The sequence below is a fragment of the Gobio gobio genome (assembly GCF_949357685.1).
Source record: "Gobio gobio genome assembly, chromosome: 5".
Taxonomy (NCBI): domain Eukaryota; kingdom Metazoa; phylum Chordata; class Actinopteri; order Cypriniformes; family Gobionidae; genus Gobio; species Gobio gobio.
In genome coordinates, this window is record NC_137101.1 from 18,912,006 (window position 1) to 18,984,094 (window position 72,089).

At 38.8% G+C, this 72,089-nt stretch overlaps 4 protein-coding genes across 16 annotated transcripts in view; 1 reads left to right on the forward strand and 3 right to left on the reverse strand.

Annotated features, from left to right (window-relative positions):
- Positions 1 to 8,734: 8,734 nt before the first annotated feature.
- dnajb9b (DnaJ heat shock protein family (Hsp40) member B9b) lies at positions 8,735 to 10,345 on the reverse strand. Its single transcript, XM_079816921.1, has 3 exons — positions 10,291 to 10,345; positions 9,376 to 9,606; positions 8,735 to 9,292 (listed from the first exon to the last, which is right to left on the reverse strand). Exons 2-3 carry the CDS (start codon positions 9,590 to 9,592, stop codon positions 8,868 to 8,870), a joined length of 642 nt encoding a protein of 213 aa, XP_079673047.1. The 5' UTR covers positions 9,593 to 9,606; positions 10,291 to 10,345; the 3' UTR covers positions 8,735 to 8,867.
- A 4,113-nt stretch (positions 10,346 to 14,458) lies between these two features.
- On the reverse strand, positions 14,459 to 17,996 carry avpr2l (arginine vasopressin receptor 2, like). The gene is made up of 2 exons (XM_079816513.1): positions 17,027 to 17,996; positions 14,459 to 15,223 (listed from the first exon to the last, which is right to left on the reverse strand). Exons 1-2 carry the CDS (start codon positions 17,871 to 17,873, stop codon positions 15,144 to 15,146), a joined length of 927 nt encoding a protein of 308 aa, XP_079672639.1. The 5' UTR covers positions 17,874 to 17,996; the 3' UTR covers positions 14,459 to 15,143.
- Positions 17,997 to 22,876: 4,880 nt separating this feature from the next.
- Positions 22,877 to 52,980, forward strand: apaf1 (apoptotic peptidase activating factor 1). Of its 2 annotated transcripts, none has more exons than XM_079818221.1 (27): positions 22,877 to 23,053; positions 26,280 to 26,497; positions 26,575 to 26,764; positions 26,855 to 27,052; positions 27,583 to 27,772; positions 27,893 to 28,005; positions 28,809 to 28,940; positions 29,168 to 29,406; positions 29,508 to 29,675; positions 29,759 to 29,890; positions 29,977 to 30,090; positions 30,208 to 30,392; positions 30,482 to 30,608; positions 30,692 to 30,817; positions 32,100 to 32,240; positions 33,799 to 33,924; positions 34,266 to 34,418; positions 34,732 to 34,860; positions 35,799 to 35,924; positions 36,029 to 36,148; positions 36,233 to 36,358; positions 38,701 to 38,823; positions 39,740 to 39,862; positions 40,762 to 40,887; positions 41,615 to 41,740; positions 42,793 to 42,939; positions 52,144 to 52,980. In XM_079818221.1, the coding sequence occupies exons 2-27, from the start codon at positions 26,360 to 26,362 to the stop codon at positions 52,306 to 52,308; spliced, it is 3,783 nt and encodes a 1,260-aa protein (XP_079674347.1). In that variant the 5' UTR covers positions 22,877 to 23,053; positions 26,280 to 26,359; the 3' UTR covers positions 52,309 to 52,980. The 2 variants fall into 2 exon arrangements, with proteins under 2 accessions (XP_079674347.1, XP_079674348.1); XM_079818222.1 differs by lacking the exon at positions 22,877 to 23,053 and adding an exon at positions 23,219 to 23,344.
- A 12,825-nt stretch (positions 52,981 to 65,805) lies between these two features.
- Positions 65,806 to 72,089, reverse strand: part of anks1b (ankyrin repeat and sterile alpha motif domain containing 1B) — a 239,810-nt gene continuing 233,526 nt past the window's right edge. For 7 of the 12 annotated variants that reach the window (XM_079818229.1, XM_079818230.1, XM_079818233.1 and 4 more), the window contains 2 exons: positions 68,049 to 68,140; positions 65,806 to 66,845 (listed from right to left, as the gene is read on the reverse strand). In XM_079818229.1, coding sequence (XP_079674355.1) covers positions 66,797 to 66,845; positions 68,049 to 68,140 — 141 coding nt within the window. In that variant the 3' untranslated portion in view covers positions 65,806 to 66,796. Of the gene's footprint in view, positions 66,846 to 68,048; positions 68,141 to 70,824; positions 70,951 to 72,089 lie in introns of all 12 variants that reach the window. The other 5 variants (XM_079818227.1, XM_079818223.1, XM_079818228.1 and 2 more) reach the window with 1 other exon arrangement.

Here is a 72,089-nt window from a genome sequence, read left to right on the forward strand (position 1 = left end):
ATAAAAGAAGCAGGTACATTTTATGAGACCTCAGCGCTTCATTCGACTGAGATTATACCGCTGTGTTCTGGCGCATAATCAATACGCTAGAAAAGGGCATTTATAGCCCCAAACTGTGTAAACACCTCCCTGACAGTAGTTAATCAGTTATACTGTAAATCACCTGCGAATCATTTCTGCTGTCATTTACATCATTAAACAAATATGAATTCTAGTCAGACTTTAACTAATGAAGGTTTTATGAGCAATTCAAATCAAAGATATACAAATCATCCAAAACATCTGGCACAACTTCTAAGCATGTTTTTCTACAGATCAGATATTGGACTAATATGCAAAGGTACAAATAGCCTGAAGTAATAAACTTATTGTTAGTAAAAAAAAAAATGTTCTGCTCTCCAAAGGCTACATTTATTTGATAAAAAATACAGGAAAGGAGTAATATTTTTTTCTATTTTAAGGTATTTTTTATTTATTGTGATAGCAAAGCTGAATTACTCCAGTCTTCAGTGTCACATGATCCTTCAGAAATCATTCTAATATGCTGATTTGCTACTCAAGAAACATTTATTATTATCAGCGTTGAAAACAGCTGTGCTGCTTAATATTTTTGTGTAAACTGTGATGCATTTTTTCAGGATTATTTGATGAATAGAACGTTCAAAACAGCATTTATTTGAGTTTTTTGTAACATTATAAATGTCTTTACTATCACTTTTGATCAATATCCTTCATCCTAAAAAAAAAACATCTTACTGACCCCAAACTTTTGAATGGTAGTGTGCCTGTGTGATGTAAAAAGTGATCAGTTGACTTAACTCAGAAAAAGTGAGGAAACCCGTTGCCTTAAAATGATTAAGTAAACTTCATGCGTAATTGACTGAACTGCTTGTGGTCTCGGCCAACCCAGCACTTCATCACAATCTCTCCATTCAGCTAGGATCATCAACCATAACTCCGTCCAGGACAGCCAGGAATCTTAGAGTTGTGATCGATGATCAGCTAAAATTCACTGACCACATCACTGCAACAACCCGGTCCTGCAGATTTGCATTATACAACATTAGGAAGATTAGACCCTTCCTATCTGAGCTGACCACACAACTCTTGGTCCAAGCTCTTGTTCTCTCCAGACTGGACTACTGTAATGCTCTTCTAGCAGGCCTTCCGGCATGCACTATCAAACCCTTGCAACTGATCCAGAATGCAGCGGCGAGGGTGATCTTTAACGAGCCGAAGAGAGCGCACGTCACGCCTCTCTTCATCAGACTCCACTGGCTACCAATAGCCGCTCGCATCAAATTCAAGGCACTGGTACTCGCCTTCAAAGCAACCACTGGCTCTGCACCAATATACCTTAACTCGCTTGTTCAGACATACACACCCTCCAGGAGTTTGCGTTCTACCAGTGAACGACGCCTTGTGGTGCCATACCAGAGAGGCATGAAATCACTGTCACGGACCTTTTCCTGGACTGCCCCCACCTGGTGGAATGACCTGCCTATCTCAATTCGAGCAGCCGAGTCTGTAGCCATTTTCAAAAAACATCTAAAGACGCATCTCTTCCAGCAGCACCTGACCAATCAAGAATAGCACTTAACATTCTATTCATTTTTCTGTCTGTCTAATTTATTTATAAAAAAAAAAAATAAAAAAAATCCTGTGTGTTCTGTGTTAGATTAACTGAGACTTGTTACAGCACTTGCATACTGTAGCCTCTGACTGTTGTAGTTGCTTCTATTGCTCTCATTTGTAAGTCGCTTTGGATAAAAGCGTCTGCTAAATGACTAAATGTAAATGTAATTGAAAACATTTAGTTTTGTGAACTTGACAATTCCACATCATTTATTTTTTTCAATTACGCATGAAGTTTATTTCCTTAATTTCTGTCAGGACCACTATCGTCAAAGATTGACTATTAGCATACAGTTTGGATTGGCGGTATGGTTCCGTTCTGGGCAAGAACTCCCTGTGCATCCATGCAGCCTAGCATGGATAAGAGCAGAGAGAGCAGCAGTAACCCCCCTTAGGGTCAACAGAACAGAACCAACATAATATATTGAAGATATCATTAATGTTGATATTAAGTGTACAAAATAATTCATGAATTTAGTCTGATTCAAGGGGAATCAAATACCAAATCCTGACTGGACGAGAGGAGGAACTGGGGATGGAGGAGGGTAAATGAGCTCTGGAGAAACGCGATAGCTGCTGATAATACTGGACGAGCTTATATATGCTGTGATAGACGTCATATTCATAGGTAGACTTGATCAGCTGACAGTCAGCTGATACGAGCTTGACTAACGTGACCTGCCAGAATTGATGCTATACGGGCAATGGGTTTCCTCGCTTTTTTTAAGTTAAGTCAACTGATCACTTTTTAACTCTCTGTGTGTGTGTGTGTGTGTGTGTGTGTGTGTGTGTGTGTGTGTGTGTGTGTGTGTGTGTGTGTGTGTGTGTGTGTGTGTGTGTGTGTGTGTGTGTGTGTGTGTGTGTGTGTGTGTGTGTGTGTGTGTGTGTGTGTGTGTGTGTGTGTGTGTGTGTGTGTGTGTGTGTGTGTGTGTGTGTGTGCACTGAAAAGTTTTTGCACACATATATATTTTTTAAGTACATTTCACATATGGGATTAAGTAAACTCTACTTCACTAAGTTAAGTAAAATTAACATCAGTAATTTTAACTTGGCCAGTAAAGGTTTGAATAATTTCTCCTTTGAAATACTTTTTATTCAAACAATATAACACTGAATTAATCCATGCTTTTAAGGTGCATCTAAGTAAATAACATAATAGATATTGTGTAGACACCATATATCTACGCTGCATCTGAACACAGAGACCTCAATACTTGGTACACGATGACGGTAACATTCGATGGATCGTTTTTGAGTATGAATGTATCATTCTGAGTAGAAAATGAACTCCAAGTGTCACAAAATGGCAAGTTACTAAACCTAACAACAAAAGCAATGATAAAACAGTTTAAATACAGCTGGAAAACAGCGAAAAATCTACCTCATTAATATTTTCAAAAACCCAGTGCATGATGGGAACACCAGTATCAGAAAAGTTGAGTAAATTTACTTAATTTTATAACGTTGATATTTACGCTTTAATTTCTACAAGTTTGCATTGAGTACTAATATAAAATGTAGTACTTTTTCATGTAAAAATTACATTTGTTTATAAATGTCGTTTTTACTTCACCATTTCATATATACATACAATCATATATACATACAATATAAATTAAATAAAATTTAACACAAAGTGCGGTTTTGAAATATTCTCAATAATGTTACATTTGTGCAACTTTTTTTTCTGTTGACAGGGTTTAACTGTTCTGGAACATCTGTGGTAAAGTGTGGAATTGTTTCCTGTCTGCTGTGGATGATAAAATGTGGGAGACTGTGCTGGAAGGGTATGAAAACCTTTCCTCCACTGTGACTTACAAGGTAGTTTAATTAGCCATTTAATCTTCAACATTTTGACACCTTTTTCACATAGCAAATGTTCCCTATTTGTCATTTGAAATTACATTATTTGTAATGCAATAATTGAGCAATTGACAATAAAAAAAAATGAATCATTCATGAATGAATGAATATGGTTATAAAAAAAAGAGTCTCTTTAACTAAACCATGTTTTGAATCCTTCTCTTGCTGACTCTCTCTCTTGTGTTTGTGTGAATTTTTCCAATGGTTTATGAATTTATGTATGCGCCTCACGCCTGCCAAAGTATTTACATTTTCTGGCAAAGCAGTAGCGAGGGCTTTATCTTTTCAAACAAAGAGCTGCTTTCCTTCCCCTTCTCTTCAAACCCTATTCAAAAGGACCATTAATACCAAACCCAATGAGGGAAGGGCTGTATAACCACAACATAGCTCCTATTCAACTTCTTTATTTACTGGCACTCAATCAAAATAAGTTCCCAAAGTGCCTGCACAGGTAAACAGATCACTCAAGCTGTCTGATGAAGTTAACCCATAAAGTGGCTTACCGATTCTGGGTAGGAAAACAATACTGATGTAATTGTTCTTGTTAAGCCTTGCTTGTTTGCTTTTCATATTTAATGGCAGACTTTTATGACAAACCTTTTGAGCTCTTCTATGCGAATATACAGTATAACAGCAGGCCCAAACCTTTAGTGTCATGCTTTTATTTTCTGTGCTTGCTTTGATAACAAAAGCAAATTAGTTCTATTCATTTGAACCTTAAGAGTGGCTAAAATATTGATTTATTTGTTTGTTTGCTTGCTTGCTTATTTTCTATGTGCAAATTATTATTATTTTTTACAAAAGCTAATAAGCTCAAATTTTCAGCTATTTAATATACTACGCTTTAAAATGTTTGCACATGATATTCTGATAAGCTTTTTCCATCAACTGCCACATAATTCCAAAACTGGAACACACCCAATTATCTGACAATATTCCAGTTCCTGATTTTTTTGGGTGTACATCATGACGACAAACAGGGTATTCATTTAATATAGCCTGTCCTCCCATGTCCCTTAAACTGAACAGCATTTTGGGATGTCATAGTCAGATAAGGGTATACGTCTATATAAAAACCATTTGATAAATATGCATCTTGTAAGCAAACATTGATTTTTATGCCATATTATATTGTCTTTTTCAGGTTTTGGACACATCCTTAATTGTGCAGTGTTGAGGGGTCCCAAGTGCAGGTTTGTACGAAATATGGTATGACAAAATCTGTTAGTGTTATTAGATATGTACCATCTTATGATGTTGTTGTGCATCTGGAGCCACACTTCAATGACTGATGTGAGTGATTTATATCTTGTTTGTTTGTTCATGTTTTCATTCTAAAATAATCTTGTCTTGTGCATAGTGTTGATAACGTCCTGTTTGTCTGCTGATTGCTGACATCTGTTTCTTTTTTTCCAAATTAGCGAATAAAACACCTCACCTGTTCTTTTGTCAATGGCATCTTTGGGAGTCTTGTCTTCTTGTTTTAGGTACTTCCTTTTATCCATACTTCAGTGAGACACTGCCGCTGGATTCACTAAATATAAATATAGTATAAGTAGTTTTATATTTCCCTATTGTTTTTAGTTTTATTATGCTGTTCACATATGCTTCATGCTGGGACTGTAGTTCTTTCCCTCACTAAAGCCGTCAAGTACACAGTCTTGTACCTTTGTCTTTTTGTCCGTTTTTCAAAAACTTTAATGCTTCAAATCAAAGTTTGTAGTGTTGTGATTCACCTCGTAGCTGATTGGCTTGGTTCAAAGCTTTTAACTCTTTAATGAAGACTTTTTTTAATAATCACTATGGAAAAAAGGAATGGAAAAAATGGTTACACTTTAAATAACACTTTAGACATTCTACTTACTATACAGTGAGGCAAAAAAGTATTTCAGCCACCAATTGTGCAAGTTCTCCCACTTAAAAAGATGAGCGAGGCCTGTAATTTTCATCATAGGTACAATTCAACTATGAGAGACAGAATGAGAAAATAAAATCCAGAAAATCACATTGTCTGATTTTTATATAATTTTTTTTCAAATTATGGTGGAAAATAAGTATTTGGTCAATAAAAAAAGTTCATCTCAATACTTTGTTATATACCCTTTGTTGGCAATGACAGAGGTCAAATGTTTTCTGTAAGTCTCCACAAGGTTTTTACACACTGTTGCTGGTAGTTTGGCCCACTCCTCCATGCAGATCTCCTCTACAGCAGTGATGTTTTGGGGCTGTCGCTGGGCAACACAGATTTTCAACTCCCTTCAAAGATTTTCTATGGGGTTGAGATCTGGAGACTGGCTAGGCCACTCCAGGACCTTGAAATGCTTCTTACGAAGCCACTCCTTTGTTGACCGGGCGGTGTGTTTAGGATCATTGTCATGCTGAAAGACCCAGCCACGTTTCATCTTCAATGCCCTTGCTGATGGAAGGAGGTTTTTACTCAAAATCTCACGATACATGGCCCCATTCATTCTTTCCTTTACACGGATCAGTCGTCCCGGTCCCTTTGTTGAAAAACAGCCGCAAAGCATGATGTTTCCACTCCCATGCTTCACAGTAGGTATGGTGTTCTTTGGATGCAACTCAGCATTCTTTCTCCTCCAAACACGACAAGTTGAGTTTTTACCAAAAAGTTCTATTTTGGTTTCATCTGACCATATGACATTATCCCAATCCTCTTCTGGATCATCCAAATGCTCTCTAGCAAACTTCAGACGGGCCCGGACATGTACTGGCTTAAGCAGGGGGACACATCTGGCACTGCAGGATTTGAGTCCCTGGCGGCGTAGTGTGTTACTGATGGTAGCCTTTGTTACTTTGGTCCCAGCTCTCTGCAGGTCATTCACTAGGTCCCCCCGTGTGGTTCTGGGATTTTTGCTCACCGTTCTTGTGATCATTTTGACCCCGCGGGGTCTTGCGTGGAGCCCCAGATCGAGGGAGATTATCAGTGGTCTTGTATGTCTTCCATTTTCTAATAATTGCTCCCACAGTTGATTTCTTCACACCAAGCTGCTTATCTATTGCAGATTAAGTCTTCCCAGCCTGGTGCAGGTCTACAATTTTGTTTCTGGTGTCCTTTGAAAGCTCTTTGGTCTTGGCCATAGTGGAGTTTGGAGTGTGACTGTTTGAGGTTGTGGACAGGTGTCTTTTATACTGATAAAACGAGTTCAAACAGGTGCCATTAATACAGGTAACGAGTGGAGGACAGAGGAGCCTCTTAAAGAAGAAGTTACAGGTCCGTGAGAGCCAAAAATCTTGCTTTTTTTGTAGGTGACCAAATACTTATTTTCCACCATAATTTGCAAATAATTCTTTAAAAATCAGACAATGTGATTTTCTGGATTTCTCCTTCTGTCTCTCATAGTTGAAGTGTACCTATGATGAAAATGACAGGCCTCTCTCATCTTTTTAAGTGGGAGAACTTGCACAATTGGTGGCTGACTAAATAATTTTTTGCCCCACTGTAAGTAACTTTACAACTATATGTCAACTCACTCTCATTAGAGTATTTGTAGACTGTTAGGTTAGGGTCAGGGTTAGTAGAATTAGTTGACATTGCATACTTGCAAAGTTACTTTACAGTAGAATGTCTGTTAGGGAATCATCACAACAAAATGTTAGTAGGTATTAAGCAGATAGTATACTAATAATCTAATGACTGTTTACATGTAGTTGCAAATAAAGTTAGTAGAATGTTTAAAAGTGGACTATCAAAATAAAGTGTTACCAAAAATACTTCCGGAACCAGCACCAGTGAAGGGGGCGGACACTGTTGCACACTATAATGGAATAAAAAGTTCAATTTCATGCTGTATCGAAGCATGTAGTTGCTTGTAATATACATTACATGAATTTTGCATTCAAACTAAAACCAGTTTTAACACAGTGAAACAGTTTGGAACCTGAGCATGGCAGTAAGCACAACATATATAAATTAATATAAATATAAAATATAAGATTTATTGTGGTTGTTAATATTGCTTGTCATTCTTACTGTCCACAAAGCTTGATGAGGTAATTGTTTATTGGCACAGAAATAAAAGTATTTAGATTCAACTAACTGACAGAAGTGTTATGCTATAGCTAAAATGTTTTGACAGCCAAATAAATATATCCACATTTACAGAACCACAGGGAGTGTACACTATTTATTGTTGATGTTCAATAGTTATTTAAATGAAAATAAATGATTGTACATGGCGTTTTATACAAGTGCCCCAGGTAATTGCTCAAATCCTTCCTTAACATGGAAATTTAACATGATACCAAAGCTGAAACAGTAACTGTTTTTTTTTTTAGCACGGCATTTCGTTTGATCATATATACGGTCGCTGCTTTTTTTTCTTCAGAAAAGCCCTACAGCTAACAGGATCCCCCACCAGAAAAAAAAAGATTTGAATAATAATAATTTATTGCACATGTAAGGGACTTTCCCTTCAAAAGAGCCACTTGCTCTGGTGTCATGTTAACCGAGATGGAAGATATACAAATTGTGTAACATGCTTGCAAAGGACATGAAAGTAAACAAAAACAGAAATTGAAATGAGTTTGTCTTTTTCGACATTGTGCAACATAAAGCAAATCAAACATTTACACAATTTCAGCCCTTCCTAACTTTTAAACCACTTTGAGTGTTTTCTACTGATCACGTAGCACAGATTGATCACAGGTTCAAGGTTCTTCTGAAATACATTAAAATAGGCTGAAAATCACAAATAATCCATGCAGTGGCGGCACTTCATGATAAACACAATTGTGTGTTTTAAAGGCCTAAAAAGCTAAATATGCTTTAAGGACCCTGAATCGTGACTCCACATTTGGACAAGAAAGATTCTTATAGTTTATAAATGCCAAAATATAGTACAAAATGTACTTCAAGGGGCAAGAAAATACATTTCCAATCTTAAAATGCATCCCAAGTAAATGCTAAATGTTTTCTAAAAATACATTTTGTAAATAAATTTAGACTAATATATATATATATGTCTAAATGTATATGTAAAGGTCCAAAATTAAATTTAATAATGAACTGAAACATACATTTTTTAATGTAAATATTTTTAAATATATATTTTTATATATTTAGAAATATACCAGAAATGTTATTATTTTCCATATGGGTCAGGTCGTCATATTCACAGTGAATAAGTGTTCATTTTTGATTACATTATTAATATGTTGTGAATGGTGAATTTTGTATAAAGTCAGATTTAGGATCTCTGAACTGAGGATGTTTTGTCACAATAATGTGCGATTCTTGCAGAAGACTTTATAGAGGTCATCAGTACTGATCCAAAATACAAAAAAGCGAAACGACATTCATTTAAGTTTCAATCAAAACAATTGGAAGACGTTTCCATGTGTGCGTTAATTCAGGAACAGTCGGTGTATGTTGTTACCATGTTGCCCCTTCGCTCTGTGACAGTCCTACAGTGCTGCCTGCTGGAACTGTGAAAACTGCTTTGAGTCCGTGTCTGGTGTCCATTAAAAGAGAACATCCTTTCCATATCCTCAAACATATCATCAAACATGCCACCACCGAAAGAGTTCTGGAAGTGCCTCCTGTGTCTGTTTTGTGTTTCTTCGTGGGCCTTAAAATGGCTCTCGAAATGTCTTTTATTATGCACATGAGGATTGTGTCCAAACGTGTCAGAGTCTCTGAATATATCATCAAAGTTGAAGTTAAAATGTTGACGGAAGTGGTCACCGCCTCCTCTCGGGCCCTCTCTGGAGAACGGACTGCTCTTCGTCTGGTCGTACTCCTTCCTCCGGTTGTCATCTGATAATGTTTCATATGCTGGGAATGGAAAAATATGAACTTTAACAACTGATCAACACTTATGATGTTTAGGAAGGTGTGTCCTGTGTGTGTCGACTCACCCTCAGCAATCTCTCTGAACTTTGCCTCTGCGTCAGGGCTTTTGTTTTTATCAGGGTGATACCGCATGGCTAATTTATGGAAGGCCTTTTTGATCTGTCGATCAGATGCGTCTTTGGGTACACCCAGGATCTCGTAGTAATCTTTCTCGGCCAGAATCAGCTCTGCGATGAGCAGAACGCTCACAGCAATGGTGAACACTGACTGTGATGTTGCCATGCCTGCGGTCAGAACTGTTAACAGGAAACAAGAAAAAAATATCAGTTTGTTTTTTTGTCATGAGAAAATTCACAGTAGCACACAGTAGTGTCTATGTAATCTCATTAGTGTATGTGTGTATATATATATATATATATATATATATATATATATATATATATATATATATATATATATATATATATATATATATATTCATTAAAAATATAGACTATATAAATAAGGAGACTATATAAATAATAATTTGTCTATATTATGACATTATTTTTATGATATGCAAACTCGTTTCTTAAGAAATATTTTAGTTTTTTTGTAATGATTCTCATTATTATACATTTCTCATTATCTTTCTCATTATATATGTTTTTGTAATCTGCATAAATTAAAGGCAGTACAACAAAAGCAACCATAAAGTATAAATAATTCATACACGTACCGGTACATATACTGTATGTATGTGTGTGGGTATGCTTCACATTAATGAGAATATATACGTATATACATTTTCCTAAAAGATAATTTCCTATTTCTTTTGATTTATTATATGTACATGATCTTGGCAGGTTAAAATTGGGTTACAAGTACATTATTCTTAGAGAGATACTTACAATAGGACAGACTCATTCTCTAACATTTCTAAACCGCTGTATATATCAAGTAATATTAAAGACATAAGTAATCTGCTGGTTTTAACTTACCCGATGTTCTCTGTCACAAAGTTGCTTCAACCACAGAACAGCTGATCGTTTTTCTGAGCGCTGTGACGGTGCTGAAGTTACTGCACCACGATTCGCAACGCGATTGGCTGATTCCCGGGATGAATGACTACAAGCGTTTTGATTGGTCCACATAGGGGAGCACATGGAACGCTTGTCAGAGCGTCACTTCCAGTTGACTTCAAAAAAGTTTATTTGTAAACCAATTTTGTGCTCTTGACATATACGTTTTTAAGGTAACTTATAAGGTAAGGTGTTTGTATGTTCATTTAGGTTAACTTAATTGTTACTCTTAATTTAAAAATATCTATCTATTTGTCTGTCTGTCTGTCTATCTATCTATTTGTCTGGTTTTTTTGTTTTGTTTGTTGCGGGGGTGGTCTTTTTATTTAAATAAATTGAATAATTAAATTATTTAAAGGGATAGTTCACCAAAAAACGAAAATTAGCCTATGATTTACTCACCCTCAAGTCATCCTAGGTGCATATGACATTCTTCTTTCAGACGAATACAATCGGAGTTATATATATAAACAAGTGAATGGCTGTTTCTGTTTTGAAGTCATAAAAGTACTCCTCGGCTCTGGTAAATAAAGGCCTTCTGAAGCGAAGCGATGCGTTTGTGTGAGGAAAAATAAATCTTTTTAAACTAAAATAACTAGCTTCCAACATCTGCTAGTTATTTTGTTTTGTTTTAGTATATTTTTCGTACACAAGCGCATCGATTTGCTTCAGAAGGCCTTTATTAACCCCCCCAGAGCCGTGTGAATATATTTTATGATGGATGGATGCACTTTTATGAACTTCAAAACAGAAACAGCCGTTCACTGCCATTATAAAGCTTGGATTAGCCAGGATGTTTTTTTTTATTTTATATAACTCTGGTTGTATTCATTTGAAAGAAGAATGTCATATACACCCATAGAATCATAGTGTGAACTACTCCCTTTAAGGGAATAAAGAAGAAATAAGAATAGTAAAGGTTGTTCTTGCAAAATAATAAAAAAAAATTTAATATGCACACATTTACTCTTGTTTGTATGTCTTAATATGTCAAAAATGTAAACTTTCTGTGTTTTGTCACATTCTGTTATAAATTACATAATTTATATGATTGCATATTTTCAATTCAAAATGGCGAAATAGTTTGCATCACTGTATGTTACAGTTTGGGCCGGGTCGTTAAACATATCCATCGAGTGCTTACTATATCATATGTATTAAAATAAACAATATATTTATATAAAAAGTTTTATTTAGTTAATTTAAAACATACAAATATATTAATATATAATTTAATATTTAATAAATATATACAAAAAACGTCCTTGTCAGCAGTCTAACCCAAGCCTCAGCCTTTTTAGGCTCCCTCGAGACAAACTGCAATTTAGCTAAATGAGATTTGGTACTTGCTTGCCAGAAGTACTGAAAACACTCCAGGCATATATAAAGGCTAAACCATTGTACTTTAGTGGCTATATGTAGGACTTTATATTGTTTTGTGGCTTCATAGAAGTACAAGGGAATGAAATGGACATAATTACACCTGTTTTACGCCACATGGTGTCAGTGTGGCAGGGGTCATGTCATTATTATCAAAGTGATGCCCATTCACACACTGGCAGAGGGAGCTTAAAATAGTTATTAATTTGCTATAGCTGTGACCTACACAGTATGGTTTTGAATGGTAAATGGCAGCGTGAGTCTTGAGGGAGAGTTGTGAATAAAGCAAAAGATTGTCCCTTAGAAAAGATCTGTTTACTCTGTTGAAGTCGCCATGACATCAAAATTACTAACAAGTTGAAAGGGAACTCATACAAGCCTGAATGAGTGTCTTTCTTTTGTTGAACACAAAAGAAGACATTTTAAAGAATGTTGGTCATCAAACAGTTGACAGTAGCCATAGTAGGAAAAAAATACAATGGATACCAACATTCTTTAAAATGTCTTCTTTTGTGTTCAACAGAAAAAGGAAATTCATACAGGTTTGGAACAACTTGAGGGTGAATACATGATGACAAAATGTTCATTTTTGGGTGAACTACAGACATTGTTGGGGATATTAAACATCACCAAACCGGAAAAATAATCTATATGCACTAGTCCGCTTTCACAGCCTCGCTGTGTTTGTAATCGCGCTCCTGCAAATGAATAAACGCAAATTTTCAGGGCAATTTTTTTTTTAGGTTTTTATTTCTGCCGATTGTAGCTTCAAAATTCATAAAAGTTGTGTTAATTTGTGAAAATTATCTTGATGGACAAAACGTGTATGTATCATAAACTTTTGTTGATCACAGAGCTTATGTTTTGTGATCATTTAAATGTTGTCTAAGGAACCAGTGTGATGCTAACTTCTGGGTTGGCCTACAAAAATACATCATCACTGACTGCAGCACTCTATTAAAATCATGGTCAAATCAATTCCCGCCCTACATTTGTTTCTTGTTCGAGAAGACGTTTCACTTAAATATATGTCACAAGAAAAGACTTTCGCAACTTCTGTTTCTTCCAGACTTTAATGGTGCATTATTACATACAAAATACACTCTTTTTTTAACATTTCATTTGACCCTCTAAAAACTGTTTAAAAAAAATATTGGTAACGTTTTATTGATCAATATCTATATCAACTCTTGAGCCACGTACAATAAAGCCCTATTCTGACAGGATTGGTTTGACAAGGGTATATGGTGTAATGTAATTTGACCACAGGACATCTAATAGTGATGGCCAGTAGAGTGGTGCAGGTATGACATCATGATGCTGATTTTGTTTAAATGGCTGAAATAAGGTCTGTGGTGAACACAAGCACAATACACTTTCACGTTTTATTCTACGACATAAAATGCATCAGTATTTCCCCACTCATGATTTTTTTTAAGCTGTTATGCGTCTTCAAAAAGGTGGTTGCTAGCAAGTGGCTAAATGGGACAACAGCTGCTGCCAGGGATATTAAACGTCATCACGCCGACCAGGTAAACTCAGTCCGCTTTTACAGCCTCGTTATGCTTATAATTGTGCTCTTAGAAATTATTCTAACTCGAATGTTCTGGGAAAATATTTTGAGATAAAAAACTGAGTTCTCGGGAGCTTAGGGATGGTGACGTTGAAGTTGAGCGACCGTGGTGTAGTTCATTTATAGCCTTTAGCTTTTTACTTCTGGCGACTGCATTTAGGCTTCAAAATTCATGTACATGGACGTTGTCGTGAAACGTACCCTTAAACACAAATAATCTAACAGAATTAAACAGAACCCAGTATAATAGCCACTGTTCTTTGTGTATTATGATGCTGGTTTATTCAATTTCAAAATATATCTGCTGTTTATCTATCTGATCTAATTATGTTATTACTCATATTTTTCAAAAGCCATTTCCTACTGTAAATGTCATCATTTACACCGTGTTGTATTTGATGAGGGGCACAAAATGTTATCTTCTGCCTCCCCTTCCACTGTTCAGATACAATGGTCTCCACCATTTTTTATTAGCCTCTAAATGCTCTAATACTATTTTCCAACAGCTACCTTGGATACAGATGCCTTAGGCTTTCATTTAGCCTTTAAATCCACAGAGTATTTCTTCAGTGGAAAGGCTAACCAATTTTGTTGTGTCGTTCGGCAGTTCCATAAAGCTTAGATGCTTTTTAGCAGGTTTTAACAATCATAACTTAAGTGCCTTTAATGAATTAATTTACCTCATTGGTTTTCATATGAAATGTGTAGTTTTGGTGCATAAATGGGATTTAATTTTTAAATATGCTGTATGTGACATGAAAATAAATATAAAATAAATATTTTTAGAATAATCAAACCTGTTAAAGATTTCTCATTCAAAAGATGGTCTCACTCCAAATGTGTGATGAACTATATTAGGTATATTAAATATTCAATATTGCTCTATTATTTATGGGAACAGAGGGGAATAGAAACAAGAAATTTCTGGAGGGAAATATAAAACTGATCACTGAATATCTTGCCTGGTGTTTGTATGAATCCGGGTTTCTCTGTGAATGAAATTCCCATTTCATTTAGCATTGTTTAAGGATTTAAACGGATTTCAAAATGTGTGACGTGACTTTCAAAGAAAACAGGCTTTGCAGTACAAAGACATTTGTGTGCGTGAAAATATGAGATCATCACTCAGTGACTGTAAACATCACACATAATTTTAATCCTATTGAAGGGAAAATAACATTACTTTAATAACTGTAAATGAATTGCATTGACCAAAGGCCAATCTCAAATTTACATAGCTCAGGTAAGATTATACACAGTGTTTTAAAAACTAAACAAAAGATGTGAAAAACGTGACCAGTCTATACAATCACAGATATATGACGACAATATGCAGCTCATTTGTCTGCGTAATCACACAAATTAAGGCATGGGCTAAATATCTTTTAATACATACTGGAAAATAATTATACCTTGATTTTAATAAGAGCCATTTTTCTTGATACAAGACTTGATGTTAATGAGTCACTAAGTGCAGAACGGCTGGTATATTACCTGTAAATCACAGGGCATATTATAACAGTAAAAAGATGAGGTGCCATTACCCATATCATCTGTCAGAAACCTCATTCTATGAATAGCTTATATATTTTACAGCTACATGCAACAATGAAAAGAGAACAGATCTCCTTCCTTCTCTTTAGCAGTAGAAATAGATTTGTTTTTCTAATTGAAACAAAATGACCATGCAGAATTATGCAGCAACTTTCCATAATCAAAATCTCTTCACTTATTAAAAAAGGCAGGGAAATTGGTGTGCTAGTGTTAGTCTGAGACCATATTCTCTCTTCAGCAGCAAGAACTTGTTGTTTGTGAGGTTCTAGCTGTAGTACAGGTAGATCCATGGGTTTGTGCAGCTGTTAAGACTGGCGAGGAGCATGATAGTGACAAACACTGGCCCTGTAAAATAGACATGAGACTGTAAATAAAGAATCACAGACAAAAATAACAAATTGCACCTTTTGTTCAAACTTGGAACTTTTCTGTGCAAAAATAATGCAGTGTGCACCATCTGGTGTCTTACAGGCAACCAAAACATAATGCAGTTTAATCTGATGCTTTGTGGGCTATAATGAATGGTTTTACTTATTTAAATGCAATTTAAATGTTTTTTATCATTTGTTTTATTTATCGTAGTATATATATATATAAATGTATATATATACCGATCAGGCATAACATATGACCTAATATTGTATTGGTCCCCCTTTTTTTGGCACCAAGATGTTAGCAGCAGATCCTTTAATTACTGTAAGTTGTGAGGTGGGGCCTCCATGGATCGGACTTGTTTGTTCAGCACATCCCACAGATACTCGATTGGATTGAGATCTGGGTACTTTGGAGGCCAAGTCAACACCTCAAACTTGTTGATGTTCTCCTCAAACTATTCCTGAACCATTTTTGCTCTGTGGCAGGGTGCATTATCCTGCTGAAAGAGGCCACAGCCACCAGGGAATTCAGTTTCCATGAAAAAGTGTACATGGTCTGCAACAATTCTTAGGTAGGTGGTACGAGTAACATCCACATGGATGGCAGGACCCAAAGTTTCCCAGCAGAGCATTGCGCAAAACATCACACTGCCAAAGCCGGCTTGCCTTCTTCCCATAGTGCATCCTGGTGCCATGTGTTCCCCAGGTAAGTGACGCACACGCACCCAGCCATCCACGTCATGTAAAAGAAAACGTGATTCATCAGACCAGGCCACCTTCTTCCATTGCTCCGTGGTTCATGCTAACATGCCCAATGTTGCCGCTTTCACCGGTGGACAGGGATCAGCATGGGCACCCATGACTGGTCTGTTGCTATGCAGCCCCATACGCATATTCTGACACCTTTATCAGAACCAGCATTAACTTCTTGAGCAATTTGAGCTACAGTAGCTCGTCTGTTTGATCGGACCACACGGGCCAGCCTTCGCTCCCCACGTGCATCAATGAGCCTTGGCCGCCCATGACCCTGTCACCGGTTCACCACTTGTTCCTTCCTTGGACCACTTTTGATAAATACTGACCATTGTAGACCGGGAACACCCCACAAGAGCTGTTTTGGAGATGCTCTGACCCAGTCGTCTAGCCATCACAATTTGGCCCTTGTCAAACTTGCTCAAATCCTTTACGCTTTCCCATTTTTCCAGCATTTAACATCAACTTTGAAGACAAAATGTTCACTTGCTGCCTAATATATCCCACCCACTAACAGGTGCCGTGATGATAATCAGTGTTATCCATTTCACCTCATAATGTCATAATGTTATGCCTGATCGGTGTATTATTATATAATTTACATTTAAAAAAAATATTTGATTCTACTTAAATGTTTTAGAAAAAAAATCAAAGATGTGTAGAAATATTTACAAACAAAATAATGTAAGATATTTTTTAAATATTTTATGATAATATTTAAAATACATATAAAAGATTCTGCACTTTTTCAGGTCACCTACGTCCACATCAGATAAGCAGATCATATAAACTACACAGTCAGATGTTCTTCCATTGACATTCAAAATGCTCTTGGTTCATCTTGCATACTGGAGAACATGATCATGTTATAGTTCTTATATAGTTTATGTATAGGCTATGTTCATTTTTCAATTCAACTTTATGTTAATACTATATTTGCATAAAAAAAAAATTTTTATTAAGTCATAAAAAATGCTAAATAGAAGCATCCTAGAGTGACTTTTGAACAGCTTTGACTTACCTTGTGTGGGTGCACTGCTTGGGCTCCAAGCTGACCAGAGCTGGACAATGAAGAATGGGCTCCAGCAGAGGGTGTACACCAGGATGATGATAAAAGTCATTTTGACAGTCTTCAGCATTGCGCTTGATATCCCTTTAGAGCTGGAGCGCCCATCACCTGTGCTGCCCTGCAAGGCTTTCCTCTTCATGTTGAAATAGATCCCTGCGCATATCTTTATCTGACAAAACATCAAGATTACGGCAGGCAGAACAAACACGGATAAAGTGATCCACGTTATGTATATTTTGCCTCCCCAGGGCTCAATAAACGTCGCCCAGCAGTCGAAAACGTTCTTCTCAACTTCTTGGAGTGAGAAGATGAACATCTGCGGAGCGCTGAACGCCAGTGAGATGAGCCAGGCGGCGCTTATGGCAACATACCTGCGGAAAGACCCCCTAAAGAACGATACCATGGGTTTGCAGACTGCGTGATAGCGATCTATGGTCATGGCCACGATCATATACGTGGACGCAAACATCCCGACCACTTGAAGATACTTAACTGATCTGCACACCAGATCGGAGCCTTTGAACCGGTGCGTAATCTCCATGGATAACTGCGGCAGGACTTGGAAGAAAGCGACAACAAGATCAGCCAGGCACAGGTGTAGAAGAAACAGATGAGTTCGACTGTGTCTTTTTCGTCTTTTCCAGAGGGCACGGAGGAGGAATAAATTACTAAATGTTGCCAGCACGAAAATGGACCCCAGAACTGCAGCTTTCAAGAGCGCAAAGTGTCCATCGGATAAACCAAACGCCTCGTGCGCACTGGAGCAGTTACCGCTGCTGCAATTAAGGTTATCGGCCATTGTTAATTTAATCCTACCTTAGAACCCGACTATTTCATTTATGTTTAGCTTTCGACTCCTGCAGTTGTTGAGCACTGACTCACACGGCGCGGTGCGCTATGGCACAAACTGTCCAACGCGACTACCTGTGTTCACGCACGTCAGGCATTTAGTCATACATTAATTATGCATTGAACAAAAACTTGACACAATTTGTCTTGCAAATTGTGCTTTTGAGGTCAGTGAAAAATGTATTCTTCCCATAATGCCCATAAGATCAAAAAGATGGAAAAAATAGGGTATTTGACATGACTGCAGAGTGTGATATAAAAAGACTTGCAGCATGAAAAGTGACTAAACATTCTATATAAAATTACTTCAAAGTTTCTTTATATTATTATACATGCAGATTAACGAGAAACTGGTTAGTTTTTAATTATTATTATTATTTTGCATTTACAAGACTCTTACGTGAAATGCAAAAATACTTGAAAAAAAGAACCATCCCCATCATCTGCAATATGCAAGACACATTCGTATACTCCACAAATATGTAGGCCTAAATGAAACACTTATGAATTTTAAATGCATAAACAATTTCATCCATTTGGATTAAGGTGTTTTTAACATAAACGAATGAACTTAATGTAATGTATATTTTTCAGTCACATTCATAAATGAACCAGGCACATTTCTATTTGACCTGACTGGAGAGTGTGATATAAAAAGACTTGCAGCTAAAGTGACTGAACATTCTATATGAAATTACTTCAAAGTTCTGTATATTACTATACTTGCAGATTAACGAGAAACTGGTTAGTTTTTAATTATTATTTTTTTGCATTTACAAGACTGTTATGTGAAATACTTGAAAAAAGAACCAGCCCCATCATCTGCAATATGCAATATGCAAGACACATTTGTACTCCACAAATGTTAGTTTATTAAATAACAAGGTTATCATTAATAAACCCATTGTTATCCACAGCATAAGATATATTAGTAGAATAGATAAAAATGGAGGCTCCACGTACGAGATGCCGTACATCTGTGGTGTGGTAGCATTTCCATTTGGAAACACCAAATAAAGTGAGATGTGTGTGTTGTGATAGGCAGCTAGCCTTCTGCAACAATACATCATCCATGATGCGCCATTTGAGGAGCACTCATCCTGCCATTTTGGGGGGTGCAGAGGATGGTAACATTCCCCCTGTTATAGGCCTATATACTGACACTGCTGGGCCGTCTAAGCAAGGTATGCATTGTTTGAAATATAATTCAGATAAAATGACAAAGTGTTGGGACACTGTTTAGAAAGTCCATAGTTTTAAATAGGTCAACCACCCCTAAAAACTAACCCAATCACAACTCCCAATCGTGTTAAACACAGCTTCACTGTGAATATTTAAATATAACACTTCACAAACTTAGCCACTGTATTAAATGAAAAACATTTATAGGCCTACATATGATTAACCCATCGACAGCCAGTGAAGACATCAGTTTGGTTTTCGTAATTGTTGTAGTTCTAAATTCAGTTTGATCTGTCTCTGTCTGAGCATAAACTACCAAACATAACTTATAAAATAATACACCAGTAGGCTACTTTTAATAGCTGTGCACCTATATATATTTTTTCAATGTATCTGATCTTCTTTATCTTCTCTAGTCTGAAAAAAAACCCATCACACTGGAGTGCACTTCGCTGATGCGTTCAAACACAGCAACTCCTGGGGCCTATACCATGAAGCCGGTTTAGCTGGCTAGCCAAATTTGTTTAAGCTTAGTTTGTGCCAATCCTGGATTTTAGGTACCATTAAAGTGGCTTGGCTTTAAGCAGTGTTCATCTCCGTAGTAACTTACGCTCCATGGCTAACCTGCTCCAGGGCAGGTTATGTTCTGGATAAGAAATCTCAAACTGAAATTGGACCAATCAGCTGTGAGCAAAGTGACACACCTCTGATGCAATAAAGTCACTTCCCCTGTTTCTACTCCAAATGAAAGGTCACTACATAGAAAATGTTTTTTAAGACTAAAGTGTCTGGCTTTTAACGATGCTTATTTATAATAATAATAATTTTAATGACATAATTTCTGTAAATATTATACCCTTAATCAATTACACATGTATTATTTTAGTTAATCAATCATTAATAGGCACTTTAGTTAAAATTAATATAAATAGCCTATATAAACCTATATCAATAAATAAAGCTATAAAAATGACTACATGTGAGCTTCAAATCTCTCAATATATCAAATAAACTAACTTCATAACTTTTACTTGCGTTGACGTAAAAGATTTTTCTTTTAGTTGTCCTCTTTCATAGACAGCTCTTTTCTACTTGCTGTGTGTAAATTTGTTTAAATTCTTAATATTTTTCAATCATGTAATATTCTGCAGAAGAGAGAAATGAATCTCACTGCTTCTCTAGCGAGAAGTGAATCTCAGTTTCACTGATCCATAGCGTGTGATTGGCTGTTCACTACTGATGTCACAGCTAAACTCAGGATCAAATCCTGAGTTGACAGAGGAAGCTGATGATCAGCATCACGGGACCAACAAAGCCCGAATAGATTGGTGTAGTTTTGTCAACTCAAAACTAATCCTGTAACCCTGAGTTTGTTTAACTACCAGGTACAGGTCCCTGGTGGGCAGTTTCAGTCTTCGTCTAACTTTATGGAGATATGTCATCTGAAAAATTATATAACTTATACTTCATATATGCTGTCAGTTTATGCTTTGTAACTTATTGTTGTTTTAATTCTCATTCAGAGCCACAAATGTCAACATCAGTCCCATCATCATCATCATCATCATCATCAACACCAGCAGAGACCCAGGATAGTCTTATCCGTGAAACCCAGACGATACACTCAAAGATGCATTTTTGCCCAGAACGCATGATCCATTAATTTATTGGAAAGAGAGAGCAGTAATTTTCCCTCATTTGTATGTAAAAAATATTTGTGCATGCCAGCAACAAGTGTCCCTTGTGAGAGGATATTTTCAAAGGCTGGAGAAATTATAAAAAAAGACGTCGGCTAAGTCCTTCAACAGCAGAGCAATTTATATATTTGAATAAAAATGTTATGTAACAAATGTGACACATTGTGGCTTTATTTTGTTAATCTTCATTTTTCATGACCAACAAAAAAATGAGGAGGCTACAGGTTACAAAACCAAGATCATGTAGTTGTCAGACAGATTATTTATATATATATTTATTTATATATTACATGGATCATTGTCAAGGTTATTTCAGATAAACACATGCAAGTGACCACTATAATGTCGTCGTAGAGACGGGTGTCGGATTGCACATTTGTTTCAACTGTTTCAGTGCTTCACGAAGCCTCGGTCTGCCCATCACTAGAAACAAACACCGGTTGATCCTCCGTGAAGACAGGCAGAGCGCTCAAGGAGACAGACAAGAACACAGGAAAAACCCAACCATCTGACAAACACAAGTCGAATGACGATGAGTGTAAATAAACACAGATAATGAGTGGCAGCTGGCGCTGATAATCAGCCGAGTGGTAATCAGCGGCCACACCCACACATATGCACAGTGAATTCGAACCGTGACATCCATATAGGGTCAATGCATGTCAATATACATTTGAACCAATTGCATGCCATGTTCATGATTTTAAAAATTGTTTTTTCCCACAATGAGGGATTTATGCTGATTCTAAGGCATTTTGTAAATATGAATTTTTACATAAAATCAAATTGATTCAAATAATAATAAAATATGCCATGATTTGTGAGTGCAGAAATCTTACCTTTTGCTGACGGACAAATATGAATCACATTAATTGTATTTGTGCATGTGCAATCTGCAATTCAAATACATAAATCAAATGTATAATTGAGTGTATATTACATAACTGAGTGTATATTTTAACCTAAAATACTAATACAATACTCATTCAAATAGACAATATTAACTGTATACATAATGAGAGAGGGAGGTGAATAACAAAAGCCTCATTTAACAGTAGAGTTAATGTTGAAACGGCACTTTATAGCAATAAATTCTTGAGTATTACACTTCATTAAGCAGAGCATTTTGAGGTCACTGAAGTAAAGTCAGTCTGTTGATCAGCATTTTGCCTTCAGTGCTTTTATGTTACAGTAAATTCAAATCAATTGTATGAACTGACTTTGATATTTGATGAGCACTTTGACTAAAGAGACTTGTGACTAATTAGCTGCTATATATATATATATATATATATATATATATATATATATATATATATATATATATATATATATATATATATATATAATTTTTTTCTATTGACACTGTATTGGAGTTGGCCTATATTTCAATGCTTATGATTAAGGACATACGGCTGCTACACAAAGTTTGTATCAACATCTGTAAATATTTTAGCTCTATATTTGATCTTCCTTCAGTGGAAATTCTGTAAATACATTTGTTGAAAATGTCCTTGAACCCTAAATGGGATTGCCACCTCTATAATTTTGTCTCACAAGACCACTAGTTGACCACCAGCAGCAAAAACTATTAATAATATAGCCAATACTGTATATTATAAAATATGAAAGTAATATTGCGTTTTGTACATTTATTTTATTGCAGACAAAATATGTTTGTGTACACACAGACATGAAAACATCATTTTAAAATCTTCTGCAGACATCATATGTGTATCTTAAAATAATGGATCAATGTAGGCTATTAAGAACTCAACAAATTGAATAGCCTAAATAAAAACAAAAGAATAATCAATATGAATAAAAAAACGAAGCTTAAAGGTACACAATTGTACAAGGAATGATACAAATCAATAAATGGATAACAAAAAAAAGAAATGAAATCCCAAGCAAAAATAAACACCTTTTTTTATTCGGTGAAATAAAAAAACGATGTTCAATGTTAATTCTGAAGTGACTGCCATGTGCTTGTCTGCCTAGTTACAGTTATATCAAACTGTGCATTACCTCAGCGGTTCACGTGACTTCATGGCGTTTCGCTATTGGTCAGAGCGCACCGGGGAAGTTGTTTGTGTCAAAAAAGCAGGAAGCGCACATTTTAAGGAGCGGACGAATTGGAATGTTTTTTTAAACTGGTTTTCTTTGGAATGTCTTACTGAACGTCACTGGTCTCAGTCTAGCAGGAGATATTCCCAAATATACTCATATTTTTCAGCGAAGCAAAATATCTGTAAGTATACGTCTTTTAAAATGAATTTAGATTTTCTCTCCCTGTCTTAACTAACTGATCGGAAGTCAGTTAATAATCACCACTATGGGCTGACGAGCCACACCTGTGTCTATAAATTAAACATGTCGAACACATTTATTTATTACTGAGCGTCCTAGTAGGTTGTCAACTAATAGGCTCTGAAGTATTATATTTGCGTTTTCTAGACGCGTGTCTTTGTTGGCATTAATTATTCACAATATTTATTATTTGTCGAGGCAGACTGTTTTTGCTTCTTGTTCAGTGATGACAGTAAGTACGCGTAGGCTACTAAATAAGTTACTTAGTAGTATGTCCACACCTGTTTTTGTTTCGTTATGTTGCTGAAGTCTTAGTTTCGGTTTTAAAATACTTGCTTAACATGCTGCTTCAGATTTTGATCAGGGCTGTCATGCACTAACTTACTGGTAAAAAAGTTTTGGACACGCTTGACTGTGTTTGTTTATAAGGGTTTAAAGGCAGTTGTTAGGCACGTAGCAGTTGTATCCATTGCCATACTGCATGACCTTAAGTTCCATATTTTATATCAAGCAATAAAAACTTAGTTTATTAAGCAAATGTATTCGTATGGCATCCTTCCGATAGAAAATATAGTCCATGGCTTAATTCACCGTTGCTATACATTGTATACAACAGAATTAGCAAGCTAAGTAGTTATGATTCCACTGTTATCATTTTAAAGGGATCGTTCACCCAAAAATGAAAATTGTTGTCATTTACTTACCCTCATGTTGTTCCAGATGTATGAGTTTCTTTCTTCTGTTGCTCAAGATATTTTAAAGAATGTTGGTAGCCAGAGAGTTGATGGCACCCATTGACTTCCATAGTATTTTAGTCAATGGGTGCCATCAACTTTCTTTAAAATATCATCTTTTGTGTTTGACAGATGAAACCCATACAAGTTTGGAACAACTTGAGGATAAGTAATGACAATCTTTTCACTTATGGGTGAACTTTCCCCTAAAATATTAAATGTTTGGATATATTAAATGGTAACAGTCACTTAAGGGCACCTATAGCCGCGTTTCCACCGCAGGAACTTTCCCCAGGAACTAAGAACTTTGGGGTGGTACTACTCGGTGTGTTTCGACCGCAGGAACCAGGGTCTGAATGAAGTTCCGGGGAAATATTTCCCCCTCCGAACGGCCCTGCTCACGAGGTAGTACTTTTTCAAAGTTCGGGAACTTTCTGGGGTGGGACTTGGGCGCTGAACATGCTGATTGGTTGAGCTCATGCAGCATTTTATTTCAACCGGCATTTTAAAAAGTCTTTTGCGAGGTTCGTTCTGCGTTCAGTAAATATCAGTCTCGCTCTTTCTGTCTGATGGCACGCGTTCGTCTCAGCCATCTCACGGTCAATGTCCGTAATAGCTGATAATAACATACCGGTACTTTGTCTTATTTTAAATCTAGCTTTACGAGCTTTCAGAATATGCTTTATGATCAGTGCTCGTCTCTTTTCTGCAGTTTTGTTAATGACCTCTTTAGTAAACCAATACATAAAGGTGAACTATGTAGGATTTTTGCAGTAAAACATCCAGAATCCACTAGGCCAGTGTTATATATTTTGTTCAGTTGAGTACTTAGAATATCCCAAATGTTTTCAACTATTTGTAAATCGTGAGAAAATTGCTATTTTAACCGAGGAGCCGGGACGTGTGAGCTATGCGTGTGAGGGAGTCGCCTGTCGATTGCGTCATATCTGCGTCACCCTCGGTCTCCGGTTTTATTCAGTGTAACACTTTACTCTCACTGCAGTGTAAACAAGTGTCACAGCAGCCGCCGAGCGAACGTCATAACTTCCTTTTCAACACACTCAGATATATCTAATACGATAAACAGAGCTGCGTTACCTCACACTCAGCACTGGAGAAGAGGAAGTGCCGCCGGCAACTGTGTCATAATAAAAGTCCCGCCAGCGACTATGCCATAATAACAGTCCCGCTCTTCAATCGCTCCTGCGGCCTTGCTCAGCTCCACAACACTCGCTCCTGCTCTGCTTCAGACTACAGTAATGTTAATAATCGCATCCATGAACATGATTTCTGCCCGAGTCCTATCCTGACTGTTTTCCACCGGCTGTGAGGTGAAGACCACATGTCCCGAGATTCTGCGCTCAAACGTGGCGTCATCAAACTACGCCTTTGTTTTGAACAGGCGACCTCTAGTGGACGGAAAAGTTACATAGTGTAGCTTAACCAGCAAAAGTAGTGCTGCTTGAATCTCCTCCATACTTGTTATTGTTGCAGACAGTGTCGCACAAAAGTTATTACTGTCCGTCGCTGACGAGGAGCAGTCGCACCGCACGCAGTCGCAGTCCTACATCACCGGATTAATTTGCCTAATCTTCTCGGTACTTTAGACTGCAGTGGAAACGCAAACAGCAGCAGGTCTGGGGGAAAAAAGTTCCTGTAAAAAAAGTTCCTGGTACAAATTGTTCCGGGTAATATAGGTGGAAACGGGGCTTATTATGCCCCTTTTTACAAGATGTCATATTGGTCTTGCGTGTCCCCAAAATGTGTCTGTGAAGTTTCAGCACAAAATACCCCACAGATAATTTATTATAACGAGTTGAAAATGTCATTTTGAGGCCTGTCTATAAAAAGCGCTGTTTTGGTGTGTACCACTTTAAATGTAAATGAGCTGCATATCCCCGCCCTGTCTTTAGAAGAGGGCCTAGCATATACATCTCTCCTGTGCATGGCAGATTGCATACAGGTCTCACAGGGCGGGTCTGTGTTAAAATGGCAGTGTCAGTCCAACCTTGCGGGCGGGCCTTTGCAGTGTGATGTCACACTGCAGATAATCTGAGAACAGCTTGGATTTTTATCGTTATGGGGTGGTTGTTTACACACACTGTCAACACACATTTATGTTCAAACATCATGTAAAAGTGGATTTTGCATTATAGGTGCCCTTTAAGTAATAATAATGTTCATTAAAGTTCATCCTTGTGAATTGCATGGCTTAATCGAACATTGCTATGCGGTAATATGACTCGGCTACTTTTTAGTGGATTTTGTGCTGACCAGTCAGAAGCCAGGATTGAAAATATTCACATTAGCATTTAAAAATCTATAGGGAGCAGGTTTTTCCTGAAATGTCCCTTTCCAAATGGACCTGGGTGGATGCACGACTTTATACTTGAGTAAATAAAATGCCTAATTTGTATGCTCTCTCCCACTTAGTTCGCTGTATACTGCCCTGCTGCACTAAGTAACACTCAATCAACCGCAGCGTTCCTCAGAGTGCTGCAGCTTATGTGGAGATGGAGGAACGTGCTCGCAGCTGTCTGCTGCGCTCCAAAGCCACTCTGGAGCAGGACATCAAAGCCTCCTACTTGATGGACCACATGATCAGCGACGGCGTCTTGACGAATGATGAAGAAGCGATGGTGCTCAACAAGGTCTGTTGTGGTGTTAACGTGCTCCGTATTAATACTGTAAAAAAGGGAATTCAAGTCAATTTTTTCTGCTTCTCCAGGCCACTAGAAGAGAGCAGGCCACAACGCTGCTCGAGGTGCTGTTGAGGAAAGACAACAGGGCATACATCTCCTTCTACAATGCACTGATCAGAGAGAGTTACGGAGATCTAGCCAACCTCCTTCATAGTGACCTGCCTTTGCTCAGCCCTGAAGGAGAGCGGAGCTTTGCTGATGGAGTGTCTCCCTCTGGTAACCATTTTAGCCACTTGGACATGTATGAACTTGTTTTTGAAGTAAGCAAGTATGAGATGCTACAGTTTTTGTTTGCTTTTATTGTAGTCCAGGCGATTCTGAGTGAAGGTGGGGTGCCTCAGAGACCTGTGGTGTTTGTGAGCCGACCCACTTTGCTGAACCTGATTCAGCAGAAGCTGTACCAGCTGCAGAAGACACCGGGCTGGGTTACAGTTTTTGGCATGGCGGGCTCAGGGAAGTCTGTGATGGCTGCAGAGGTTGTTCGAGATCATACCCTCATTAAGGGTAAAATTGCATTTAGAATTTGATTTTTATGGATTTTTCATATTTTTAAATGAACGCCTTTCTAATTTTATTTGGGTGTTTCTTCAACTTCAGGTACTTTTATCCAGGGGTTTGAGGCTATTAAAAAAAAAAAATATATATATATATATATTTATATTATATTATTTATATTATATTATTTATATTATATTATTTATATTATATTATTTATAATATATTATTTATATATATTATTTATAAATAATATAATATAAATAATATAATATAAATAATATAATATAAATAATATAATATAAATAATATATATATATATATATATGTGTATATGATCATTTCACTCCATTTAAAATAAAAATAACATGCGCACAAATGCAAATATAAAAATATATATATATTTTTTTTTTTATATTTGCATTTGTGTGCATGTTAGTTTTATTTTAAATGGAGTGAAATGATCAATAAAAAAACTTTGATTAAAAATAAACAAACTATTCAGGATGAAATTATTCATTATGTATTTTTCTCTTCAGAGTGTTTTCCAGATGGTATTCACTGGCTTTCTGTTGGCCAATGCGAGCGGGCAGACCTGCTGATAAGAATGCAGTCTCTATGTTTCCGTTTGGAGCAGGGTCAAAGCTCAGAAGCCAGCCAGCGACCACCCTGCTCTGTGGAGGAGGCCAAAGAGCGCCTGCGGTTCCTAATACTCCGCAGGTTCCCCAGGTGGGTGCTGGAAGGATGTGGTCTCTTAATTACTATAACACTTCAAAACACAATAAAAATAGATTTTTAAAATAGTTGCCTTTACTTTATCAGCTGCTACCTCTCATGTGCATTCCTCAGGTCCCTGCTGATTCTCGATGATGTCTGGGACAGCTCTACTCTCAGGTCCTTTGATATTCAGTGTAGAGTTCTTCTGACCACACGCAACCGAAGTCTGGCTGACTCCGTAAGCGGTGAGTAATTCATTTGTGTCTAGTTTGCATTGCATTGATTTGACAGAGTGGATGGTTATTTCTAAAAAAGTTTAGTTTAATAAGTAACTAACTAGAGCCCCGTTTCCACCGAAATTACCTGGAGCGATTTGTCCCAGGCATTCGCGCATTGACTTTACAGTTCCCACTGGATTTCGTCCTTTGCAAATAAATGTAATAAAGTCTGAACCTCGTTGTCGAGCCATCTGTGGTATTTTTTTTTTTAAACTCTATTGTTGATTCGAATAGCAAACAACTCATACTGCACGCACCGCAACAGACTTTTAAAAATAGTGGTTGAAATAAAATGCCGCGTCGAGTCAACCAATCAAAATGCTGCGTGAACTTAACCAATCAGTATGTTCAGCGCCCAAGTCCCACCCCTGAAAGTTCCTGAACTTTGAAAAAGTACTACCCCGCGAGCAGGGCTGTTTTGAAAGTGAAATCTTTACCCATAACTTCATTTAGACCCTGATTCCCGCGATCGAAACAGTCCCACCCCAAAGTCCCTAGTTCCTGTGGTGGAAGCACAGCTTAGGTGGATCTTGTGCCTGCTTGTTGTCTGAGTTTTGAATTAAATCCGAGGCAAATCCTGCACTAAATGAAATTACAAATAAAACTCTGATAACGGAGAGCAGCTGGTCTTGGAGATAAGCTATTTTCAGCTGAGGTTATGAGAGAAATGTTCTTTTGTCTGTATTGTTGCTGTTATCTCGCATAATTAATTTAGCGTTCTAATTTCATTAATATAAGGGTTCATCCTGTTTCTGTGTGCTTTTGTAAAGGTACAAGGTTTGAAGTGCCTGTTGAAAATGGTCTAGATGAGGAGAAAGCCCTGGAAGTTCTTTCTTTGTATGTCAGTTGGAAACCACAGCAACTTCCAGAACAGGCCCGCAGCATTGTGAGCGAATGCAAAGGTACAACTCGCTTTATGCAAAACTAAACCAAGAAACACGTAATCACTGCATTTGTCACCCGCTTATTGTCCTCTACCTCACATCATGATATGGCACAAATGTTTCTGAAATTTCCCTCTTTTATTAAAGTACAAATTTACTTTGAAAATCACCATGGCCGTATATCTCCTTTGAATAACATTTGAGTAATGGTGCTTAATACTATGGTATGTTTCTCCTTCCATTAGGTTCTCCTTTGGTGGTTTCTCTGATTGGAGCTCTGTTGAGGGAGTTCCCTGACCGCTGGAGCTACTACCTTCGGCTGCTGCAGGAGAAACAATTCAAGCGGATCCGTAAGTCATCGTCCTATGACTATGAAGCTCTGGACCAGGCCATGGACGCCAGCCTGCAGGTTCTAAAGCCTGAACACAGAGATCTATACCGAGACCTGAGCATCATGCAGAAAGACATCAAAGTGCCTGCTAAGGTCTCAGTGTCACTTATTTTTATTCCCAATTTATGGTTATCATACTTGCAAGTATGACAGCATTAGCAACTTTTTTTTATTCTATGTTTTCGATCATGCAGGTTCTGTCGGTGCTGTGGGATCTTGAGTTGGAGGAGGTGGAGGATGTCCTACAGGAATTTGTGAATAAATCACTGCTGTTTCGGGACTGTAACCAGCGACCGTATCTCTATTACCTTCACGATCTGCAGCTGGACTTTCTCGCTGAACAGAACCGTGGTGAAATTGCAGTGAGTTGTATTACTTTTTATTTGTTTTGTTTTTTTTACACGGTGCTACTAAAGAACAGGCTCTGAATTAATTTCTCCTGTAGGAACTACATAAAAAGATGGTCCGTAAATACCAGCAGTTCTATAATGAAAGCCCACCCAGTTCTGCGGATAAAGAATGTTTGTATTTTTACCGCTTCCTCCCGTACCACATGGCTAAAGCGGGACTGTCTAAGGTAATAACCTATTTGAACACCAGTTTATGTAGGATCAAATGATTGCTCTTCCATTTATAAATATTAAGTTCTCCCTTCTTTTTTAGGAGCTTTATTCACTGATGTTTTCCCTGGACTGGGTCAAAGAAAAATCTCAGGTTATGGGATCTGCCCATCTTATCAACGACTATGTAGAATATGGTGAAATGCTAGACAAAGAGGTATTTACACTGTTTTAGTTGGATTTGTTGATGTCCCTCAATTGTACTTTTTCTTGTTTTGTTCTTTTTGTTATTTAACAATTTGTACAAAAAAAGCCTGTAATGTTTTGCGTGCAGAATAGTGAGGTGAGACTGCAGTTTCAGGAGTTCCTCTCTCTGAATGGACATCAGCTGGAGCAGAGGCCGTTTCCTGATCTAGTGCAGTTGGCGCTGTCTCAGCCCACGTGCTCCGAGGTTTACAGGCAGGCCTTGATGCAAGCTCGGAAAAGGGCCAGCAGAGGGCAGCTCTATCTAGACTGGGTGTATGTATCCCCCTCTCACTACCTCATACAGTGACTTTCATCTAGTAAATGTGAATTAATTTTGATTGCAAGTGGGATTTGACTCGTAGGAACAAAGATCGTCAGGACAGTTTGTCCCTGCTGGTCATGCATCCCCACCAGCGGTCTGTCTACCATGCCTGCTTCTCCAAAGATGGGAGTAAAATAGCCTCTTGTGGAGCCAGCAGAACATTGCGGGTAAATGTCCATTTGTTCTGACACTGTGCAGTTATTTGTAGATATTTGCAGTAGACTGGCAAATATTTGCCTATTTGTCCTAGGTTTTTAAAACGACCACTGGAGAGAAACTTCTGGAGCTTAAGGCTCATGACGAAGATGTTCTGTGCTGTGCCTTCTCCCCCGATGACCGTTATATAGCAACGTGCTCCAGTGACAGGAAGGTTAAGGTCAGTGTGTCCGTCTCCGTGCCAATTTTATTTGTAGGTCAAATATCTTTTTGTAGGGCAACAGTTCGCTCTAGAATGACTCTTCGCTCCCACTTTGTATTAAGTGGCTTTATACTTTAACATTTAAATGAATCATTTGATACAAAGCACTTATTGTATACATGTATTTACATTGTACTTTTATTTTTAAAAATACATGCAATTACATCTATAAATATTTATCCCTTCCCTTTTTGCCCACCCTTAAAGGGTTAGTTCACCCATAAATGAAAATTAGACCATGATTTACTCCCTGTATATGACATTCTTTTAGACGAATAAAATCGGAGGTATATTAAATTCCTGGCTAATCCAAGCTTTATAATGGCAGTGAATTGTTGCCTTGTTTATGAAGTCCATAAAAGCGCTTTTTTTTTTTTTTTTTTCATCCATATTTAAAACTTTATAGACTAAAATAAGCCATACGCAATTCGACTGGCGGCAAAAGGGTAACCCCCTGACGAGATGTATAGAAGCATCGCAAGCTTTGACGCCTCTTGCGGATAGTGCTGGGCAACAAACTCAAGCCTCTTTATATCGAAATCCTCTGCCATTTCTCTTTAAAAAAAATTGTTTTCGACTTCTAATTCATGACCAGTATTTTGTTTTGCTCTATCCTCTGCGCTTCTGCGTTTGTCAATACGCATGCGTTAAGGGTTACTCTTTCACTGTAAATCGATGTGTACAGCAATCTGCCGGAAGTTGGTTGTTTTGGTGTATAAAGTTAAATATGGATATTTTTCTTACGCAAACGCGCCACTTTGCTTCAGAAGGCCTTTATTAACCCCCCGGAGCTGTGTGGAGCAGTTATATGATGGACAGATGCACTTTTATGGACTTGAAAAACGAGGCAACAATTCACTGCCATTATAAGGCTTGGATTAGCCAAAAATGTAATAACTTTATTCGTCTGAAAGACGACTGTCATATACCTAGGATGACTTGAGGGTGAGAAAATCATGGGCTAATTTTCATTTTTGGGTGAACTAACCCTACCCATACAGCCTAACCTTACCACCTCAATAGCAAAAGGTGTTTTGCAATACAATATGGACACAGTAAGTGCAATGTACTTAATTTGTGGATGCAAATGCATGGTTAAAGCCGCTCAATATAAAGTGGGACTGATTCTTTTAATATTCAACCTCATGTTCCGAATCTGCATGCTGTTTATAATAAAAAATGCTGTGTGGACATTGTTCAAAAATGAGTCCCGAAGAATGAGAAGTGTTTTGTGTTGTAGTTGTGGAACGCTGAGCGAGGTATTCTTATCAAAGTGTTTGGGGAGGAACATGAGGAACAGATAAACCACTGCCAGTTCACCAACACAGGCCGACGTGTCCTGCTGGCCACCTGCTCAAACGACAAATTCACCAACACAAAGGTCTGATGTTTTTAGAGTTCCGAATACTTTTGAATGTATTATTATAGAAATGTATTAACAATAATTCAACGTTTTCTTTTGTAGAATTTGTTTACATTTTATTGTTTATAATACACTTTTTACATCTCATTTATCGGGATGGTTATCATGAACCGGTTCCATTTTTAAAACCGAAATTGCCCAGAACCGGTGATTTTGAGAAACATTTCAATTCCACTTATCAGTTTGTTTGCACATTTGTTTTGTTTTTTTATTTATTTTAATTAACTATTCTAGCTCAAGATTCGTGAGGTGTTGTCTGTCATCTGCACATCCAAAATGTGCTCACAGAAAGTGATTTCTTTCCTTTTGTTTTATCCCGTGCACACAACGACTTCTCATAGTGAATGAATAGTGCATGATAATGAACTGAGTTCTATTCCTCGTCACAGCACATGAACGGACAAATGTGGTTGAAAGACGGTTGAAAATATGAGAGAGCGTGTCTAACAGTACAGGGTCTGTACGGCTCTTAAAGTGATGGCAGATTTTCCTGATGCCGTCTCTGATAACTTTAATAAAACAAAAAAAGAATTCACTTGCTGTTGTAGACAGAATAACTTTTGTAGCTATATATTTGTGATGTATAGCCTATATTTTACTATAAAGTGGTGTTTTTTTTTTTAAATAATTTGTTCAATTATATTTATTTGTGCAATTACTGAGTTTTTTTTGTATAATTTTAATTTATAATAGTTTGGCTTTTTTTCCCTTTTTTTTTCTGCCATGGCATTTTTAAACCATAGGTAAAAGTTCCTTGAGCTAATACAATAACCACTCCAATGACTCCACTTCAACAATGATTCTAATAACTCAGACTTTGCATATAATAATACAAATATATTTTTACCAAATAATATTCTCAATCGCCTCAAGTTACTGGTGTGTGGTAGTGGTGCTCCAAAGTGTTTGATAATTATATCCTCATCTGCGGTTTCTGCAGCCTCCATTTCTTTCCACATTTAGAGGCAGATTTGGTGAACATGAGTAATGAGAATGACAGCTGGTAGGATGCTCACTCGGATCAGCACAGCAGAGAAGGGGAACGGGGCAGCCGTGTAATTTTTTTACAGCTTGTGAAAATTTCAGAGAATTGTGGGAAATCTGTAGGAGTGTGACAGCAGGAGTCTGCAGTTTAGCTGTATTCATTTGAGGGTGCGACAACAGAGCGAGCGCACTGGTGTCAAACCTAATAAGAGCACAGCACCCCCCACCACCCCCAGTGGAGGTGTGAACACAAAAGGGGCATTTTGTGGAATATCTCCGCATGAGGAGTGAAAGAAACACCCTGAAATGAGATTTGGAGAATGTAACGGCAGATGTGTTAAACACAAGACAGTTCCTGCAGACTAAATATGTTTTTCTCTTATTTTGGCTGTCCTGTTCAATAAACCCTGGCAGAGAGATCAAGACCCCTACACAAAGCAAAAAGCATACATTTTTTTCCCTTTCTTCCTGAATCCATGTGGCCTGCCTTTTACCCTGCTTTCATTTCTTTCTGTCTCCATCTTTGCTAAAGCTATGGAACCCCAACAAGCAGACGTCTCAACACACTTTGTTTGGACACATGGAACCTGTCAATCACTGCTGCTTTTCCCCTAATGACGCCTACCTTGCCACTTCATCCAGTGACGGCACCTTGAAGGTGAGGCCATTTCAAAACTGGTTCGCCTATAGTGTAGTTTTTACTTGCATTTAATTATTTTCTTGTACATTTTCTTATTTACTTGGTGTAGCCTATTACTATACTTTTATTATTATAGTGTTAAATAATTTACACTAAAACTGTTTAATTATTTAATTAATGTATAATAAAAAAAATATTAAATATTATTAAATAAGACTTATGATCTACAATTAGATGTTATCTCTTGTCTATTTAAATTCACCTTTTATTAGATAGGCTTAAAGTGCTGGATCATCTTTGGTCAATAATACAGGTGCCCTCTTAATGCGTTTCTTGCACTTGTCTTTTGTATCTGGCAGCTGTTTGAGGTGTCGTCTGCCAACGAGTGGAAATCAATCGACGTCAATAGCTTTTTCCCAGAGAGTGACGATGAAATAAAAGCCATTGTGAAATGCAGCACTTGGTCAGCTGACGGCTCACAGATCATTTGTGCTGCCAGGAACGCTGTGTTTGTAAGTGATTTTGCGAGTGTTGTGAAATGAGTTGGCACTGCCACTCAATATTTTGGAATTGGTGCCTGTAACCGCTTTATTTTTTATTTTTTTTGAAGTCTGATTCACACATTCACACAAACTAAAATTATCATAGGAAAAATCATGATGTTCTTTAATGCAGAAATTAAAGGTATTGCATAAAACATAACTTACTCGTTCGGTTATCTACTCAGGCTGTTTCAAGATTAATATACAGGGTGTGTAGGTGATTGTTTCTGCTTCCCTTGTGCTCATGGTTTGTTTTAACTGTATTGTCTGTGTGTGCATGTAGGTGTTTGATGTAGAGACGTCAGACATGCTGCTGGAGATGAAGACGAGTCGTCTGAGCACAATTCAGTATTGCCACGCGTGTCCCAACAGCAGCCTGCTGGCCGTCGCGCTCTCTCATTACACTGTTGAGGTACGCTACACTGTAGAGGTACGCCACACCGCAGCGCTAAAATGTGCTGACCATTCCTTGTTTGTTACATTAGGCATTTCCAAACGCATTTGTTCTCTTCTAACTCTGGGTTAGGTTTTTTTCCCCCATAAAATAGAATGTGTGACTAACAGACTAATATTAATATTCTCTTAAAATGAATAACTTAAATTATCCTATCTGCTGTTGCTCCTAAATATCATTGTGTCTAAGGGAAGGAATTTAAAAATTAGTTCTTTATATTACACTGTTCAAAAGTTTGGGTCTCTTATCGTCACTAAGTTTGCATTTTATTTGATCAAAAATACAGTAAAAACAGCAATATTGTGATGTTGGTTTAAAAACTTGCATATAAACTAATGTAATTTATACCTGTTCAAAACTGATTTCTGTAATGTGACGGAAGAATTGACTGCTGAGAATTAATTCTAATATGCTGATTAGGTGACCTTTCATAAACCTTTTTTCTGATAAGAATATTAACATTTTTGCTAAAGGCATGATTCTTTTTAATAGTAGGTTAAAAAGAACGGCGTTTATCTTGTCACAAATGTCTTTATGCCACTTGATCATTTAAATGCATCCTTGCTGAATAAGTGTTAATTGCTCTAACTGAACTTTTACATTTTATAAAACACTACTGTTCAAAAGTTAATGGCCAGAGCAGATTTACATGTCTAGAAGTACACAGGACAAGCAGTTAAGGTTACATGCTTTCTCTCAACGTTATTAGCCTCATACATATGTAAATGAGAGCGTTAACCAAGGGTTTACAAACGTACAATATGAAATCTCAAAACCATATTAACTGGATTACACATTATTCATCCTTATTTAATAATTGATTAAAGCATGGAATTAGTTAAGCCTGGCAAATGATGCAAAAACCCACTGTGGTACTAAGGACTGTTGTTTTTCAGCTGTGGAACTTTGAGACCAGTAAAAAGAAAGCCGAATGCAACGGTCACTTGAGCTGGGTTCATTGTGTCCAGTTTTCACCCAACGGCTCGCTGCTGCTGTCCTCTTCTGATGATCAGACCATCAGAGTAAGCTAGGTTTGGTCCCTGTCTTCCTGTAGTGTGACAGTTTTTGCAGTTATTCTTTGAGCATTATCGAACTGTTATCACAACAAGTGTTAACGCTTGTCTAGCTGTGGGAGACGGACCGGGTTCACACCTCCTCTGCTGTGGCTCTGAAGAGGGACACTGATGTTCTCTTCTCCCAGAGTGACGTTACAATAGTGGCACCCGACAGCAGAAACCGAATACAGGTACTGTCTACAAGAGACGAGCATTAAGATGTTTTTTGTTTGATTGCATTTTATGACATGTAATGTTGCATTGTGAACCTTCAGGTACGGACTGGATCCACAGGTGCTGTTCTGTACGAGAGTGAAGAGTTGCCGTCCAGGATTCGCTGTACTTGTATCAGCAGAAATGCTGCTTTTGCGTCCCTGGGAACTGAGGATGGAACCGTACAGGTACTGCAGTTCACCTGTGGGGTATAGTCATTGTCTGCTTGTCTCATCCTAATATCATACTCATTTTGAATGGGAGTCTCTGGGCATGCAAAGCACACTGGGTAAAAATAGCCTTCAGGATGCTTGTGGGTGTTTTGACTCACCTCTGGCAATGAGATTTACCGTGGCTGTCAACTGCACTCAGCCTTCTAATCTCTCGCCCTTCCTTTCCCAAACTTTTCCCTTCTCTCTCGCTCTCTCTCTACTGAATGTCGTCGTGCTGGAGGCAAGCGTTGTCCTCCTGTGCTGTACAGTGTGCTGTAGTGTAATGGATGTGACTGATATGTTTGGGACAGTGGGGAAGCCTAGAGGTAACCGCTGACTGATGGAATGATTGAGTGTTCTCCATCCTCACATTTATTACACCCATTTACTGCCAAACAAACATTTTAGACCCCCCCCCCCTTCCATGTTTTCCACATTGTTAGTGTTTAACAGAGCGAAAGACACAGGTGCATTTTAGACAAGCAGTTAAATGAATGTAAAACATGAATAAAGCAACGAACAACTTTAATATTCCAGGTTCAATACACCACAGGCAATAACTTTTTTTTTTTTTTTTTTTATTAAAATGTATCCAGGTTTGTGTATTTGAACTTACTGAGGTTATTTTTGTGGTCATTATACTATTGGTAGTTGTTGACTATGTATCTAACACTTATGAAGTTTGAATTGCAGCTTGTAAATGCAAGGCTTCACTTCATCTGCAGCAATGATGGTACCATTATAAAACAGCAGAGGGTGCCAGATGGCTACTGAGCAGAATATTGCAAGCATGCTCAACTACTTGCAACTAATGAAATTGTAGTGTTGCGAATGCAGTTAGTCTGTAATGGTGCCTTTCTTGCAGGACCCCCTCCCCCCCAAGGAGAGTCTGGCATCAATGAAATCACAGGAAAATTGAGTTGCACTAGAGAGATGAGGACTGTGTTTGTGTATGTGTGCACAGACAGGAAGAGTGAAAGTTAGACAGTTTCTGAAGAACGTTGGATGGAGAGCCTTGCAGCTGCTGAACTTACAGCGTGATTTTGTGCTGGCACTAGGGCTAGAGACAGGTACAGTGCAGGTATGGCGAGTGGAAGTGTATGCATGACTGTATTATGGGCTGTTCACATTGACTTTTTTTTTTCTTTAAAAAAAATAAAAAATAAATCCGGAATGGTTAATGGGATGGTTCACCCAAAACTGAGAATTCGGTCTTCTACACACCCTCAAGTAGTTCCAAACCTGTACGAATTTCTTTCTTCTGCTCAACACAAGATATTTAGGAGAATATGGGTAACCAAACAGTCAATGGGAACCCTCAACTATGGAAGTGAGTGGGGGCCAGCAACTGTTTGCCTGCCCATATTCGTCAAAATATCTTCCTTTGTTCAACCGAAGAAGGAGAGAATTTCATGCAGGTTTAGATTTGAGGGTGAACTATCCCAAAGAGTTTCCACCAAAAATATAAAGTTTTAAAAATGTATTGTAACATTGTTTTAATAATTTGATGGTGTTTAAAAACTGACATTGAAGTTCCTTGAGCACCAAATCAGGATATTAGAATATCTGAAGGATGATGTTACCTCATTATTTGTGTGTTCTGTACACATTAATCCATGACTTCTGAATGTGCTTTTTCACAGCATTTGATCCTAGATTGACACCCACATAAGACCAGAACACCAGCCTGCAAGCACACATACCTCCCTTATTTTACTTTTCAAAAACACCGCACACGCTCCCTTAGCCCCAGGCAGCTTTAAGTTTACGTTCTGAAGTTTTGGATGCAGCAGAGAGGGCTGATAGTCAGTCTGGTTTTCCTGAATGCCTGACAGAGCGGCTAACTGATTCGCCTTCAAGTGTTCTCTTATAAACTGCTTTAATCACATTTACATGACAGGATATAGATACATTAACTGCCAAAGTTTGAGATTTATAACTGTCATTAGTGGTTTATACATTTAAATGTTATTTTGAGGTTTATGCAGGGTACAACTATCTGTAGTCTTTTACATCATGCATTCCTTGCCAAAGCCTTAATTCTCTCTGATTGAATTTCTCTCCTTGGCTTTAAGGATTTGTCATATCAATGTCACATTTTTCTCCCCTGTCCTCTTTAGCTCTTTTTATCTAATCATGCAGGGTTTTTTTTTTTTTTTTTTTTTTCTGAACTTTGCTATCACATTTTTCTCAATTTCAGTTGTAGTAAACGTAGTTATAAAAAATTTGAAAAATGCATAATTGTACACAAGTAATCACACATGCATTTGCAACTTATTCTGCACTGCTAATTTCACTTGTTTTTATATTCTCTAAAGGTGTTGGAGGTTCCATCTGGAAAAACAGTGAAGCTCTCGGGTCACACTAAGACTGTTCACCACTGTCAGTTCACTGAAGACAGCGAAACCCTCATCACATCCTCAGAAGATGCTACTGTCCGGGTAATTCACTTGCAGCTGTTTCTCAGTTGAGATGGGAGGAAAATCCTGTAAAGAATTAAACGTATGCCACATAGACCTTGTCCCAAATGGCATACTTGCAGTGTTGTGGACTTAAAATGGCCGACGTGTGTCTGTTAAGTCCAGAAGACCGCAGGGTGTCCCATTTGTCATTTTTAGGTTTCTAAAGGGTGCTTGCGAGTACCCCAATTTTGTCAGATTGTGACACTTTTGCTGAGCTCGCACTAAAGCGAGCTTCACAGCAGACTTCTATCCGGCAGTCAAAAGTGCCATTATGTCACGAAAGTGTGGACTCTGAGGAAGATTGTGAGGGCCTGGGGTTCCATTTGGGACTGGTCCATAGTCAAGTGCAAAGAATTGTCTATCAGGGAATCTTTGCACACCGCTTCATGTTCAAACACCTGCTTGTATGAAATCTTTCTTTTCCCTTTCATCTTATGCAAAGTTTAAGTGTGGACAGATTAAATTGTCTCTGTGTTAGGGTTTTGCACCCCTTTTTTGTTTTTTTTGCATTTCTGGTTTTGAGGGCAGTTGAATGACAAGTCTACTGATTTGCAGGTGCACATGCTCATGAACTCCTGCTGCAGCTGTTCTGTTAGTTTGAGAAGTTTTAGTCAGTTGGTCATTAGTGCTTATTGATTCATTGTGTTGATGACAAGCGGGGGGAGGGGGGATTTAAGTAATTGATGGTTGTGAACAGCTGCATGCCTGTTAAAATTCAGTAAGAATGGATGGTGACAACCATTTAGACCTTTTTAGGACATTTGTAGTTGGATGAATGTTTGTTTAACCCCAAACCAATACTTCAGTACTAGATTCTTTTGCATACCTGTTTCAAAAGACCATTACATGTCAATTCTTAAATTTTGAGAGAATGAACATTTTTGCCTGTCTGCAGGTGTGGAAGTGGAGGACTGGTGAGTGTCAGGTGCTGGAGGGTCATAAGGAGCCAGTCAGGAAGTTCCACTTTTTAAACTCTTCCTCTCATCTATTCTCGTGGTCCTTTGACGGCACCGTTAAGGTAATTGCAACCTCTACCTTCTGTTCTCTTATTTTTCTGAATTGCCAATGAATGCATATTAAGCACATGCAGAGTGTGAAAGATGACGTGAAGACCTAATTTAGCTAGTTTCTATTGCATGTGACGCTTTTAGTACAAACCATCGTTGTCAAGGCCAAATTGTGGACTGAAAGCAGTCAACCATGATAATGAGGTGATGCATGTAGTTAAATGCTTGTGAACCGCTTTAAGATCTCAATGGCAGTAGGCATTTTAGTTCACCCCAGTTCAAGTCAGGGCTTCTGTGGAAAAGATTGTTTGCATGGTCCCCAACTTCCTGCCACTTTTCACAAATAGGGTACAAAATTGGATCTTCAATGCTTAAAGTGGGCATTAAATAGTTGTAATTGTCCAAAAAAAGCTGCTTTATTCACGTCACAATAGAGGCAAGTCAGAGAAATGTTGCCAACGTGAGTGGAAGCCACTTTGATGTATACATAATTTTTTTTAAATTCATGTTGTAATTGATCCTTTATAATAAACAGTACATTATCCCATAAATAAGAATTGCCCATTTAGATTTCATGGAGACTTTAAAGTCAATGAGGTCAAGCTGTTTTCATGGAACGATTGCTGAAAAAGGCGACATTTAATGTTAGGAAGGCAAAGTAAATTAGCTTTTCTATTTTCTGTTTGTTTTTGTAATTGTGTAATGTTCTAGCGATGAATTAAATTCAATAGACATTTAATGAAACCCTTTTTTTTTTAAATCAATTCAACAGATTTGAATACATCTGTTTCTTGGATTATTAATTTGTTTTAATTGTTTAAAATCATTCAATCATGGGTCACTGAAGTGTATGATATTCATGGAAAGCATCTCTTGCCATTTTCATCTAAAGTAGTCTGTTTCTTTGCAGGTCTGGGATTTGAACAAAGGGCAGATGCTGCAAGACCTTGTGTGTCATAAGGGTGCTGTCCTGTCATGTGATGTGTCTTATGACGGATGGCTCTTTGCCACAACCTCTGCTGATAGGACTGCTAAGGTCAGCGAAAAGAAGGCACAAATTCATACATCAGATCAATGTCGCGGGACAGGATCTTCTTTACATTAAAGTGTCTCAGCTTCTTCTGTGTCTAGTTCCTGGGCTCTGACTTGTCAAACACCTGTTCCTGTTACAACGCTAGTTTGTTTAGTCTAGATGCTCTAGGATTCTGCGTTGGTACGGGGTAAGGACTGTGCTAGGTGACTATCAGGAGTAGCTTTACTGAGCCCAGGGTGTTCACTTTAATGATGTCACTTGTGGCCAAATACTGGCTAATTAACTCTGCGTGAGTGCAGTACACAAACAGAGGACGCTACGCTTGTATCACGCCTGTGGTATCAGAGGTCCAGCCTGCTCACCTGAGAGTGTGAGATCAATTTCTCCGTCTGTGTGACACCGCCTCTACCAGAAGAGCTTTCTAATGTGACGCCATGTTCACGTCTGTCTGCCAGACCTTCTCGACCACCAGAGAGGGAGGATGGCAATGTGAATTGAGTGCTGATCATTTCATGCCAAATGGACCTACCTCAATGACTAACTCTGACTAAAATTAGATTCTTTCTCAAGCAGCAGTTTAGCCAAAAATGATATTTGCTCACCCTTGTGGCATTCCCATCCATTTTATTAACCTTTTCACAAAGAGATCGCTCAATGAGATTGGATCTCTTCAAATGTTTACACAACACTATTCAGTTTTGCTTATGACTGCTGATTTTTGTTCCCTAAGGTATGGAGCAGTGCCTCGTGGGAGATGATGTTTTTGCTGAAGGGACACAAGGACTGCGTCCGTAGCTGCAGATTTTCTTGGGACAACAAGCGACTTGCAACGGGCGACGACAACGGAGAGATAAGGGTGAATAAATTCTTAAACGGTTTCATCTGTGTTAAAAAGGAATAAAGATCTGATCGTGGCCTTGATAAGATTTCAAAAGGATTTTGGTATGTTTATTTTTTGGAGGTCAGATTATACTAACTCTTCCTTTTTAAGTTTGAATTTCTAAAAAGAAATGCTTTCTGAATTCTCATACTCAATTAACTGGTTTGGTAGTAAAGCTCCTCTCAGATCTTTGTAAAAAGTCTTCAAATTAAAGATACAGAATCTCTGATCTTCAACCCACTATCAGTCTGCGTTTCTGATAGCGGTGCTCCTGTCACTTCTCATTTCCATGATCATAAGAGTAAAATGTTCTTGTAGAGACTCAATTGTTCTCTAAACATGCTTGGTGTTAAGGTAATAACAGTGGTACAAACATAAGGGACAATGGTTTCCCTAATTGCAGAATCCTTGTAAAGGTTGTCAATTATGGTGAAATTTTGAAACTCTGAATGTGCTGACATTTATGGCCACGTTGAGCGTAAACGGAGGTGTTTGAATTAATACCGATATTAAGATAAGCGACATATGGACAAATGCATTTTGATGACACAATTCTCAAAACTCCGTATCCCCTGCTTGTCACTTCTGCCAAACTGTCTGTCTCGCTCCGAGCTTCTCTTGCTGGGAGACGGCCCCCAGTGCTCAGAAGTGTAAAGGAAAGTTCTACCTCATCAATTAAAGATGCTGCTCGCAGAGAGAAGGAGGAAAATGGGGAAAGTGAGAACCACAAACGGAGAGCGAGAAATGCTGTTATAATTCATGGCCTGTGGTGCTGTTTTTCAAAGCTCACGTCTCTATTATTTAACACTGTTTGCTGCCACTGAAAAACACCAAGCGTGAAATGCGTACATCACAGTGTAATGTCTGTAAATGTCTGTTTCTCAAGCGATTTCTGATCAAATTCACACAAGAAACGGTACTGCATTGTAAATAAACACTTTGTGGATCTACTTTTTATTGTGCTGTATTGTATGCATTTTGATTCTTTTCTTTTGTGTAACATTGTTGTATGGTTTTGTGTCTTGAAGCTGTGGAGCATGCTGGATGGAGCTCTCCTGAAGATCTGTTCTCGGGACACTAAGGACTCCATGGACTCTTTCCACGGCGGATGGGTGACCGACCTGCACTTTTCCCCTGATAACAGAGTACTCGTCTCTACTGGCGGATACATTAAGGTACATGTAAACAATTGAATCTATATAAATGTGCAAGCAAACAATTGTGGGTTCTTTAGGCACCCTGAAAAAGAGGGTTTAGTCTGTGCTACATGTTTATGACTGATTCACTAGATGAAAAACCTACCCAAAGACCGCATAACCAGTGTAGCCCTATTCTTAAAAGAAATGCCTTTTGAGTTTACGAGGCAAACATTTGAATTGGTCTGAAACTGCCATGTTGAATGAAATATTGAGATCAGCCTTAATTCAGACATTATTATTGGCGCAAAAGTAATACTCGACTGCCCTGCGTTCTTTGAGGTATCAAGTCTTATTTGTAACTTTTAAAGTGCAGCCTTGCCTAACAGGACAGTCTTGTGATGTCATTTCATCTGTATTATCAGGCAGAAATGTGTCCAGTCGCTCATGTCACAGAGGCACATTATCATGTCAGGAACTGAGCGAGACTGACTTCCATCAACAATGTCACCCATTATCCATCACCCATTGCGACTTCTTTATTAATATACTCAGAGCTGTCTGTACATTGTGCAAGTGTCACAGGCGTAATGACGCTTTATCACACATCAATCTGTCAGTTCATCAAATGCGTCTGCATCGGGCTGCCCCTATGCTCCTGACCCTCTGCGTGAGCGACGGGTCCGTCGGAGACCCGATAATAAGCTCTGATTGATCACCGGCTGTCTTCTCACTCAGGATCCCGCTGTCTGTAAAATCGCATGCTTCGGTTCCACATCCCCAGCCAAACCTCTTTATTAGACGAAGTAAATCTGTTACGACCACACAAAGGAAGGTGTGCGAGACGTGACTCGTCACGCTGTGCTTCCTGCTGGAGATGCGCTTGTTACGATTTTGAGAATTTACGTCGCCTGCAGGATAGTAATATATTCGGAGCAGATGTTGTGTGAAGTCCGTGGATCATTTTTGGCCGACTAGCCTACTGTGTCCTGTAAAGGATCCCTGGGTGTATTTCCCTTCCATATTTTATAATTTGCTGTCATCTCGGATATGTGCCAAAATTAGCAGTTACCACGTTGAGTTGTGGTTCAAGTTCGAATCTAGCCTGCAATGTTATTCTCACTATCTTCGCCTTTTAGACATTTGTGTAAATGTTAAAACGTGACCCAGAGAATTTTTTTTTTTTTTTTTTTTTTTTTAAGAATGATGTAATGACATCAAGTTCTGTTAAACACCCGCTTTAGCTTGTCATTCAGGCAGCAGGAAGAGTCTTGTACATATCGCCATGCCCGAGCTTGTTCAGCATGGCAGATCTCTGCATTCACTTTGAGGTGATCTGCCTCGGTCTCATGTCTTTTGATGCGTGCCTTCTGTTGTTTGACGGTGACATGTTTCTATCTGTATCGGGCCGTCAGCAATGTTTGTTCTTTGACATGTTTGCAGTTCAGTCCATCCGAGTACAAAAACGTCTGACGTTGGCCTGCTGCCATCATAAACTGTTATTTTTATAGAGGTTTAAGTATACAGTAACAGTTGTGCTCATAAGTGAGGTGTTAACATTTTAATAGCATTAGTCATAAATGTTGCTTTTCACTGCTGCAGTTCAGCAAAACTACTTTAAAATATCATTAAGTGGCTCTTTGCGGTACTTTTTAGGCAGTTGAAATTGACTTTTTCTGATGTCACATTGTGATTGACAACCCTAGTTTCAACCACTATGATTTTCACTACATGATTCTCAACAAAAAGAATTGACAATAACTAATTTTTGCGATATTTATAGCAATGTGAAATAAATTGATTAATTGGCCAGATGCTACTTGGATGATTTGGTTTATATTCACTCAAAATACAAGTTTAGGGATGTGGATATTCTAACTGTAACTACAAAAACGACTTCCTGACAAATGGGGTGTCCATCAACAGCAAGCGCCAAACAAACTTGTCTTTTTTACTCCGTCCCCGGCAGTGGATGGTGCGTCTCTAGCTTGCACCTTGCATGTCCTCCATGATTTTGAGCGGCAGTAGTAGCCACATGACTGACAAATGCACGAGCGCGATTTGGCTTGATTCACAAATAACAACTTTCGTGTTCTTGTGAAATCTCATTCAGCGCTAATAAAGCTCTTAATGCTATTGTGATGTCCAGTTTCTCAAAACAAAACTGGTCAAAAAAAAAATTGACCCTGCTTTTATTTAAATGCTTTTTAAAAAGGTTTGTTGAACTGCTTAATAGTGAATGTATGTACAAGAATAATGTAGTGAAAGTTTTTCTGCTGTGCGTTTGAACAACTATTGCATTATTCTTAATATCTGATTGATGTATGCAAACACCGAAAACGGCACTAGGGGATGGATATTGTTGGACTTCATCAGTCTGTCTTGAATTCCTCCCTGACAATCTTACTGGTTACATCCAAGCGAAGTTGAACACTCATGTTGGCATAGGATTTTTACACATTGCATGGGTAATATTAAAACAATATAAACCTTCATTAAGTCAGTAGCAGTATATTGTGACACTGACACCCCTAACTGAAACCAAATGTAGCCTGAATCGTTAAAAGCGTAATCGGTCCCTTCTCCAGTCCAACCCACGTATCCACAGAGGACAAATCAGCAGGGCATCTGTCTTTTTATATACACACATGCGTCTGGTGCGCTATCCTTCTGGGGACTCGCCATAGGCGTAATGGTTTTTATACTGTACAAACCGTATTTTCTATCCCCCTACCCTGCCCCTAAACCTACCCATCACAGGAGACATTCTGCATTTTTACATTTTCATAACTCATTCTGAATGATTTATAAGCTTTTGTGCCCATGGGGACCTCAATTTAGGTCCCCACGGTGACATGAGTCTGTCTATAGTCAGGTTGAAGTCCCCACCAGGCTAGAAAAACATGTACACACACACACACTTCACTTCACTTGTCTGTGTTTTCCTTTCAGCCTTGTTTCAGTCTCATTCATCAGGATGTCTGTTGTCGGCATCACCCTACATCTTTATTTGCATCTCTCTTTTAAAAATTTTTTTTTATCTAGCCGACAGATTCCGTGGTGACGTGTAGTGTCGTTCTTTATGCATGTTTCATGCGTGTATGAGTCTGGATAACTCATTTTGTCTCTGAGAGGTAAATGTTTTGTGCGTGTTTGAGTGGGCCTTTTATAAAGGCCTCCTTTTCATTTAGCTTTCACTCATAAAAGACAAATGGTTATTGTAGCTGCGGGTGTGAGTGACAAAGCGTTCCTTCGCATGAGACTGAAATATTTCCTGGAGAATAGGACAAACGGATGAGGTCAGCCAGGATATTACACCTTTACTGAGGAAGAGGCATTAAATCACACAGCCTGATTCCCTTTCTCCCACACACGCATATAGTGTTTGTTCTCTGGAGGATTTGGCTGCTGTTCGGAGACTCCTAGTAATTCACACACATTAGCTCCAGGGCATCCAGACCTTCACCTGTACCAGACAGAACGCTTATATCACAGCACTTTATTGCACTGTTGAGTCTCGCAACAGCATTCACCTGCTAATAAGAGACTCTGTTTCCTTTCCTTTGTCTGTTTCTACTGTCGAACAACGGTGAGAAAAGCGATTTGTTTTGTAGCGGTAGCAACACTTGGGGCCGTTGGGTGTGGATGTGTAACCGAGGCAGGGAGATGGACTTGTTCTCGTCCCGCTGTCAGGACCGTTGTTTATACACAGTGTTCACACCCATCCTTGACAGTCATTAGATGGCGACTGAAAGAAGAAACTGGGGGAGAATAGAGAAGGGGTTTGGTAGTGATGCAAAGAGTCGCTGGGTGTTGAATTTTGAGTCGGTTTATTAACTTTAAGAAATTAGAACCTGCTGTTTCTAATTTGAAATCCCAAGTCAACGAATTTAAGGCAGCTTTGGTAAATTGGATGATGTAACTGGAAAAGAGTCTTTAAAGAGGATTTAAAGGAACAAACAATAAATCTAAATTATTAATCCTATTTATTCGATAAATGTCATTGCACTCCACTTTCTTTTTGAAAATGGGCTCATTTTCCAACTCCCCTTAGAGTTAAACAGTTGAGTTTTACCGTTTTCGAATACATAGAGCTGATCTCCGGATCTGGCGGAAGCACTTTTAGCATAGCTTAGCATAGATCATAGAATTCGATTAGACGTTAGCATCTCACTCAAATGACCAAAGACTTTTGTCATTTTTCCTATTTAAAACAGTACACGATGTAACTACAGAAGAGTCCAAAGACAGACGGAAAATTTGAAATTATTTTTTCCTTCCCTAGGCAGATATGGTGAGGAACTATACTCTCATTCCTGCGTAATAATCAAGGAACTTTTCTGCCATACCATGGGTGCAGCAGGCAATATTACACAGCGCCTGAAAATAGGCTAACTTCCGTCAACACCATGGATGTCACTAGGCCCTTTTTAGGGGGGCTTCAGCCTTTCAAACATATGCAACTGGCGGGAGGCTTCGGCTTCACCCCTTTTATCTGCGTTAATCAGCGTGTTCTTCAATCCGCTGTGGTGTGTGCGTTGATCTCAGCCTCATTTGTCTGTCCCTGCTCGTCAAAATATTTGAGAAAAACCAATCAAATCAGAGTAGGTGGGCTTTGTTCACACAGAAGCTGCTGAGCACGAATTTAAGCAGGACTCAACGTCAAGTGCGAGATATGTAGCTAAATAAAACGTTTCATATTTGACAGCTACCTCTTTAAGTCAGAAATGGTAAACAAATGACAAATATTCAGGCAAATTAATAAATTTGTCTAATTTTGCCATTTTGATTTGAAATGGGCCCATGTAATGTCAGGGTACCCGCGGGATCTTAAAAAGTCTTAAATTTGACTTGGTGAAACCTGCAGATACCCTGCATTGTTAATATTTCTTGTTTGTTAACTATATTATAAAAGCTGTTTTCAGATTAGGCATAAGATTAATAGTAATGAATGTGTGCATATTGTAAATTAATAATTCCATTTGTAGCTCTCAGTAAATAAAAAAAGTTCAGCTTTTTTCAGCTTGTATTGGGCATAAGATTAGTAGGCTAATGAATATGTACATTGTGAAATTAATTTAATACATTTAGTTACCTAGCTTGCCTGTTAGCCTTCGAAAATTATTCATAAAACATAAATATCAGTTAAACATATGTTTACTTCACTGACAAATGGATAAAATTGATCCGTCATATCTGCCCACTGACATGTTCTGAACGCCAAAAATTTGATAATAGCTTGAAAACCATCTTAAAATGCACGTGTAGATCATAGAAATAAACATGTTCTTGAGGGGCCATGCCCCCAAAACGAAATGATAAACAGCCAATATCCTAATATGCATACTAATAAGCTACTAGTTAATAGTGGGAATTGGACCCTAAACTAAAGTCTTACCATTTGTTTTCCTTTTTTTTTTTTTTTTTTTCATACCCTCATTGGGGGCTGAGCCCCCCTAAAATGAAAATCCTAGAATTGCCCCTGGTCAACACAACCAACGTGACAACCTGCTTGCACAGGGAGCGTGCTGGGGACTATTTCAGGCGCTGCGTAATATCATCGCTCCTGTTGCACCCATGGTATGGCAGCAAAGTTCCTTGATTATTACCAGACCAAAGTTTACCAAAGTTCCGTGGATTATTACTACCGCCAGATCCGGAGATCGGCTGAATGGATTAGAAAACGGTAAAACTCAACTGTTTAACTCTAGGGGAGTTGGAAAATGAGCCTATTTTCAAAAACAGTGGAGTGCTCCTTTTTAAAGACTTCTTCCTTTTGTTTGTAGGTCAAATAAGCATTTGCTTTTTGAAGGTTTTTTTTTTTTGGTTGTAGTATTTCATTATGTAATAGTTTCTGAGAGAATTCACTCAGCCTATTGGCTTCAATGTTTGCCAGTGGCAGAACAAGCACTTGTACCGCAGGAAAGCTTGACACAGATCGCAACACCTGTCACTGCTCTGCTTTCTACATTTCTTTTCTGTGCGGTGAAGGGAATAAGGGCTGCTTTGGATGCATGGCTAAAGTGGTACGTTTTATATAATTGTTTACAAAACACTTTTACTGAATGGAACATAGTTGGCCAGTTCAGTTATGTATCCAAGCCCTTTGAAACAACATCCGATTGGTTTGTGTGAGGAACAGACCAAGCAGTGGTTTGCTTGACGTTTGGGTGAGTAGATTTCATTTTTGGATGAATGGTCCCTTTTAACTCACTATTAAAATGTCATCACACACCCATGTCCTAGTGTATTTGCTGAGCGATGTCCTCCGTTTTGTCCAGAGGGGAGACGTTTGACTTTGAGAGAAATGGCTTTTTGTCAGACATCGGCCATTGAGAAGACAACCTTGAGAGCAAATGTACCTTTTTACAAATTTGCTCGGAGCACCTCATAAACCGTGAAAAAGCATTTTTGCTCAAGTTTTAAACGGCGCGATTTCTCTGCCGTCCTTTTGTATAGACAGAATTTGAAATGCCACAAGTTATGTTTTTCAATCAGATTGACTCGTCATGACCAATGAAAGTGATCTGAATGTTTAGCTTCAGGCAGGTGGACACGCGTTGTGTGATTTTTGGCCCTGGCTCCTGACAGATGACCTGTCAAAGCGTGTTCATCTGGTAAAAAATGCTATGGATGGGGTAACCAGACGTCCTGTTTTTCAGCTCTATTATTAGTGTCCAGACTTAGAATATGGGACAATTTTTCATTTCCTAAATTATCTTTGCTAGGTGATCCTAAAAGTGAGTTGTAGTGTTTTTTTCACACGAGACTGGCTACCTTTGATTAGGCTAATGTCGTCGTAGTATATTGTGGAGAGCAAAAATCGATAACGAATCGTGATTGGACTATACTGAGTAAAAGAGAAGGCGAAAGTAGGAAAGAAAAGGGATCGTGTCTGCATCAATATTTTAGCCTTTGAGGTCTTAAATGAATAATGTAGCTTTGAAGTCTGAGGTGGGCCCTCTTGTGTTTTCCCCCCTGCTCCTGATGTGCAAGTATAGTAGAGGTACAGTATATGGTGCTGTTCTTATAAGTGCATGCCGGAGCACAAAGCATGATGAAAACAAATATCAGACTTGATTTCTTGAATTGTATAGTGAAAAATCGATTCTGTAATTGCAAACATATGATTCAAATGTGGTGGTAGGAACAAAAATGATTAATGGCAACACTGTAAGCTTTTATTTTGTAGTTTAACACTTTAGTTGCAAATGAGAATACAAGCAGAAGTGCAGTACAGAAATGAGTCATTCACGGTCCAATCTGTTCTCTGGGTGTGATTGCGTTTTATGTGGAGATGTTTTAGTTTATGGGGAGATGAATTGTGCTCAAGATCATCTGCAGTGGGCAAACAAAGCTGCATGAAAAACCCAGTCTTGTTGGTGTTCTGTAACCCAGACCTCGCAAGGAATGAGAGCGAGCTAGTAACAGGGTTACTGTGGTCACTTCCTCTATACCCCTGGGCGCGTCACTCAACTTCACAGCACCTCCAAGGTCAGAGGATGGCGGGTGACCTCTGATCTTCAGACCTCAACCATCCCTGTCAGCGTGTGTGTAAATGTCATTTCTCAGGAGGAGATTTACAGTCCATGACTCATTTTAATCATAAAAGGGTCCTTTTTTTTTTAAAGGGTTATTCATGCAACACACGCTCCTTGAACCAATCACTAGTTATATGGTGCCAGACTGACGGGATGTTCTCCTGATTGAGAGTCCAATGATGTCCTGTCCCCTCTGCCGCAGATCTTTAAAAAAAACAACTTCTTGAATCTGCCCATTCTGCTTTTGCTACACGCACATAATTATGCTACACCTCAACCCGAGGACACTGTGGCCTTAGAAGTCAGATGAGGAAAAAACAATCGATTTGTGTTTAAGGTGCACATTCATGCATTTGGAGGAGTAGATGAAAATAAGCGTGTGAGCCTTGGCCTTGGCCAGGTGAATAATTGAAGCAGGTATTGGTCCTTTTTTATTGTTTTGTTTTTTCCCCTCCCCACCCCCTCTTACAGTTGCGTTATAGCACTTCTTAGCATGTTGTCTGGGAAAGAGCGCATAACCCTGAATTTCTTAGGCGTTTTATGTGCCTTATGTGTTTTTTTGCAAGCAGAATGTGAATTTTGTGTCAGGACCGAAAAGGTGGCGTTTCCATCTGCCGTCACATTTGGTCTGTAGTCTTTACGCTGACATCAAGACAGTGAATAATGGGTTGATGTGCAAGCGTAATGTGGTAGTGTCCTATTTATGCATGGAAATGGCATTTGATGTTTTTTTTTTTTTTTTAAAGATGCACCCCCATCAAAACACTTAATTTGCACAGTGCTCAGAGCGTCTGCTGAAGTTGTTCTGTTACAGAGCAACTTTCCTTCACTTTTTAAAGGGTACTACAGAGGAGGCCAGGTGGTTGTGTTCATCCTGACTGAGTCAAACTGCATTTACAAACTCAAGCTCGGTTTTAAAAAGATCCATTGTTTTACCTACTGTTGTTCTGTGCGTTTGTTTGTAGTGACAATGTGTAATGTTTTGAAAGTAGTTTTGTTGGCTGAGGAAGATCTAATAATATAAAATAATTTGAGTCCAGCACCATCTGTGTCTGCACGAAGGTATGGTTTGAAGGTTCAGACAAAAGGGTGGGCCAAACACTGTTATTGAGTGAAGGCAGAACGCAGACTATTTTGGGGGGTGGGAAAAAAGCTTGGCCATCAGGCAAAGGGAAATGTGTTGAAATGACTCAAGCAATGTGCTGTACCTGCACGCGGCAGTCACGTCCCTTCTCTGGCTGCTTTATTTTTTGAGGTTTGGTATGCCGGGCAGAAGACTATCTGGGCGGTGAGATTTTAACACAAAGCCGTAAATTGTGCAGAACGAGCCTGTTAAATGCGAACAAGAGCCATTAATTCACAAGAGCCGCGTGATTAACGAGTCTGCCGGGGGTGCCGTGTTTGCGCATCTGCACGCAGAGGGCGTAAAAACAAGCACTGCGGTTGGAGGCATCTGTTGTCATCGACGATGACGGTTCGGCCGGTAGCGGCACGGTGGCCTCATTTTGTCAGCGTGCCGAAGTGACAGCGGAACCGTTACCCGCCAGTATTCGCAGTCATTTAGCAGTTGTGGGTGGTGGGGTGTTGGGTTGTTTGAAGTTTTCAAATGTTGTGCTGTTGGTAAAAAGCTGTTTTTATTTCTTATGACACAGACTTTGACCCCAGTGAATTTTGCTCATCGTATTTGTTTTTGTTGTGGCAGTGGTGGAGCGTGGAGACGGGAGAGTCCCTGCAGACGTTCTACACGATGGGAGCCGATCTGAAGAAGATCCACGTGTCCGCCGATTTCACTACCTTTTTGACCGTGGACAGCATTGGAATCCTTTATGTTTTAAAGAAAGTTGAGGGAGAAATTGTAGGTGTTTGAGAAATTGTCTAAAATTGTGGGTTGGACTAGGTTATTTTTTTTTTAAATTATATATTTTTTTTAAACCGATGAAATTTGGCGGTTGGGTGGGGCTTGTGATAAAATTAAGTTTAGTAAAAACATTTTTTAAATATGCCTTGCTGATGTTTCAATGTTGTTTACTATGACAATCCGTCTTTGATATGAAGGCTTTTTTGTGTGTACGCCTCCCACTGTGGGATTTCCTCTGAGCCCATGCATTGGAACCGATGCCTTAATGTCTAAAAATATATGTGAAAAGCACATTTTTGGCTGTGTTTGTAAGGCTTGGGTGAAACGCAGCCGCTGCAAATCAAACCTAAGGCCTTTTAAAGTGGTTGGCTGTTAAATGAGGCTTTTGAGGTGCACTACCTTATGACTACAAACTTGATATTTAATGTACGTGGAGAGGCACACTCGTGTGAGTGATGTAGCAAAGTAGTTTCTCAGTAAGTCTTGAGAAACGATGAGGAATCACAGGGATTTCAGCATTGTCTGGAACAAAAACTAAGTTTATGGTGCTTACAATAAAATGTGTAATGATCCTAAAGTGCTGTAACACTGTCGGATTACCAAAGTGTGAATGTGTAATTGAATTAGGCACTTATGTATGTCTTAATGTGAATATAAATTGAAATGAACACAGAGACAAGTAGTCTGTCTGTTATTGATCATATGGTTTATGTGACTGCGCTTAATTTGTGTTTGTTCCCCAGTGCATGAAAGTGGATGGAGTTGTGGATTTTGAAGTACTGTACACTGTAAAAAAAATGACGTCTCCAATTCAACGTTTTCTAGTGATTGGTCACGTGTACATTTTTCAGGTGGCCAAATGGAATTTCTGTGAAACAATTTAATTAACAGATAATCAATTTGGCTAACTAAAAAAATTGAGATGCGACCAGTGAGTAGAAAATGAAATTGGACACTTTTTTTTTTTTTTTTTTACAGTGCATTTAAAAAAAGGTTGAGCGTTATTGAATGTGTGCTTTTTCAGCGCGAGAGGGAAGAGGACGCTAATGCATGGCCGTGCTGACACAGCAGTGGTCACGCTCCGTCTGTTTCTGACACTTCCTGTTGGCAGCTGGCTGATGAGAACCGACAGCACGCTGTCATGTCCAAATGTCATTGTCAAGCAGAGCTGCGACAATAGATTGCAGAAGTTGTTTGTGTGAGAAATGCTTGTAGTTTGTAGAAGCAGGGGCTTGGTCCAGGATTGCATGTAGAGCGGGTTTGTTTTGGGCTGGAGCAGGAATTTGAGTCGGTGAGGTGAGGAAGCAAAGCCAGGTGAGTTAAGGGTGGTGTGATTGTGCGTTCCTGGTCAAGAATGAGCAGTGTTGAGAAAGTTGCTTAAATGCCTTCTGCTATGTTATGGGCAAATATTGGCAGAAGTGTGTATTGTTTTCTTTGAATTTGGACAGCTTTTGTTTTTGGAGCGGATTGATTGAGTTTATGTGCATGGTTTTACAGTAAAATTGTGATGCACATAAGGTGATATCAAGGAGGCCTGCAAGCAATCCGTTAGAAAAAGCTGTGCAAATTGAAAGAGAAGGTGATCCAATATTTGGTGTTTAATAGAGCATTAATGTTACGAGTTGAAAAGGCTGCATTTTTGACCAGGAACATGGCACAATGGGTAAGTGGTATAGTGCTTCTAATCTTTGTTCCCTGTATCTGAAGTACTGTACATTTTGTGATGTTCATTGTACGCCTAATTGAAGTCTTGCAGTGTGTTCTGCTGATTTGAATGAGGTGTTGTAATGATGCAAAATGTGTAGTGGTTGGGATATATGGGTTGAAGTTGGAGCTTTGTAATTGTGCTCCTTGACACCCAGTGCTCTGCACATGTTGTATGTGTTATTTGACACTGAGCTGAATGAGGTGTTGAATAAGAGACATACAAAAATGTGCAGGGAGTGTCAAGGAGCATGATTTGAAAGCATGGGGTTAAAGGATTGGTTCACTTTTAAATAAAGTTTTGCTGACAATTTACTCATCCCCATGTCATCCAAGATGTCCATGTCTTTCTTTCTGCAGTTGAAAAGAAATTAAGGTTTTGGATGAAAACAGTCCAGGGTTTTTCTCCATATAATGGACTTCAATGGGCTCCAAATGGTTCAAGGTCCAAATGACTGTTTCAGTACAGCTTCAAACGATACCAGATGATGAATAAGGGTCTTATCTAGTGAAACGATCAGTTTCTGCAAGGAAACCAAGCAGTATTTCTGCTATTATTTTACCTCTTTTCAGATGAATGTGATCGTCTCTGCCATAACTTCTGGCAAGTAAGGTCAAATTAGATAATGGTCATAGATATATCAATAGTAGATGCCTCATTCTACTGATCTGTGCAGTCGCTAATGAGGCATCTATGACTGATATAATTTGACCTTACTCGCCGGAAGTTATGGCGGAGCTCAGAGATGATTGCGTTTGTCTGAAAAGAGGTCAAATAATAGCATAAATACTGGTTGGTTTTGATAGATAAGACCCTTATTCATTGTCTAGTATTGTTTAAAGCTGCACTGAAACTGTTATTTGGACCTTGAACTGTTTGTAGGCCATTATATGGAGAAAAACCCTGGACTGTTTTCATCCAAAACCTTAATTTCTTTTCAGCTGCAGAAAGACAGACATGGATGTGAGTAAACTATAAGCAAAAGTTTATTTAAAAGTGAACTAATCCTTTAAGTGTTTAGTGAAGAAAGACTTATACCTATAAATAGTTAATCAAAAGGGGAATGTGGGGACTGCACTAAGTATAAATACTTAGTAAACTCTTTTTCAAAAATTTTTTTCCCCCTTTCACCCCCCACATTAATAAAAAAACCCATGTAGCCCTCATGTTTTCATTCATTGTGCTGTTGGCTCCTCGTACTTTCTTCCACAACACACTACTCCAACTTCCCTCTGGTCATTTGCACAGTCATGCATGTTCCATTGAGTTGCCCATACACTGCTCTGCACATTCAACTGCCACTTATCCTTGATCTTCCTGGGATTTCACACACAACTTCTACCTCTGCACCGCACATCTCTTGAGCTTACAATCCCGTCTGTTCATTTTTCACGCACATCACCCCAAACTACCTCCACTGCAGTATGACATTTGTCTCATTACATTCACCACTCTTATGTTCTGGTGAAATGCTGCTGGAAGTCAACTGAAAACACACACAAACATAGACTGTTCAGCATTTGTTGCTCTTTCTTTGCCTGAAATCCTGGTCAAACCAAAATCTACCATTGGCCATGAAAGTCTGTGGAATGATTGAAATATCATCAAATGCATTTACACCAGGGGAAACCCATCCTGCTCCTGGAGGGCCACTGTACTGCAGAGTTGAGCAAATCAAGGTCCTACTAGGCATATTACACACACACATGTTCAGGCAAGCTGGAGCTAAACTCTGCAGGGCAGTGGCCCTCCAGGAGCTGGCTTGGACACCCCAGCACTACAGTTGTATTGCTAACCAAGATGTATAGATTAGCTGACATAACACTCACTCACTTTTTTTTCATAGTATACAGTATTGTGTAATTAATTACAGATTGTTTGCCATGTGAATGAAGAAGGAACAAAGGCATCACCAGTTGCACCAATAACACATAAATCAATTGTCAACCCCAGGATTCCTGCTCATTATATTCTTCTAAAATTGCATATTTCACACTTTACACAATCCAACTTCAAAGGTTTTTTTGGGGGGGTTTCCAGAATCGCTGGCACTCCTATATTGACCCTGGCACATTGTAAATGTCACTTTCCCAGTGAAGGATTTCAAAACTCAACTCAAACCCTTTTAACCATATACACTGCACAAGATCGGTACCGGCTGTTGTCATCGGACGTGCAGTTTGTATGAGGGTTTGCTCATCTCTGACTCACATGTGCATCCCCCTGCCTCTGCTACCTGAACCTTGGCCTGAGAGCAGTTCCTGTCAGCTGCTCGCGGTGTCGGAGGCTACTTTATTGCTCGCTCTCATCAGGTCAGGTGGAGCAGGGCCAACCGTGTGCGTGTGAAAAAAAACCACTGAGAGAACAAGAGAGCGGATGCCAAAGCCATGCCTGCGGAGCTTTGGACTCGATCCTGCCCCTGAAGCTGTGTGAGCAAACGTAATTTGCGAAACAAATACGTGTTGCCTTTGTTGTTAAAGGAACGCTTCACCCAATAACAAACAAAAACCTTGTCAAATGACTTACCCGTAGGATGTGCTTTGTTCCAAGGAACGCAAGAACGCTTTACGGCAGGCCTGGCCAACTAAATCAAACTCAAAAGCCTGTCGCTGTCTAGTAATCCTGATGACCTTGATGATCTTTTTCAGGTGTTTTATTAGGGTTGGAATTAAGCTCTGTGGGACAGTGGATTTCCAGAGCCACAGTTGCCCGGCCCTGCTTTACAACACTGAATATAGTGGCAAAATTGTACGGACCATTTTTTTACAAAGTCATCTGAAGCCATGATAATTTTCTGTTAAGAACACAACCAAATTAAAATGCATTCAGTGGAAGCCTCGCTGTCATCATCCAACCCTGTGCAATTTAGGAACGTCTCCTTCCTTCTTTCTAGATCGCCCCTTTGGCTTTGCTTTGGGTGGGAGGAAAAACTAAGTCTGCCCTCTCTTGAATCACATCTGGCCTCATTGACAGATGAATGTGGCGCTTCGGCAGGTGTAATACCTCTCTCGCCTCTCCCGTCGTGGATCGTAGAGGAGGTGAAGCCCTAAATTGGCTCGTGGCCAGTGTTGCCATGGCAGCTGGCTTTAGGATGCCGGGCGTCCTCCCAAAAATGCCCTTTCGTCTCACCTCCGGCAGTGGAAGGCTACCCGACGACTTTGACCCCCACAAAAATAACAGTTATCGCACCTGAACTTTCGCTAGGCCGCCGATTTCCAGACACCTATGGTTGTTTATAAAAATCTTCTCCATTATATCTGTTAAAGGGAGAACTTCAGCAAAACCGTTAACGCTCCGACTCCGCCAACGTCTGATATTTTGTATTTTTTGAACAAGATAGCAAAGCTGCGCGCATAGGATTGAGGGTGATTTGAGAACGCTAAGAGCGTGAAGGCTACTCGTATGCATCCTTTCCTGTACATGGCATATTTTTCGAACGAAGGACTCAGACCTTGGTTGAAATTCTGAGGATCCTCGACATTGGAACAGCCCTTCGACGGACGTCGTTACATCGTGTACTAAGACCGACAGAATATGAAAAGTTGTGATTTGCTAGGCCAATATGACAATCCAATCCAACGCTCTCCATTGCCTTTGTATTGCGTGAGGCTGCCTCCTTGTCATTTCGGACTTGTAACAAAAAACTGAACAATGTCTAAAAGCTGATATGTGACGGGGTGTACAGCAAACAAGCTAAAAAACACAGAAAGATGTTTTTATAAGCTGTCGACCAACAAAAAACAGCGTTTAAGGAGAACGAGGATACAGGCAATAAGACGTGAAGCTTTAGCAGGAAGAATGAGTCAATTTTGGGATCCTGGCTCTCAATACGCCCATGTGTGCAGTAAACATGTCACTGTTAAGTCAAATATCCAAATGTCAGTTTTATATATTATATTTGCTGTTGCTGATTACGTTCCCCTCTAGTGGGCGTAGTTCTCAGTATTTCAATTGCCTGTATCCACTTTTGTAAACACCTGTTTTTGGGGTCAACAGTTAATAAAAACTTCTGGGTTTTTGGTTCTGGGTTTTCTTTAGCTTGTTTGCTGTACACTTTGTCACAAATCAGCTTTTAGACATTCTGTTTTTTGTTATAAGTCAGAAATGATAAGGAGGCCGCTTCACGCAATACAAAGTCAATGGAGAAAGTTGGATAGTTTTTTCCCCCGGTGGGCGTGGTTTATGATGCTTGTCGCTCTGTCTCTATGGTATGAATTGACTTATCTAACTCTGGGTGAATAAGCTAAAGTCCTGAAAAGTCGGGCGTGATCCTTTAATAAACAGTGAATGTGATTTTCTTGTAAACATCCCGTTTCCCAGATCGATTACATTAGCTTTTTAATTTGGCCAGGGGCACGGGAACTCTTTTCACAGGTTTATAAACGATGCAATTTTAATGAACATTTTCATGAAAGAAGAATCAGTTTTTAACAAAGGCAACTCTGTTAGCTGCGTTTTAATGAACAAATCAGTCATTTTTAAATCAGTAAACCTCAAGTAATGACTTTAACTGTAAATTTTAAGTGTGCTACAAACCTCTTCTTATTCAATTGTTTTAATTTTACATCTCTTTCTTTCTCGAAACAGGATTACATTGTTATTTGATTCCTCTTGGATCTTGAACAACGTGCACCAGGGTCTGCAATTAACGGAGGCTTTTGGCAATAATTTCACCCAAATTTCAAGTTATAACTTCACAGTTTTTACATTTCTAACGACATTTGTTACATTTGCTTAAATCACCTGTAAACAGAGGTTTAGTATAAGCAGACCCCTTCAAAACTGACGGTTCTTTCAGATGGTTAAATAACTCTCTTCATAGCTTCATTCCTCTGTTCTGTGCCGGTTTCATTCACTTTACTATTTCCCATGCATGCGTGATTTATGTGTTTATTTAGATTGGCTGTGTGTTCGTGATTTAGTTCAATAAAACTTTTGTGCATATTCTTGCGAGTTGATTCTGACTCCCAGCTTGTAAATCAACATCGCTTTAGCGACGCAATCACAGCTTTTTTTTCTTTTCTTGTGGTCACAAAAAATGTCCTTTCTGAAAGTTAATAGACAATCAATACGGGAGTGTTCACAAACTCCACGGCACACTTCTACCCAACAGTCAAAGCGGCTGTAGGCATACGTCTCGAAAGTACGGACCGGGAGGAAGATCGCCAATTTATACTTCTGCGTCGAGTGTACGCCGTAGCTACGTCGTAGGCTGTGTGTAGCACGCGTAGTCTACGACGTACCCTGATGCGCACCTCTCCAAAAATGTAACAACGCGTCAATTCTACGCCGACCACAAGCGCTCTGATTGGTCTGCCAGAGCCCCTCCCTCAGGGGTACACATGCTCCCTCTGCATAGCTGTTTAACTCAAGGCGTAAGCATGTACGCACTGTCGAACGCACAGCCTTGCAAAGTATACTTATTTGACTGATTTTGACTCGTACGCATACACAGGCGTTCGGCGCATGCGCAGTTTAGACCAATCTCTCGCCATGAGTTACAACCCATGTAAATACCGCCAAAAAATTTAATGCGCATATATGCCGTGCATACAAAAATCTGCAGATGCGCGTACAAAAATCTGCCGATACTCTTCTGATGATGAAATTCACGCCACACCCACTGTACGCTGACCATCACGTAGTACGCTTAAAAAGTGAATTATACTTTGGCCTTTTGGGTTCTATTCAAGGGGGTAATCCAGCCCCCGGAAACCGTACCTTCCATAGGGGCGGCCATTGCTAACCAAGCCATCACCTGCTGTTAGCATCCCATTGACTCTCATTCATTTTGGCCTCACTTTGACAGTGAATATCTTTACATCTGAGGCGTTTAAAGACTCCATTCGTCCATTGTTTATTTCTAAACAAACACGACAATGTATAAAAGGCTCCATTACCTTGTATCTTACACTATCGCCCCGTTGAAGCTGTTTTTGTAAAATATAGGCTAACGATTGCGTCATAACCACGCGACTGTGTCGCGCTGTTGAGCAAATTACCATATAGACCCGAGGAGAAGCTCGTAGGCAATCTCTTACTGTCTATGAGGCAATCGGGGGGACGTGGAGGCATAAACGCAGATAGAGATGTTGTAGATCCTGCTTCATTCATCAAAAGTTGCTCCTGTTCACCCTCTCTGTCTCTGCAAGATTCGGTGATTCAGATTTCACTTTGCACAACTACTAGAAGACTTGCCACTGTCGGACAGGCTGATCACGTCACATCTACGTCGTCAAGCTCAGTCTGAGGCTGTGCAGTACGCTAAGCCATCAGGAAGTGAGTGCTTCTATCCGACTTCAATTATCTCCGTGGAAGTCTGTGCAGTCGCGCTGTCCATTTCTTTTACTGTCTATGGTTCTATTTGGGACAGGGCCTACGTGTGAAACCAGACTAATGCCTCAGGGGGCGCCGCCCGGTGTCAAAGCCCCCCCCCTAAAGGCGAAGTGGAAACGCACACCAGGTTTATGGTGTGGCTACACCTGAAACCTGGCGTTTTATTAAGAAATTTCAAATGACACAAGACTCAGACTGATTGACATGACTACACTGTGGCGTTTTATGGGACGACTAGTTCATTTCTTACCTTACAATGGCACTCTTGCATCTTTAGCATATTTTTAGACATACACCTACCTTCTTTGCGCAGTAGCCTACCTGTGTGATAAAGTCAACATGAAATCAATCAATCAATACAATTCAAATGAAATCAAATGTACTCTTGGTAGTATTGTGAATGATTCCTTTCTGATTCTGCAGAGAAAAAATAAAAGACAGGCATATTTTCAAGCTGCTGACTACTGCAGTCTTTATATAGCAACTTTAGTTAGAAACTTGCATACAAAAAAAGACAGATAGGCCTATTTTTATAAATTCATGTTTGTGCATTTGCTGAGTTCACGGCATGTCATAGTCACTGTAAATAAAGCTCTGTGTGCTGTACTTTGATGTCATACTTCGCCACTTCAAGTCCAACGCACCTTAGCTCTCAGAAAATTACACGTTTACACGTTGTAATTACAAGTTCTACTATCACATGAAGGCTTTATATTAAAGGGTTAGTTCACTCAAAAATGATAATAATGTAATTTAATACTCGCCCTCATGCCGTTCCACACCCGTAAGACCTCCGTTCATCTTCGGAACACAAATTAAGAATTCCAATGACATTTCCTCTCTAAAGATCAACTAATGTACTAAAAACATTTAAATCAGTCCATGTGAGTACAGTGGTTCAATATTAATATTATAAAGCGGCGAGAATATTTTTGGTGCGCAGAAAAAATAAATAAACTTATATAGTGATGGCCCATTTCAAAACACTGCTTCATGAAGCTTGGGAGTGTTATGAATCAGTGTATCGAATCATGATTCGGATCGCGTGTCAAACCTCCAAACTGCTGAAATCATGCGACTTTGGCGCTCCGAACCGCTGATTCGATACGCTGATTCATAACGCTCCACTGTAATCACATGAACTGATTTAAATATGTTTTTAGTACATTAATGGATCTTGAGAGAGGAGGAAATGTCACTGCTGGCTATGCAGGCCTCACTAAGCCTTCGGATTTCAACAAGTATTTCAATTTGTGTTCCGAAGATGAACGGTCTTATAGGTGTGGAACGCCATGAGGGTGAGTAATAAATTACATTATTTTCATTTTTTGGGTGAACTTACCCTCTAAGTGTCCCTAATACCTGTGAAATTATTATGCACACATCTAGTTACCATGTATGTAACAGTGTAAGTACACATTGGTGCATAGTATGTACAGCTGTAACAGGACATTGGTAATAACACTTTTTTTGACTTAAGTACACATCAGGAATTATGTAACTACAGTATGAAAATCATGATGATGATGACGATGATTCCTATGTAAATACCATGTATTTATGACTGACAGAACTACTGTTGAATTAGAACTAAAGTTGGTTAATTTTTTTACATTTTAAGATGCCATTGTTACAGTGTAATAATTATATATTTAAATACTGAGTAATAATAATTACCTACACGTACTTACTATAGGGTTAGGGTAGCATTAGGATTTGGTTGAGGGTTAGTTGCGTGTAATTATGCATACTTTTCTGTTATTACTATGGTAAATACATGTAACAAGGACACAGTAAAATAAAGTGTTACCTTAAAGTTTCACCCTTTGATACCAGTGTACTTACGTGATAACTTTATGGTATTTTACTGTACTATATCAACACTGGAAGTATACGTGAAACCAACTTTACCATTTCAACATGGTAAAAAAACTACCTTTCTTTTTCTATTTCTCACGTCAGATGTACCTTTCTCTTGTGAGCGAACTTAGAATCATCTATGGCCACAAACTTCTGTCTTGACTTCTCGCCAGCTCTAAGACCTTTCTTTTCCATTTCCTCAACGCCTTGATGCAAACCTGTAAAAAGTATTTGGCCATAGAAGAATTAGCACAAACAAAATTGGCTGAGCAATGTACTACTGAAGAGTCTTGTGCAAAGGCTATCCTTATTTACAAATCCTTGTGGAAAAACACAAGCTACCTTTCTGAGAAATGTATTCATTCTGGACAATTTTGTTGAAGTTTTGGCTACACGGTCTTCCATCAAACCACTTTAGACCCTGGGAAAAACTTATAAGAAAATAATTTTGATTTCCATAGTAGTGTATTCCAAAATGGTAACTGCAGTATTGAAGAAGACTGCACGTGAAAGTGGAAAAACTTGTGTGAATACATTGTTGTTACAAAATGTAGTTACTGAAGTGAAAAAAGTGTTGCCAATGTTCTGTTACACATTTCTACTTACACATGCCATTGTGTAGTTACACAAATATTAGAGTTGTACATACTATGCACCAATGTTTACTTACGCTGTGGTTACATACTACGTACACATCTAGTTACCATGTAAGTTCACCGGTATTAGGGACACAAGTGGGACCCAGAACTTTACCACAATTATGGCGTGAATGCGCCTTTTGACTCATTTAATGTTAACGAAACTAAATATTAACCACAGACCTGATTTTACATGCAAACAGAACACATGCCTGCTAAAAGACATCCGAGAGGGAACTCGTGTTATTATCTACTTCAACATTACTGGCCTGCAAATGTTTCAAATGCTCATCAAAACGGTCATAAGCGCACAAATAGCAGCCTATTTGACGTATTATTGTAGCCACATATTCAGATTAGTTGTCGATGTACCTTTAATTTGGAATGATCCTAATCTTCAATATTTGCTTGCATTGTTAGGTAAGCACAGTTTGTTCTTTTCGTCGGAGCTGATGAATGCTAGGCGAGGGCCGTTTTTGCTCCCTAGTTTGATTTTGTGTGTTCCTAAAGCTCTGGCCCAGTTCTCGCATCTCTCTTTGTTCTTTTTATATCAACATGACTGAACTAGTTGAACGATCATAAAGCCTACTTTATTTTGATATCGCTGCAGAAGTGTTAATTAATTGATCTGTAAGATAATTACATAAATGGTTATCCCTCGACGCTTAATTTAGTCAAAGGCTTCGGGATACGCACCATCTGGGACAAGAATACAGTTATCCCATTATCTCTCTCGTTCTATCTTTGTTGTGAGAACTAAATGATGGAAAGTGAAGGATATTTGATCAAAAAGTTGATGTGGGTCAGATCGTGTCACCTCACGAACGCACGTCTCTCTCTGATGTAAACGGCCCTTGAAATGCCGTCTGATTTATAAGGCTCTGGCAGAAAGATGCAGTAAACGCTTTACAGATTGGGGAATGAAAGGCGCTGCAGGTGAAATCCAGGCTATAAATGTCTGTTAGATGTAGATCTCGCAGAAAAGCTTTATGAGCTTCTCTATTGTTTTATTTAAAGTTTATACAAACTATAAAGTAAAACAACCAAGTCATCTATAAACGTAACAATCTGTTTTTTCAGTCTCTATGATTTGAGTAGCAGGCTACAACTGCTCGTTCTTCCGAGTCGATTGTTTTATGCTGGCTGTTTGGTTTCTCCAGACCTGTTGCCGCAACGTAACCGAGTAGTGTTAAACAGGCTATGTGGAGAAAGATACGAGCTCCATGGAAACAGAGTGCACAAGAAGTGAACCGTATGTCACCCCTGCCTGAGGGAGATATTATCCTGAAACTCACACTCAATTCTTTATCAGAACACATCTTTTAACACGCTCCCTGTCTTTACTGAGTTGTAATTTGTGCCAGCTCCCCAGAGGCCATTGTTAAGTACAAAGGCCTACACAAATAAATAATACAAACAATCAATCATTAGATATAAGCCTATATAGAAAGACTAAGTGACAGAACAACAGGTAGATAGAACAATCGGTGGATGGATGGAACGACAGACGGATGGATAGATAGAACAACAGACAGATGAATGGATGGATGAATAGAACAGCAGACAGACAACAGACAGATGGATGGATATATAGAACAACAGACAGACAACAGACAGATGGATAGATGGCCGGATGTATAGATAGAACGACAGACAGATGGATGGATGGATGGATGGATAGGCTGGATGGATGGATAAAACAACAGACAAACGGATGGATGGATGGATAGGCCAGAGGGATGGATACAACAACAGACAGATGGATGGATGGAACAACAGACAAACGGATGGATGGATGGATAGGCCGGAGGGATGGATAGATGAATAGAACAACAGATAGATGGATGGATGGATAGGCTGGATGGATGGATAGAACAACAGACAGACAGACGGATGGATGGATGGATGGATAGGCTGGATGGATAGAACAACAGACAGACGGATGGATAGGCCAGAGGGATAGATGGATAGAACAACAGACAGATGGATGGATAGGCAGAACAACAGATAGATGGATGGATGGATGGAAAGAACAACAGACAGACAGATGGATAGGCCGGAGGGATGGATAGGCCTGATTGATGGATAGATAGAACAACAGACAGATAGATAGATAGATGGATAGATAGGCCGGCTGGATGGATAGAACAACAGACAGATAGATGGATGGATGGATGGATAGATAGATGGAAATATGTAAGGAATATTGATGGGTGGGTGGTACATTGATAGATACAACAAGAAATAGAACAATTCGTAAGTAGATAAGACGATAGAGCGGTGCAGGGATGACGTCAAAACCTGGCAGAGACGGATTCGCCACTGGAGATTCTCCAATGGCCTTTTATAATGGGGCTTTTCAATTTATAAAAATAAAATACATTTATAACAATTTATAAGAGTACAATAAAGCCTGTGGTAAGTAACTAGATAAGACAGTTTTGGGTGTGAGTGTGTGCAGTTTACACTGTAAAACAAAACGTTCAAGTATCATCAAGTTATGTTTATCCCCAGGTTTCTTTTACTCATTAATTGAAAAACCCCATTATAAAAGGCCATTGGAAAATCTCCAGTGGCGAATCAGTGTACCGGGTTTTGACGTCATCCCTGCACCTCTCAATAGATGGACAGATAAAACAACAAGAAAGAAAGAACAAAGGAAAGAAAGGAACACAGGCCACGGAAAGGACAATGGTTCTACAATCTGGATTTATTCCGTGTGCTTTGCAAGAATATAAATAAAGACCAAACTTACAAAATCTGTGTGCTGGAAGCCCAAGCCTATCTACACATGTTAGTCCGCAATGATGTCACAAATCCACCCGTTGCTCATACCTCATCTTATAATGTGTTGCACTTTGAGCCGCCTGCAAAATGTTGTACCTTGTTTACCAATGTAATTGATTGGATTTTTTATTCTGTCATTCTTTATACATTGTTTTTGTTTTTTAATAACATATATGAACAATGAGTCAACAAAATATTTATTTACAGAACTGTGGCAAAATTCTACAGTGACAATGAGTGAAAATAAGATCTGTTTTTATATTTTCATCTGAAACACAAGTGGAGCCATCCACACATTCGCTTCCTCTGTAGTACTACAATGTTTTTTTTTTTCTCGGATGGCTGCGTATTCAAGCTCGACGCGTCATATAAAAATAATGTAACGTTAAGACAACATCAGACAAGAATTGCACAATAAGAATAATTAATTAGAATAATTGTAAATATTACAGTAATGGTAATATAGTTCTCTATTAAACAGTATATATCAATAATAATCTGCATGGCGCCGCCAATGAAGTTAACAACCGTTCTGTAGTGATTTTGGCACGAGACGCATCCATTTCATGGTTGTCCAGTGCAATGAGTTCATTCACATTGTGCATATTCATATTTTTAGAACCACAAACAAAATAAAGAGAGAAAGAAAGAAAAAAAGAAAACAGAAAAAGAAAAATACAGCAATTCATGTAAAAGTCCATTTTTATCCCAGTCCAGACATGCCATGGTATTTTGGACTAGATATTTAGTGAAAAGTCAATGTAGTGTGTCCGAGTCGCCGCGGCAACACCGTGTCTGCGGCGACTCGACCTTTCCCCGGTCCGCCTCTCGCACGACAAAGTTCCGTGACGGCAGCTGTCCTTTGGAACGGAACTTGAATTGCTGCCTCTTGAAAAGTGTACATTCAAATTCCACAGTCTCCTCCTACTGTTTTTTTTTTTTTTTTATGCAGTGTGTGTGTGTGTGTGCGCGTGCATGCGAGTGTTTCGTTTAAAAGGCCACGGGTCCACGTCGGCAGTCCTTGTACGCGTATGCCAAGTCCCAGTCGAAAAAGTCCTCGTGCGAATCCTTACACATGCGTTACGAGAGGCTCCGGTGACGCTTTTAGGTTCCGTATTTGCGGTCCTTATTTGCAATGCATGTGAGACTGGGGGTCCATGTTAGGGGCAGGCTACATTCTCTGAATTCCACTGTAATAGACATGGGCGTCCGCCATTGCCCTGTGAATGAAATCACATCACTTATCCAAAGTGTCCCATCAAAAAAAGCCCCCCCTTCTCCAGTTCACATGGACTGCATGCTTTCCATCAACTACACTGCATGTCTCAGGACTGGCTCGGTTTTCTCGGGTTTTCATTCACTGGCAACACCAAAAAAAAGGGAAAGAAAGAAAACACAACGTGGGGGGAAAAAAAATTGGAAAGAAAGAAAAACGCGCGATTTGAGAGACAGTTTTTTTTTTTTGCGGGTGTCTCGGCGTAAAATAAGCCTCCTTTAAATGCTATCTGACAAACTTCTGCGTCCACAAATTAGCTTTACGTTTTGACTGACTGAAACAAGCTCGTAACTCTTGTGCTGTTTAAGAAAAAACAAAAAAAATCTCCCCTTAAATGAGGGATTTTAAATTACAGTTATTGTTTTTTTCTCTCCGACAAGCGCTGATACTAAAAATGAAAACTTCGTTACGAGACGAAACAAATAACTCAAGCAAAATGTCCTTTGGGTGAAGTCCAATCTCTGCTCCTATGCCAGCCGTTTCGGATGCCCCACCTCACAAAAATCTCTCCCGTGAGCGTTCGCCTCGCTAACCCTATGCTGTCTAGTCAGAGAGAAAGAAAGAAGGAAAGAAAGAAAGCAAATTCCGACTCTAAAAACAACATTTGTGTTTATAAGGCTTGTAGCAGCATTACGGTTTTAAGTTGTCATTCAAGCAGTCGAGAGTGGCGTGGGGGGGGAGAAAGGCTGAAGAGGCGCTTCCCGGAGAAGCCTAGGAAAGAATAGCGAGGAACGGAGGGAAGGAGAAATCAAAAGAGAGGAGATGGGGAAAAAATTGAATGAAAAGCAACCGCTTGCAACACTTTTTTGTGTGTTTTGGAGGAGGATCGGCAGCGTGGCGGCCTGAGGGCTGACCTTCCCTTATCGTGCTGCGGCCAGAGAGGTGAGGGGGGCGAGAGAGATCAAAAGATAAAGAGATAGAGAGAAAGAGCGGGGCAATAGATCGAAGGAGAGAATAGACAGCGGCAGCGTCATCATGCAGAAGCCACGGTAAACGGGCGGGCTTGGCCGGGCGGAGAGACGCGGGCTTGTCACAGGTCACTGGGCCCGTGGCTCCGTGGGGGGCCTCTAGAGGGCGCTCTCTGTAAGGCACACACACAGGAGTGGACAGTATTTTGGGTGTATATTAGAAAATAGTGGTCTCATACTTGGTGTTGGCTCCTCTTTTGGCTTCTTGTCCTGGCTCGACTATCCAGGGGACGTTGGCGTGGCCCTTTTGATCCATTGAGGGCTGCTCCATCTGAGGTGCGCACAGGAGAAAGAGACAGCAGGTCAGTAGGTGCTAGTAATCACGCAAGATCTTGCGTATCGTTCGAGTTCGCTCATAGTCTTTGCGTGCTGCAGTTTTGAAGACCTAAGCGAAAAGAAGTTTGACCAAAACAGGATATAGGCCTAAACGTCACAAAATGACCTCCTGGCTAAAAATCAAACATGGATGAAACACTCATTTGGTCAATTATCGTTAAAAGTTTCTAGAATGATATTATAGTAACACTTTACAACAACGATCAATATTTTTACAGCATTAATCAATGTAGGTTAATGTTTCTTAACCCTTCAAAGACTTAGTGTTTCGCCGATCATTATCAATATATTCGGGTCTTTAGCGACCCGTATCTATATCTAACACATTTCTAACGGCCACAATATTAAATTCTCCTGATCTTTTAATAACAATTACAAAAGAGCAAAATAAAGCATTTTTCATACATTTCAAGCATTTTTTTTTCTTCATCAATGTCATCGTCACAGCTTTCCCCAGTACATTCAGCATCTTGCTTATAGTTGTGATCTCAACCATCTTCACAAAACTTTTCAGTGTCTTCAAAATCAATATTTTAATCGCTGACAGCTTCTTCACCAGATCCACCATCAAGTGACAGTGACAGTAATATTTGATTGCATACAGTACTCGCTTTGCAGTAAACCACTGAGCACTGATATCTTTTGTTTTTTTATGCCTGCGGCAATTATGAGTGAAACTTCATGTCATTATTGTGTATCAGACAGGAATAAAGCTGAATTGTTTTATTGTTGCGCAGAACAAAAATATACTTACACTATTACATACCTTGGGTCACTAGCGACCCTATACAAAACATGAATTAAAAAAACAGACATTCAGACTTTTTATAGATTATTTCTTATATTGTTTATAATGAATCCAGTGAGGAATACTAAGAAGGTCTATGACCCCAGTCGATAAAGACCCAAGATATCCGTTTAAGGGTTAAGAAAAATAAAATGTTTTCATTAATCTTCATTCACAATACATCAACTATTTTAAATGTATATAAAAATTTTGAAATTATCATGAATCTACATTAAAAATCGCTAGTTAATAAAACTAATGTTGAGTTAAAAATGTTACCTATATTATTCATAATGATTATATTATTTACAATAACAATAATAATCAACAATAATTTTTTATATGTTGTAATTTTTTAATAATAACAATTGTTATTTATTATTATTATAGTAGTAGTAACAATAATAGTAATTACAATTATTAATATTATTGTTAAATCTGTTTTTTTATAAAGAAATAATAATACAATTTGCAATAATATTAATAATTGTTGTTATTATTATATTAGTAGTAGTAGTAACAATAATAATAGTAATAACAACAATTATGAATATTATTCCTAATTGTAATATTATTTATTTATGAAAAACAGAAGCCCAGGTGTATCAAATTCTGTTTTTCATATATGAAATCTGAAGTAAGGCGACTGCCTCTTAGAAAGAGAGAGAGAGAGAGAGAGGGAGAGAGGGGTGTGATTGGTTAACCACATGGCAATCAGACTGTCACACCAACACAAAAACAGTGAATTAACTCCACATTACATAATTCTTATTTTTTAACCTGACATCAAACGAATGCATCTGTTATATTAAGTATCAATGACATGAAATCCATCTTGCAGATCTGCTGTGGTCAAAACTACCCTACAACTAGTACATCTTTATCAACCAATCAAAACACTGTTCCTTGTTGCCACGGCAGCTCAGCATTGCTCCACATAAAGCTGAGCTATACATGGCTCGGAAACGTGAATCTCTACAGGAACGAGCACATGCGCGCACAAACGCAGGGTCGTTTACGTCTGCTGTTGGCTTGTCTTGAGTTCTTTATCAGGTTTTTCCATATGCAGCCGCATGAATATTAAATAACATAATCCGCGCTCTTCCTGGCTACCTCTGACTGCTCTCAAACACACACAGGCACACACCCACACCAACTTCATTCTTCTCCACATCCAAACGCTTTAAAAAAAGAAACAGTCGCTAATCTTACGCAATAAACCTCTAGTATGAGGCATCGACCTGAAAAGGAGCTTAATGGTTTGATAACACTCTCAGGGAACGGTGAGTTGGTGTCTTGGATAAGAGATGCTGAAATAGTTCTATCCGTGTTTAGTCAGCTGATGTTCTGGATGGACAGACCGTCAGAGGAGGACAGGACAGGATTCAGAAGAAGAAGAGATGAATCAAACAAACTGAACAAACAAAACAAAGTTAAACAATGAATATTTCTGGGTTAGAGAGAGAGAGAGAGAGAGAGAGAGAGAGAGAGAGAGAGAGAGAGAGAGAGAGAGAGAGATATCACCAGCATCTGCGATATGGTGTCAGGTCCCACAGAAAATAATTTGATAAAAAAAAATTTGGCATTGCCCCTCAGATTTCCAATGTAAGTGTATTAATGTATTTTTTGTCATGGATGTTAAAATTATTTTGTGTTACTTTTTTTTAAATCTGGAATTGTCCTTATATAGAATGAAGCGAAAAAGAAAAAGGTAAAGAAAAATGACAAAACAAACAAAGAAAAAAATCAGGCTATTAATTCAACACACAGCCCTAAAAATAAAAAGGAAACAAAGGGGAAAAGAAATCAAGGAAAGGAAAATGTAAGAAGACCTGAAATTGAAGTTTATGAGGATGATGGAGGAGTCGTGAGGTAGGAGGAAGAGGAGAAGGATGAAGAGGAGGACGGCGCGGGGTGAAAATATGCCCCAGGGACCAGCGGCTAGAGGGGGACATGACCTAGAGGCGGAACAAAGAGGTCACAGAGGTCAAAGCTTGGGAAGGTTAAGACACACACACTCGCTCTAGAATATGTGGTTTACATGGACTCTCCATAGGCGTAATGATACTGTACAAACCGTATATATATATATTCTATCCCCCTCCACTAACCCTACCCATCACATAAAACTTTTTATGAAGTGTCCTCATAAACCAAGTTTACGTTGTAATACCCACTTCATACACATTCGTGTTCTCTTAAACGACATATACATGCACACGCACGCACGCACGCACACACACACACACACTCTATCTCTTATGGTTGATTCTTTAATTAAAGGAATTTTTTCTTCCCTCTAAGATGACTTTAAAGAAAACAATCATTCCACTTTTAAAGGACATATCACGGCAGCTTTTATTTAAATATATTTAATGTTTCTCTTTACAAACTTTTCCAATTTTATAAGCGAGTTGAATTTTGAACATTTGCAAGAATCTGACAATTTTGGGCTTGTCCTTTACCTAGACTAGAAGTGTTTTGAATAAATAAACAGCTAGTTAAATGCTGTTGTTCACTGTCTTTTCTTAATGATACTCAGTTGTACATGTCTCATTTATATATATTCGTTATTTATGCTGTATTTAGTGTAAATTTATCTGTTCAAGTTTAATGCTGTCCACGCAAAATTGATTTTTCAATTCGACTGGACATCTGTATATTTAACAATAAACTTAGCTCCTGTTTGTTAGTAGTTTGTAGTGTAACTAACTAGCCAACTTTTTCCCCAAAATGCTTGACATTGAGTAGTTTGTAGTAGGCTAATCTACATCAAATAAACTGCCTCAACACTGAAGAGTTTTCAAGTAGTCAAAAATACCCTTAATTGAGGAATCACCCATATACCGAACATTCAACCGACCGCAGGAGTGGACACATGGAGATGAACAGAAGAGAGGAGGATTCCATTCTCATGGAGACACACAGAGCGTGTCCATATGGAGTAGAGGTAACGCAACATAATGAACAATTTCTCCTACATAAGGGAAAATCAATATCCGAGTACACCACACACAGCCACAGAGGATGCTGTTAGTGTTCAGGGCAACAGCGTAAACATACAACACGCACACACACACAATGGACCTTATTCACA

Excerpts from the sequence above, each read along its gene's own strand:
- dnajb9b (XM_079816921.1), bottom strand. The coding sequence starts at position 9,592 with ATGGCAACATCACAGTCAGTGTTCACCATTGCTGTGAGCGTTCTGCTC. Across the intron at positions 9,293-9,375 it reads GTTCAGAGAGATTGCTGAGG|CATATGAAACATTATCAGAT; the intron begins GTGAGTCGACAC and ends TTCCATTCCCAG.
- avpr2l (XM_079816513.1), bottom strand. The coding sequence starts at position 17,873 with ATGGCCGATAACCTTAATTGCAGCAGCGGTAACTGCTCCAGTGCGCAC. Across the intron at positions 15,224-17,026 it reads AAGCAGTGCACCCACACAAG|GGCCAGTGTTTGTCACTATC; the intron begins GTAAGTCAAAGC and ends TCTATTTTACAG.
- apaf1 (XM_079818221.1), top strand. The coding sequence starts at position 26,360 with ATGGAGGAACGTGCTCGCAGCTGTCTGCTGCGCTCCAAAGCCACTCTG. Across the intron at positions 29,891-29,976 it reads CTAAAGCGGGACTGTCTAAG|GAGCTTTATTCACTGATGTT; the intron begins GTAATAACCTAT and ends CTTCTTTTTTAG. Across the intron at positions 41,741-42,792 it reads ACGACAACGGAGAGATAAGG|CTGTGGAGCATGCTGGATGG; the intron begins GTGAATAAATTC and ends TGTGTCTTGAAG.